This window comes from Folsomia candida, unplaced genomic scaffold (genome assembly GCF_002217175.1).
Source record: "Folsomia candida strain VU population unplaced genomic scaffold, ASM221717v1 Fcan01_Sc035, whole genome shotgun sequence".
NCBI lineage: Eukaryota > Metazoa > Arthropoda > Collembola > Entomobryomorpha > Isotomidae > Folsomia > Folsomia candida.
Window position 1 is genome coordinate 1,392,729 of NW_019091227.1, and position 67,605 is coordinate 1,460,333.

Consider the following 67,605-nt stretch of genomic DNA (forward strand, 5'->3'; position numbering starts at 1 on the left):
CGTAGTTGATTTCTATCAGCTTAGTCCGGTGTTTGGACAATTTGTTTTCGAGGATAGCAAAGAAATTTTAGGCCCGATCATTGGAAATCCACTCTGGAATAGATTTAGAGTATTTGAGCTTAAGGAAATCATGAGGCAAAAAGATGACGCCAAGTTTGCAACTGCACTAAGTAGACTGTCCATGGGAATGCTTGAAGAAGAAGATATCCAAATGTTCAAGAGTAGAGAAATTGGAAAAAACTTAATTGTTCCAGATGATGCAACATGGTTGTTTTACAGCAACGCAGATTGCGATAAATTTAATCGCGAAGCGATAAATCGAGCAAAGGGGCCATTGTACAATTCATATGCCATAGATAGAGTGCAGGGTGGAAAGATTCTAGCCTCCCAACAAGCAATGTTGGAGTCCGCCGAATATTTAAGTTTGCAGCAAACCGGAGGAATGCCATACCACGTAGCTTTGAGAGTCGGCCTTCGTTATATGATTACAACAAATATTGACGTATCTGATGGATTGTTTAATGGTGCTACAGGAAAATTAATGAGGGTAATTGAAAAGCCATTAACTAACGGGCAGAAAGCTGTTAAGATTGTATTTATGGAATTCTCGGAGAAATTGGTAGGACAACTGGCAAGGGCAAATAACTTAGGATTACTCAAACAATTAGAAATTCCGCTGCATTGGACCCCGATCTTCTCGGAAACCAAGGCATTAAATAGTTTTGGGGACTAGGAATGCAAATTGTTCGCCGTCAAATTCCCCTGGTTGCTGCTAATGCTATTTCCATCCATAAATCACAGAGTCTGTCTATCCCAAACACAGTTGCCAATATTCCAACTCGAGGATTGAGAAGGGATGCGATATATGTAGCTATGAGTCGGGCACCTTCGTTATCAGGATTATTTATTGGCGGTACTTTCAATGCTCCACGTGCAATCGATACTTTAAGGCATCCTGTAGCATTAGAGCTTTCCAGGTTGCGAAAATTATCATTCCCATATTCACTCAGATATTTACCAGACCTAGATGATCCCAATAAACTCGTATTCCACAACATTCAGTCTTTCCGAGCACACTATGACGATATTGTTGCTGATAGAAACTACATGGAAGCTGATATGCAATGCTTTTGTGAAACTCGGACATTGATTTCAGATATGGTAGAACTGCCTGGATTTAAACTTTTGCATCGAATAGATTCACCGTCTATGCAGTCATCTATTGGAACACTGGTGTTTAGAAGTGACTCATTCTCTGCGAGCATATCAGATTTTCAATACTCACATCGAAATTTAAGTGTCACTAAACATTTGCAAATAGTTCGATGGATTCAAAACGGTGTAAGAATTTGCATGTTATACCGTAGTCCTCAATATAGGACGATGAGTTTTCTACAAGACATCAGAAATCTTTTAACTAGCACAAAAGGCTCTCCAATGATTGTTTTCGGCGACTTCAACCTGAATTTTCTAACCCAAGATGGATGTCAAATGAGGCAGATTTTTTCTTCAATGGGTTTCAGATTAATAACTCCTTTAGAAAGTAGTACGGATGGGAATACATCGATAGATGCATGTCTTTCTAATGTGAATGGTGTTTCAGCTTGGTTCTACGAAAGCTATTTTAGCTATCATAAACCAATTTGTGTGACTTGGCCAAATGTTGTAGATATATTGCCTTCACATGTGGAATTAGAAGATTACCACACCGAATTAATGGAGGTAGATGTAAGCGAAAATGACATAGGCGACGAACCCGAGGAGTCGGAAATGGACATAGAGAACGAAGCTTTATCTGTAGACATTGTAATTTCCGAACCAACCCCTTCAATTCATCTCGGAATTCCAAATTTATCACAATTCTTCACGTAATCTATGAATCTCCTTCCATTCAAGCATTTCTGAAATGTAATGAAGATCGTCTATCTCGTTGTCTAATAGGATTCTTTCACGCATTAGTCACCCCAGTTTCACTTAGCCACCTTAGAAGCACCAGGCTGGAGTTAGTTGAATGCATGCCATCATACTCAATTAGAATTTAAGATGACCCCCATCTATTTCTCCTTGACCTCCTGCAGAACTTACGCAACTCTGGTTTACGGAGGCTCCGCCACTAACACGTGAACGTTTTTGACCTTCAATTACTGGTTGAACGGCTTGGAGTTTAGGTCCCGAACATTTTTTATGTGAAAGCCCTTTTCTCGAGCTACAAGTCGGCATCGGCGATTTCAACTTCTGTACACTGATTTGACCATGGCGAAGTCAACTTTAGACCACTCGTCTCACGAAACTTTCCAAACTCCGTCAAAAGTTTTTGGGTGGCGGAGAAAAGATTTTGTTTCAGATATCCAAAGCCGAATAAATCCATGGGACTTACATAAGGTGACTTAATAGGTATTTCACTATCCTGGATGATTGTTATCCCGAGTCTAGCTTTTAAGTCCTTGGCGTAATCCACGGTCAAAAGGGCGGTGGGTGATGACGCTGCGTCGTGATGAACTACAACTTTTTTTGTGTCCTTGCCATATGGTTTTGGGACATGAATCTCCAAAAGCGGTTTTAAATCAAAGTCAATGAAGTACTTCGTAGTTACCTTCACTTTTTGTGGAACTTTGATAAGTGGGAGGACACCACGACCAGATAATGCACCAACCACCATTAACTTGTTGCAAAAGTTTTCCGTGTGCGGGATGGTCAATCTTCTGGAATTATTTTCTTCTTTGGTTGTATAGTAAATTTTTCTATGACCGTTGGTATCTTTAAAGAAAATAATTCTTCATCCAACGACACTAGAAAGTCACTTTTATCTTTTGTCAGGTAATTTATATAAAATTTTTTGCAGGTCAGACGACGATTTTGTTTATGCTTCTCAGTCAGCTGATGGACTCGGATTTTTCTTCTTTTTTGCTTCTGAAAAATTTTAATTGCTCGTCGCACACTAATCTATGACACTTTGGTTAGACGTTCCACTGCTCTCTGGGGTGGAGGGTTGCCCTTAGAGGTCAATAGGTCAATTTTCTTAATCACGGGCCAAATTAGCACTTTTCGGACTCGGGTATGAGGCATGATGGTTGTCCTTTGGTACGAGCTTGTCGTTGTTGACCTTCATTTATCAGTACCTTATGTATCCCTGTTTTCGAAACTTGTTGTGCTTGAATTTTGAAGTGGTTAATTATGTCTGTGTACGAAAAATTAAGTTTGGAAAGTGTTTTTATGGTACCTCTTACTCTAAGGTCAATGGTAGGGTCATTTTTGAATCTAGAGAGCTAATTTTTTGCTCAGCCCTTGTCAATAATCACATGTCCCTATGCTCAAAATTTGGAACCGAAACTCCAACCCGTTTCGGAGCAATTCAAGAGTGACCGCGTTCACGTGTTAGTAGCGGATCCTGTATCTCTAGAGGAATATATTTCCACTATAGAAACTGAGGTTACGTGCACTTGTAAAAGTAAAGGAACGAAAAATGAATCGTGTACTTCCCTATCCATCGGAAGGTCAACGCAAAATTTACAAGAGTGCGTTAATAATCATTTCACCGGGCAGCACGAATATCTCTGTGAGAACTGTAAGTTCTCAGGATTGGTTAATTTCAAATCTAACCTGATATTGGCGCCAAGAATGTTAGTGGTTAATCTGAAAATTTTTACAAATCAAGGTACAAAAATTACGGAGAAGTCGTATGCATCAGATGTTCTTACGTTACCTGGCTCGGATAATGTATACGCTTTGACACTTATAGTTAGTCATTTGGGCAATTCCTTAAACTCAGGACATTATGTTGTTAATTATAGACATGAAAATGATTGGATAATCTATGATGATAGCAATGTTTATGTTTCGACGGACTGCGTTGGCGATAGCTATATTTTCTTATACAAATCTACATAATTCCACCTTCAAAACTATCTAACCTCTCGTAAAGTCACCATTGTCATAACACGTAGTTAATATGCATCTCTTATAAACCTTGATTCATACAGTGCATACAATCATCAAGCTGTCCTGATAATGTTGAAATACACATTACCAGGGCACATGGCTCATACAATGATACTAACCAAAACTAGCTTCACGAAAGGTCACAAAAATGGTAAACAAAACTTGATTCATACATGGCATTCTACCATCATCACGCTGCCCTGATAATGTTGGAATACACATTACCAGAACTAGCTCATAAAAATATGCATCATTATCATAATCACTGAAAACGACAATAAAATTATTTGCATTACCTCTCCCTGTATGCCACTACCAGCCCTTATATAATTTTAGGGTCATATATGTATTTAATCTAAGTTTATTCAATTTTCAGATCTTCATCTTTTTGGTTCAATCGGAATATCCAAGTTATTTGATTGGTTCACTAATTGATTTTTTCAGATTCAAACGATACATCAAGGTTCAAAGTTACCCAAGTTCGTTTAAAAAAGGTAGGTGTATTTTATTGCATTTTTGCAATGAAGTCATCGAGATTAGGGTGTCCCAAGTCATTACTAGTGTCTCATTTGAGTGCACTCCTGGTCGGAGTTAAGTACAAGGAAATTATTTCCCAAATGAGATACTGACTGGGACAGGTAGTGGCATCTAATGGCGAGTGGTAAGGGGGTTCATAAATAGAAATAAAATTATCATTTCATATGGTCGGGTAATGTTGACAGTACCAGGGCCCAGATGCGATGTATGATGTCATGGGTTCATAAATAGAAATCGCACTGGGTCGTTACCTGGCTGGTTACCTGATGAACGGGAGTAGCGACCTGTCTTGGGCTTATAGAGAGCCGAAACCCAGTTGGTGTTGTGTAAAACCATGCAAGTAATTTGAAGTGAAAAGTACGTTTGACGATCACCAATGGTACAGAAATATCGGATAAAATAGAACCATGCTATTCATATATAATTGCACTAATGGTATAGAAGAAATGGGGCAAACTGTAGTAACGTTAGAAGTAGCTCACCCTGTAATAATGATTTGGTTGTAACTTGCCCCAAAGGTGCACAAAAATGCAACAAAATAGACACATTAGTTTTTGGCAATTATGCACCAATGGTGCAGAAAAATCCAACAAAGTAGAGCAATAATGTTTATGCAACATTGCACCAATGGTGCAGAAATATTAAACAACATAGATCAATAATTATTATGCATCGAGGAAAGTCCAAAAATTGTGCATCACTGGTGCAGAATTACCTACCAACGGTCACCGATAATTTTGAAAAAGTTATGTCAGAATTGTCAAATAAAATCCGCCGAGTAGTATGCACTATTCGTGCGTTATGCATCAAAGCCCCCAATTCTTTCGCATCATTTGGTGTTTCCGATTGTTAGATACCAACGGTGCTATTAATTTATGAAAAAATGGACCTGATCCATTCTAGTGAGTATCAATTGATGTTCATCCAATTGTTTCGCATCAGCTTGGATATCCAACTGTTCAATACGAACGGTGCTACTTATTCCAAAATTGTAGTGCTTTCTCGATCCATTTGCACAATTAATTCGCACCATTTGCGCCACGGATTGTTCGATACCAATGGTGCGCCTAATTTATTCTATAATGGTCAAGGGGATTATTAATTAGCATCAATTGATGCAAAAAACTCGTGAACACACAGACAGACGGACGGACGGACAAGAGGAATTCAATAGCTCTCATGCTTCGCAGGGTGAGCTAATAATTCTAATTAAAAGTGGAAAATGTAACAATTTGTGCGTTGAACCTATAGGCAATATTTAGAACGTAAAAATGTACACAATTTTGCTGATCAAATTTATTTACTCGAAGAAAAGAAGCAAAATGGGTGAACAAATTTTGCTTTAGAATCGACTCTAAAAATTAATGGTGGTAAAAGAAACGCGAGATGTTGAAAAAAAAAATTGATAAAATTGATTGATTTTATGATGTAATATTTATAACAATTTAGATTTCAACGAATAAATATTAAGTACGTAAAAAGGTACACGATTACGTTAATCAAATTTATGTACTCGAAGAAAATGGAACAAAACGGGTGACAAATTGAGACGGAGTTTTGCTCTAGAATTTTTTCCAGAAATTCATAGTAAAAGCAACTTGAGATTTTGAAAAAAAATTGTAAAGTTAAATATAATTGAAATTTGCTAAATAATAACATGCCCAATGGATAATTTTTTTGTGAAATTTTTTTATTACATTGTTACCCATCAAAGTCGATAATTTAATTTGAGAAAATTTAAAACTCCAAAATTGTAGTCAGATAGAATGATAGGATTGATTGCGTATAGTTTTTTTGTATTCAAGAGGGTCTCCCAAGTTTGTAAATAAAAAACATCTAAAAAAGCTAAAAAATTCTGAAATCCACTTTTTTCGCTCAATACTTGACTGTCCCGATTTTGAATCTCCTGATACTCAGGAGGAGAGAATGGGTGATCAGGAAATTTTCGAGTTTCTTTTAAAATTCAAATTTGTTTCATGTTGGATATAATAAAACAACTATCTAAAATCATGTAATTTAAAAAAAATACAATTTTTGATTAAATTGATCGATTTTACAAATTATTTAATATTAAATACTATTTCAAACTCTACGCATACATTTTTAGATTTTCCAGTTTTAACCAAAATTATTTTGTTAATTTACGGATTTTACAAAGTTACTACTATGACTGCGTGAATCGTGTCACTACTCAGAGTACGAGCTTTCAGCTGAATGCAGTTCATTAAATCAGCAACTTCATCACCAATTTATCTAAAAATTGTGATCAATTTAGGAAATTTACGAAATTTATACATTAAATGTGCATCTGCCTCAAATTTATTTTGTTTGGGCTTCAACGTCGAAGATAGAATTTGTGAAATAATTAATCCACAATTTGGTTTTAGGTGTTGCTGCCGTTGTCGTATATAGTTCCAAAAAGAGAAATAAACTACAGACAGATTTTACACTTTCTTTGCCTTTTAGAAACAGAGGATCACAGATCGTATTTGTACAGGATTTAAAATTGACCTTAAACATTAAGTCGGTGTCGATGAATTAGTTTCGATTGTTCAATGTGTTCCCAGACCTTTGGCTAGCCAACCCATACCGCCGTTACCACGAAATCATTACTTTTCCTATATTTTCAAAGGTGTTCTTAAAAGCCATGGTTAATGCACACCTACACTCTTTGACTGATTACTGCCTTGACATTTGGGCCATACATAATGACACTAAACTGGACACCTTACAAGCAAAAATTGATAAATATCTATGTATTTATTTTATTCGAGAGTTGCTAAGAAAACAAAAAAGAGTACAAGTATTTCCTTCTCGAGCATTCGCAACTCGGCTGAAATGACACGGATTCGTGATGATTGTAACTTTTTGACATTAAGTGAGAGACTGAAGTTTGTAACTCTTAAAAATGCTTATAAGAGATGGTCTCTAGGCAAGCTTTCTTTTTCCGACAGTAGAGTTTCCTCGAATTTATCCATGCCGAAGCTTGACCCTATTGTGCACAGGACTGAGTTCCGTAAGCGGGCCCTCACATATCGCACCTACAAATTATGGAATGCCCTCCCAAAAACCTGGACATTCAAAGACATGACTTACTCAACGTTTTGTGACTGTTAAAGATTATATTTTAAGCCTTCGTGAAGCAGTGTAAAAGCAACTGTATGTATTATTTAGTTTATAGTTATAGGAACATTGTATTAGTATATTCAAATTTTATTTGAGATTGTCGCTGGGTGTCCAGGGCTGAAAACCAGCACTTGTGCTGACGCTCGTACGACACCATTAATAAAAACTTCAATCAATCAATCTTCCTCAACACTCCTGTATTTTCCAAGTTTTTCAAGTATTTTCCAAAACACCAAAAAAAGTTCCCGCTCGTCAGAAAAGAAGCTATTGTTTTAGTAGGCTAAACCCATTAAAAATCTAAAAAGGAATAAAAGGGCAAAAGGAATAAAAAGTCCATTTTCTACTACTCAAAATAAATAGCCGAAAAATGGGAGAAACCGAAATTTATTTTTTTTTGTGTTATCACATTAATAATTTTTCCGAATATAACACGTCGATAATTTCATTTTGTAAAATTTAATGCCTTAACAATTGTGGTCAGGGTAATTGGATACTTTTATCGTGTTTTGTTCACAATAATTTTTTTGTATTCAAGCCATTATTTTATCTCCGTAAAACTGGGCTAATCAAAATTGACCTTGGCACATATGTTATTACAATATAATATATTAATAGATTTCCGTTGACTACCAGAATTTTTAAAGCTTTGATATAATTACACATGTTTGTGTAACTGGTACGCAATGGAAAACGATCTCGTGTGTAATTGGTAGCCAAGCCAATGGAAATAATTTGCTACACAAATATGTGTAGTTCGTAGGCAACGTAATATTTTGAGAAATAGATTGGTAGTCAAGTGATAAAAAAATCGTTACACAAACGTGTGTAATTTGGTACGCATCGGAATATTCTCGAAAATTAACTCGCAGCTAGGAGGTTAACGCCAATTATAAAAATTCAGATTACTAAAAACAGTATATAGGTAAAACAGTTCGCAGATTAGGAATTATTTTTCTTAAATTAAACTCAATTAGTATTTTGTTCAAATACAAATTTATCAGTACGATTTCGCACTTAATAAAATGTGAAATTAATCGCTTCTTCCATTTTAACTAGAATATTTTTTTTGTAATTTTGTTGAGGCAATTCATTGGTAAACCGTCCACAAAAATAAGTGGGAAATGGGAAAAAATTGAAGAATCTGAAATTAATCGGTTTTAATTAAATTACCACGTTAATATTTTGGTTTAGGATACTTTTTTGTGCAATTTTTTAAAAATATTTATTTGTTGCCCATCAAAGTCGATAATTTAATTTGAGAAAATGTAATAGTTTAAAAATTATTGTCAGGTCAAATAGCTCCGGTTCAGAATTGTTTCTATTTTTGTATTTATTCAAGTTTAGCTCGGTGAAAGTAAGTAGACATGAAATCGAAATTAAACTCGATAGATTTCAAAATAATTTTGAAATGCATTTCACGCAGAAATGCTTAGAAAATTTAATTTTGTAAATTTCATAGATTGTCAATAAAGTTTAATATATTTTAATGAAAGCCCATAAAAAATAGAATCAAAACTAAGAAAGTTTGAGGCAGATGCACATTTTATGCAGAAATCATGTGTCGTAAATTTCGTAAACTTCTTAAATTGCTTAGATTAACAATAATGTTTTAATGTCTTGGTTTGTCTGATAAAATTTGATGTAACTAGGTACTGTAGTCTGACGAAAGCTAGAATAATGAATATTGACGCAGTTATTAGTAACTTTGTAAAATCTGTAAATTATGTAAAACAAGGTAAAATTGCAGTTCAGTGGACTAGCTCGGATTTGGCTGAAATTTTTTGTGTGAATGCCCTAAGGTCCCCTGAGCATTAAAATATATTTTTTTCGCGGCGGTCTCAAAAACTGAAATTTCTAGAAATTTTTGAAATTTTGTATAAAAATTATTTTTTTGTCTTAGATTTTCATGAAAATGACTTTCTAGACTAACTAAGGTATCCTGAACACGAATCTGAAGAAATTTTTGAAAAATATTCAATAGCAAAGAAGTTATAATTGTGCCCGTATTGGGGTATTGTTCGTATTTTAGCGAGCGAAGCGAGCAGGTTAGGTTAGTTTAACTAGGTAGGCGGAAAGCGTGGAATTTTTACCTACTAGTGCTACCTAGGAGAGCTAGGTAGTAGTGCTACCTAGGAGAGCTAGGTAGTAGTGCTACCTAGGAGAGCTAGGTAGTAGTGCTACCTAGGAGAGCTAGGTAGTAGTGCTACCTAGGAGAGCTAGGTAGTAGTGCTACCTAGGAGAGCTAGGTACTAGTGCTACCTAGGAGAGCTAGGTAGTAGTGCTACCTAGGAGAGCTAGGTAGTAGTGCTACCAAGGAGAGCCGGAAACTAGAAGTCTTATCTTACCCATAAAATTTGATTTTACCCCAAAAAATTCCTGACAGGGGGAAAGTGAGACAAAGTCTTGGAATTCTCTGAAAAGTCGAAGAACAATTTGTATACAAAATTTCAAAGATTTGTAACCTTTTTTGCTATTGAATGTTTTTTAAAAATTCCTTCAGATTCTTATTCAGGATACTTTAATTAGTCTAGAAACCCATTTTCAAGAAAATCTAGGGCAAAAAATTATTTTTATAAAAAATTTCAAAAATTGCTAGAAATTTCAGTTTTTGAGACCGCCGCGAAAAAAAGGTATTTTCTTGCTCAGGGGACCATAGGGTATTCACACAAAAAATTTCAGCCAAATCCGAGCTAGTCCACTGAACTGCAATTTTTCCTAAAGCAATTCTAATTAAAAGTGGAAAATGTACACAATTATGCAGTGGAAATAATCGGCACTAAAAAATGTACACAATTTTGCCGACCAAATTTATTTATTCGAAGAAAAGAAACAAAATGGGTGACAAAATTTTGCTTTAGAATCGATTCTAAAAATTAATTGTGATAAAAGAAACTTGAGATTTAAAAAAAGGAAACACAATTTTTAATAAAATTGATTGATTTCACCCAACAGTTATTTTTTCCTGGAAATAATTGTTGGGTGACGATTCCCCGTACCTTTTTGAGTTTGCCGCTCCTCAAATTTTTCAGATATTTGTAGAGCTGTGCACGGGCCCGATTTTTAAAAACCCAGCCCGCCCAGAACCCTACTGGAAAAAACCCGGACCGCCCGGCCCTACTGGGTTTTTCTGGAAAAAAAGCCCGGCCCGCCCAAAACCCTACTGGAAAAAGCCCAACCCGCCCGGCCCTATAGGGCTTTTCTGAAAAAAAGCCCGGCCCGCCCAAAACCCTATAGGGTAGGGCTTTTTTAGGGTAAACCCACCCATGTGCAGTTCTGCACGTATTTATCCTAAAAAACCAGCACTTGCTAAGGCTTTCGGAGACTCGATTAGACATGTACACTAGGTATTAATAAAAAATGCAATGGTTGACAAGTCCAATGCTTATTATTATCAATATTTGGTAAATTTGTGTTATTTTAGTTTAAACAAAAATCGAGTTAAGCCCTTGTATTTAATAGAACTGTATTTATAATTTGGTCTTAATCTCACTGATGTGATTTACAGTTGAGATTTATTTATTCATGAAATTGATTCGTGTAATGAAACAGCCAACCAGTGAAAACAAGTCCGTATCATTACAGATAAACAATTCCGCTGTAGCTGAGGCTATATAAAACTACGAAGTTTTGTTTCAAATTGCCATATTGTACTTTATCACTAGGGTAAATTTAAAAGCCCGAAGCCCTACAAAAAACGCGGCCCGCCCAAAACCCTATAGGGTAGGGTAGGGTAGGGTTTTTTTAGGGTAAACCCGGCCCTACGCACAGCTCTAGATATTTGTGATTTTAGGAACCTTTGCAACTATAAAAAATTCTAATATTTTTATCAAATGTTCTTTATTTGTGAGAGCATAATCTGAGATAACTCAAATTTTCTTAGGAAATTTATCCACTATAGGAAAAATCGGAGAAAAATCTTGGGTTCAGGTGAATGGTAACTTTTGTGTAATAGTGTACCGGAGATTCGACACCGGCTAAATCCTGCGACAAATGGGTTCCATTTCCCTATACCTTGCATAACTAAAAAGTCGAGGGAATCGGAACTTTTGGGTGACGTTTCCCCTGTACTAACAATAGAGCTCTCAGATTTGGACCAAACTAGCGTCAATCGACCACAGATATAATTAGTATGAAATCTGCAAATGGAACTATCTGCCAATGCTCAAGTTTGGCGGAGATATTTGCATAAAAAGATAAGAAAACGCACCCCCAAGGCTGGCAAATTTTTTATTTTCCAAATTTGTTGAACATTTTTCTCTTTTTTTATGAAAATATTTCGGCCAAACCTGAGCATTGGCAGACAGTGTCATTTGCAAATTTCATACCAATTATATTTGTGACCGATTATCGCTAGCTTAGTCCAAATATGTGAGCATACGTTGGGAGACCTCCATTGTAAGTTCCAATCCCCGTCACTTGAACCAGACTGAATGCCAATTTCATAATTGCATGCAACTCTAACTTGATTTGAGTACCTGTAAAGTTGATGACGCTAGTAAATTTACATATTTCATCAGAAGAATTAATTGCGGTTTTTACACTTTCTTTTATACTTTCTTTAGATGGTTAGTTACTAGTAGTAACGCCATCAGACTAATTTATAAAAATGTAGATTATCAAGAAATATTTAATGGTAAAATAGCTTGTATTATATAAATGATTTAAGTAAGAATTATTCATAGTAAAATTTGCGTTAAATTAAACTAATATTTTGTTCCAATAAAAATTTATCATTACGATTTTGTGCTTAGGATTAATAAAATGTGAAGTTAACCCAATTTTAATGGGGATATTTTTTCGTAATTTTATTAAGGCAATTCGCGCAGTTGTTGGTAACTCGTAAAATCAGAACATTTTGTAAAGTAATTTTGTAAAATTTTACAAAATACGAAGACCCCCTTGATCTGAGCAAGTTTTAAAAAAATATTAAGCTAATTTTCCTCAGGAATATTTGGAAAATTTTGCAAACGCTTGTGAATTTACAGAATCTGAGGATTTTACAGTGTTACCAATCACTGCGTAAATTACTTCATCATTAAATTGTTACTAATCAAAGTCGATAGTTTATTTTGAGGGATTTAGTGTTTAAAAAAAGTTATTACATAGATATAAGGTCGCAATAGTCATCTATCAAATTTTTTGTTTTCAAATAATTATTTTAGCTCGGTGAAATCGAAATTAAACTCGATAAGTTCCAAAAATATTGCAGCTTGAGAAATAAACGTTTAAGTATGTACGCAATTTTTGTGATAAAATTTATTAACTCAATAAAAATGCAAAAAATGGGCAACATTTTATTTTACTTTATTTTTAACAAGTTAAGACTTAATATTGGAAATTTAAAGGAGAAAATTCCAGGAACTTTCATTTATAAATAAAATCTAGTAATTAATATTTTACTTTTCAACATTAAAATCATCAAGCTAATTTTGTAAAATTCAGGCTAGGTTTTATGAAAAGGTTCGGATTTCGGAATGTTTATTAGGAAAAAACGTATCAGGCCAGTGGGAAAAAGTAAGCAAAAATGCACTTTTACCACTCAAAATGAGTGGGAACTGGGAAAAATTGGATAATCTGAAATTAATTGGTTCTAATTACCACATTAGTAATTTTTATGATAATAATTTTTTGTGCAATTTTTAGATTTAAATTGTTACCCACCAAAGTCGATAATTTAATTTGAGCAAATTGAATACTTTCAAAATTATAGTTAAGAATGGCTTCGGGTAATAATTGTTTTTTTTAATTCAAGTTTAGCTCAGTGGAACTTGACCTGAAATCGAACATAACCTCGGTAGATTTCTTAACAAATTTGAGACAGATACATATTTTATACAGAGGGGTTGAATGTACATGTAAAATTAATTAAGTTTCATAAAGTGTCGATGAAGTTGAATGTATTCGGGAGAAAGCTCTCACCATAAATAATAAAACAATTAACGTAACTTTGTGAAGTCCTTAAATTGCGTAAAATAATTTGAATCAAAACAAAGCAAGCTAGACGCAGATACATATTTTATGCAGAAATTTCGCTTCGTAAATTTCTTAAATTGACAACAATCTTTCTATGACTTGGTGTGCCTGATGAAATTTAACGTACTGGTTTCAGACAAAAGCTCGTACAATACATAGTAAAGCAATTCACGCAGTCATCATTAGGAACTTTGTAAAATTCGTAAATTGTGTAAAATAATCTTAATTAAAGCTGGAAAATGTACAAACCCCCCCACCGGAAATCCTCAGTACGTAAATGGTGCACGATTTTGTTGATTAAATTGATTTACTTGAAGAAAATTTAACCAAATGGGTGACAACTTGACACAAAATTTTGTTTTAGAATTGACTCTAGAAATTCATCGTAGTAAGAGAAACTTGAGATTTGTAAAAAATGCAATTTTGAATAAAATTGACAGATTTTACGAAATAATATTAATCACAATTTTCAAACTAAGGGCACAAATTTCTACATTTTCCAGTTTTAATTACAATTATTTTTTTAAATTTTCGGATTTTACAAACTTACCAATCAGTGCGTGATTGGTGTATTATTCATGGTACGACTATTTCGACATGTGCATCAAAATACATCAAGCACATCAAGTTGTCAACAAATTCTTTACAATCCACGAAATTTAAGAAATTTACGAAACGAAGTTTCTGCATAAAATGTGCATTTTTTCAACTTATTTTTTTAAACTTCATCACCGAAGATAAGTTTTCTGAAGAAATTAGTTATAGATTTGCATAAAGATTAACTCTCCACTAATCATAATTTCGACAGTTTTCAAAATCGTTAAAGTTACCAAATCGTTTAAGTTATACTACGCTGATGGTAATACCTAATCTTACCACACAGGCGGTAATACGCGGTATTAAAAATTTATTACCGGATTTTTTAAAGTGATCTAATATGCTCAATTTGCGAGATATGCGAGATATGCGAAATTGACGTGAGTACGCGCAATAAAAAATTTGCAGGTAAATTGGTTGCTGAGCACAAATGATTAAAGAATCATGTCTAGTAAAATTTTTGGTAATTTAAACTAATTTCAAATTTTGCTCCAATTAAAATTCATTATTCAGATTTTGTACCAAATAAAATGTGTAAGTTGGTAGAATTCCATAATGTTTCCAAGGAATTTGCGAAGTAATTCTGCGAAATAAGAACATGCCCAATTGCTGGGAAAATTCGCAAAAAAAAAATCCGGTGGATTTCCAGCAAAATTTTTGCGAAATCTCTCTCATTTTTGCAAAACTTCGCAAGTTATATTGCTAGGCTCAATTTGTGAGATATGTTTGACGTGAAGTGACGTGAAGTTTGACGTAAATGTGTTACCAAGGAAGGACTGCGTGAATTGTCTCTGTACGAGTTTACAAGTTCACGATAATTTTGGAAATTTACGGTACCAAACACTGCGTGAATTTCTTTATCATATATTTCTCCAAAAATTTGAAACCCTGCCAATTTAAGAAGTTTACAAATATCCTGGAGTAACTTGTACATGTCTTTTTTACGACATGCTCCCATTCCAAACTCGACTTCTGCTCATTTCTAAATGAGTTCTTTCGAACGTAATGATGGATTTTTTCTATTTCCTCGCTAAGTAGGTTCCCAACCGGGTACATTTATAGATTGGCAGCTCAGATATGAAATATCGGGAACAGTGGAGGACGAAAGAAAAAAAAGAAAGAGAACAAAAGTTTTCTGTCGGATGGATGATTGACATGACGTTAAAAGAGAACATAACGTCATTAAAGGGCTGGGCGGCAAGGATGTGATCAATTTGAGGGGGAGGTCAAAGGTCACGATTTTGTGTCATGTGCAGATGGTGGGTATTTATCAGGGGTGGGCAAGATACTTTGGTCGTAAGATACAAGATACAAGATAAGATACTTTCTAGGATAAGATATAAGATACAAGATAAAAGATACATCTTGTTCAAGTACACAAGATACAAGATACTTTCCTAAAGATTGAGTAGTCAAGATACAAGATACAAGATATGTATTTTAAGATACTTTTATACTAGATAAGATACTTTCTTTTTTTAGCTTGGTATTCATGCCCAATTGGTCATGTTTAATAATTTAAACGAAAAAATCTAGTGAATACAAAATTTAAAATCATTCTATAATCATCTTACAAATTTTGTAGCCAGTGCTTATATACATATACATATATATATGAATATATGTACAATGTACATTGTACATATGTATGTAGAAGTTTTTTACAAATTGGCAAAACATAAACTAAAAATTCACCAAATTCTGATTACGACAAATTCATTGTCAAATTGACTGGAAATTGACTTTGACTTAAGAATTTGACGGAATTTTGAGAAAAAGTATCTTGTATCTTGACAAAACTATCTTAAGATACTTTTCTGCCAGGCATATCTAGATAAGATACTTACACAAGATAATATTCGACTTTCTAAAAGATACAAGATACTTCTCTGATCACGCGACCAAGATACAAGATAAAGATACTATCTTGTATCTTTTATCTTTTATCTTGTATCTTGACCAAGTATCTTGCCCACCCCTGGTATTTATGTCCAACATTTTTAGAGGGACGACTGAAAAATAATAAATTTTTGAATACACAATGAAAAATAATGAAATAATAAAATTTTTAAATACCCACTGAAGAATAAAAAAATAATATAAAAATGCCTGTATTTACAAAAATAAAATTTTTATTTTAATAAAATTATATTTTTTCAGCTGTTTTGCTTACGGGAACCTTGTATGTAAAAGGAAGCTAAGAAAAATATTCGGGTTTTTATTGATTCCGAAATTTTGATGAGGTCGGCACCAAAATAAAAAATTTCGAAATACACGCATTAACTTTATAAAGTCAGGTTACATTGTTGTTGGAAAGCTCAAAAGTTTTTATTTCAAAATATTCACATGTAAATTTGGAAAATTTATGTTTTTTTCTTAGGTGAGGCATAGTAACCATGACCACATGAAAAAGTGCATGGTTACGGCGAAGCCTAAGAATGCAAACAGACCCCCCCCTCCCAAAGTTCCACTCCAGTTTGTGACAAAACGGCTAATCGTATCAAAATGGTGTAAAAGACAATCGTGCAGACCTTGCTGGGTAGATGATGCCCGTCAGGTCTAGAGACATGGCAATCTTATTTTAACGCATTTAAGATCGATTTTAAACTTTTAAACGACTGGCAAATTCATTTTTTCCATGCAATGATAGTGCGAGACCCTGATTTTCATGTGCAGAAATCTATAACGCGTCATTTAAAGCAAACCCGAGCGAAATCGGATAAGAAATGAAAAACTTTTCTTGGTGGAATCTGCAACCAGTTACGTTACTTCTAGCAGTCCTCCATTACTTATCATGCATACCTAAATACGAGGTTTCCATTAGTAACCAACATAAGTGAAACAATTGAGACCTGTACTGGCGTATGGAAATATGTACATCTACATATATTATGTGTATATCTAATATTTATGCACACTCTTAACTGAAGTTAAGAATGTACACTCTTAAAACCCGGTGCTAATCGTAACCAAACGGTGTACATATGCCACTTAACCAAGAGGTGATATGTTTTTCACAGCCTGATGATAAATCTTCCAGGCATGGGGACAAATTGTCACTAGCTAGTGTTAATTTTAGGTGAGACATCTTATTACCGCACGGTGAAGTCACATACTCACACCGTTTGGTGACGATTAACACCGGGTTTTAAGGGTGTAATAGAACATGTAATAATAGCTCCGTACTAAAGTTTTGCCATATCGGCAGCAAATTTTTACGGACCGGTATAATTTTAATACCACGCAGGAACTTTGATACTGAGAAAACAATACCTACCTGAATATACCAGATTTCTACAGTGTATTTACACTTACATATAGGGAATTTATCTGATATGTAACGCATCCGCACTCAAAGGTTATAATTAATTTGGTATGCAATGCAATGCATCTATACCATAGAGGATGGTGAAGTGAATTTGGGAGGGACTCTTATTTTTAGGCTTAAAAACAAAAAAATAAATGAATTCTTAAAAAAAAGCTTAGGTGGGGCTTGCTTAAAAGAGGAAAACAAGCTGTTATCATCGTGTACTAAAATAATATGCGAAGTCAATGTTCATCTCACGATTTATAATTTTTGGCAAATATAACAGCAAATTATATGCGTTTGGGACAATTTGCCTCGCCGTGGGCCAGTTTGTGATACGAAGAATTAAAATATATTTTAAAATTTATTAGTGTCCAATGTCGATAAATAATTCATACGGAATGATGCGGGATTTAGTTAATTTCGTTATTAATAATCGCTTGCTGATCAAATTTACGAAGTGTGGGTTATTTATAATATAAAATATCATAGTTCAGAACACTTAATTTTTCAAATATATGTAGGCTGATTTTTGAAACATATTCATGCAAGTCATCAAAGATAACAGAATCAAATAATAACGAAGTTTAATTATTGCAATACGTATCATAGCTAAATATAGTTCAAATTTAGCTATGATCATTAAAAGATATATTTATATCAAACATTTAATCACGGCCCGCGGCGAGGTATATTGTCCCAAACGCATATAATTTGCTGTTATATTTGCCAAAAATTATAAATCGTGAGATGAACATTGACTTCGCATATTATACGTTCTAATACGTTTGGAAATACGGGAACATGTTAATCAAACATATACTAATTTTTTTACACTATTCTTTACTTTTTGGCCAACTTCGAGCAAGACTTTCGCCTCAGTTCTCCAATCCTACTTCAGAAACTTCACTTGTTTTAATACACGATGATAACAGCTTGTTTTCCTCTTTTAAGCAAGCCTCACCTAAGCTTTTTTTAAGAATTCATTTATTCTTTAGAAAAATTAGAATGTACAATTTTCAAAAATTTCAGAAATAGTTTAGCTATAGTTTTAGCTATAAATTTTGACGGGGAAAATAGGAGCATATAAATAAATGGCAAAAACTGTATATTTGAAACAGATTATCGAAGAATTTCAGGAAAAAGTCAAAATTTAGATTTCGACAAGTTCTCAAATTTCGATAATGAATGAGCTGGACGCCGTTATAAAAAATTCGGAATTTTAAAAACTTAAAAGGAATCAAAGGTAAATGAAATTCACGATGTTTGATAGTTGTAAGTTTCCCAGTTTCTCGTCGTTCATTGGGATGCATGCTTTGTTAACAATTTTTAGCATGTAAATAATTTTAATCCTAAATTTTGACTGAGAAAACATAGAAAACATACAGGAAAAAAATATATACCAAAAATTTCGATACATTTAAAGACAAATATTGACTAATTTCATTTGGATTTTGATCAAGACCTAAATTTTGACGAGGAATTGATTTGAACGCCGTTAAAAAGAATTTTGAATTTCAAAATCCTAAAAAGAAAAGAAGGTTATTTACATAATATGAGATCTTTTGACCAAAAAATCACATACTCTTTGAAAAATTCATATATTTAATAAAGACTAGCTACTGATATGGTAAAATTTTAATATTTTGTCGCTCATTTTACCATTAATAAAACTTCAATAAAAACTGTTATATAAGGAATAATACATTGTTAAAAATCTGGTAGAGTCAGATATATACTCCTTACTGGTATTGATTTGGTAATAATTTCCTACCGGATTGGTAGTAAATTGTTCTTGAGTGGTAAATTTTTCATTACCACAATATTACTGAACGGTAATTCCCGTTAATACCAGTTCCGGTATAGTCACATATGTACTCTGGTCAGTAATGATTTAATACCAGCTTTCTAAGAGTGTATTACCGAGCTATTACTGTACAGTACTGCATATCAATACCACTTTGATAGAGTAATACATGAATACCGCTTGATATTATTTTAATACTGGATTTCTAAGCGTGTGACATTCATGGAGAGCATCTGGTCAAAATTGTGGGATTTTTGGTAGTTGTAATACGCGAAAGAGAACAAAAATATGTTTTGAAGAGTGGTGCGAGGAATCGAACCCTGCGTCTCCCGTTTACCGGACGGACACCTTTTACCACTAGGCTAACCGCCCTTCTTCACATCTATCACTCTCTTTTACAACCACCAAATTCCACGTATTCTCTCCTACAGTTGCCCGGAAATAGTTTAGAGTGGTCCCCACTCTATAAGGGGATATATGGGAGAGAATATACTTGCACCACCGACTGCTCAGCTGAGGCAACGCATGCTGGTCTAGCGGTGGTGGACAGAAAGTGGATGACGTCTCATGCCCTGCGCGAGGAGCTCACTGCATGGACGGAAATTGGGGTTTGGGGATTTTTGGGGGTTGGGCTTCCGTTTAACTTGAGAGGGATCGAGATCGAACAGCTGTTCCACCACATGTGGGATTTTTGGTGGATTGCATACGCGTTGAGAGCAAAAATAAGAAGGAAGAGTAGTACGAGGAATCGAACCTCGTGTCTTTCTCATGCCGGGAGAACACCTTACCACTAGGCTAACCGCCCTGCTTCCTATCCTTGCTCTCTTTTGCAACCACCAAATTCCACTATTCTCTCTTACAAAATTTGGAAAAATTGATGCCATCCTTAACGTACAGGGTGCCAAAAGTATGCTGCCAAGTTGCATCGGAAAAGAATGAAGGATATGAAAAAAAATCTGTAACTTTGTAACAAACAAAGCGAGAGGGATGTGAATTCTGAGCCAAGAAAGTTTTTTTTAAGAAATACATAAGCCAATATTTTTATGAAGCTTATGCATTTACTACACTGGAAATATTTAATTTAGTGGTGAAATTTCCACCACGTTTATGTAGAAACTAAAGTACCCCGTTAGTAATGATTTGTGATGGAACGGTAAAATAATTTTCATTCAAGGACTGTAAAAGCATTTTTAATTTATTTATATTTCATGGCTTATCCTTTCAAAATGTTATCTAAGTAAAGATAAATAAAGATATCTAAATAAATTTAATTCTAAATATTGATTTAGATTTAAATTTACGTAGTGAAATCTTAATTGTGTTTTTTTTAATTTTATATATTTACGAGTAAACTTTACGCGGTCCTTGGTAACTTTGTAAAATTAGTAAATTAAAAACAATAATTTTGCAAACTTTTACATAATGAAAAGACGACCTTGATCTGGGTATCTAAGTTTATAAAAATTAGTACGCTAATTTTCCTCAGAAATATCTGTAAAATTACTCCAATGCTTGCAATCTGCGTAAACTTTGTAAAATTACGTTACAATTTACAATCTTTGATAGTAGTCCATGGCAACTTTTAAAATCCGTAAAAGTTTTGTAAAATAATTTTACAAAAGGCAAGATCACAAAAATTTGTTAAGCTAATTTTTCTTCCAAATATTTTTGTACAAGTTTGTAAGTTTATTTGTAAGTTACAATGCTAAAGTTAAAAGTCATAATGTAAATATTGGTATTTATTATAAGATACTAAATGCAAATTAGATTATTGTCAAGATATTTGTTCATATTATGGTATTTAGAGCAGAATTTTTCAAAAAAATCTTGAAAAAAATCAATGATTTTCTAAAAATCTTGCGAAATTTGGGATTTTTCACAGTTACGCTCGCCTAATATGTCAACATGTAAATATGACTTAAATTACACTCAAAATAAGGTAGTAATGAATTATTACCATGCGGAATGACTATGTGGCTCTACCACGTCGGTTACGATTTGTCGTAGAAACAGTAACAATAAGTTCAGGAAAATTCAAATTTAATACATAATGATATTCACTTCCTTAGTACCTGGTAATGATTTTGAATTCCCTGAACTTATTATTACTGTTTCTACGACAAATCGTAACCGACGTGGTAGAGCCACATAGTCATTCCGCATGGTAATGATTCATTACTACCTTATTTTGAGTGTATTTATGACCATCTCGAAATCCATTTAGGCAACTTTGCCCAAACAATTTCACTCAATTAAATGTGATAAATTAGATACCTACTTGTCATCGGAGTTAATTTTCAGAGATATTTTTCGGAGATAATTATCAGAGTTAATTGTTCAGTCTAAATTATTAATACAAATTTATCCACCGGTTTGAACAAGATTAAAGTTCTCGTGCATAAATTAACCAAGTTTTTTATTTGCCACACGCAACTCATGATAACCAACCACAAAGATAAGTAATTAGCATGACGCATAATTTACAAGTTGTTCTTTTGATTCGCTGAAACGATGCAAGTTCATGATAAATAAATATGTACGTAATTGTCTCAATTTGATTGGGCTTATGACACGTTTTGAACGTTTCCAGCTTGTGATATCAGCAAATTATCCATGTAATCACAGGAAGCAAGATAAACAATTTCATGAACTAGGTGAGCAAGCGTACACTCTAAATAATTCGGTAGCGATAGCATTAAAAGGCGGTGACTCTACCACCATGATGCTAATTTGTTACCGAGTAGTCAACTTGTTATCACCCTGGTAATTAGTGCAACCGAGGAGTTAAAAAAATATTGCGAATGAGTTAACTATAAGATCAAAAATGGATTACTATTGCGGTAAAATCACACACGCTTCTAGAAATCTGGCATAGTCAGGCAGATCTTGATTTCTCGGTATTAAAGGCGCTACCGTTTGGTATTAACATTATACCCGCCCGTAAAAATTTGCTACCGATATGACAAAACTTTAATAACGGGTTATTACTATAGCTTTTATTTTACCAGTTTGGTAGAGTCATATTTATATGAATACCGCTCGGTATTATTTTAATACTGGATTTCTAAGAGTGCATGATTATCACACGGTAATGGCTGTTACCGTATTATTTAGAGTGTAGTCACACGATAATTTATTAGTGCTAAATAAATATCGGGATTTGTCCAATTCTTTATTGCACGCATTTAAGGCAGGCAGTGGTGGCCGAGTGGTCATCACACTGTGCTTCAAGCCGAATGGAGGTTCTGGGTTCAATTCCCAGTACTGGCAGAGAGTTTTTTCCCTTGTGGTTTTCCTCTCTGACTTGTTGCACAGGTCTGTGCGGTGTCCATTGCACTACGGGCACCATAGTTAGGAACCTGTGACCATCTATTTCTCACTTATGTGAGGTTTGGTTCACTTGTAATTCAAATGTAATGGCTAAAATTGGGAATCAATAAAGACGACCTTTTTTTTTATATAATTAAAAACGTTGCGTTGGTGACTATACATCCCCATTCCTCAACCAGCTTTCATTTCAATTCAACCCAGCCAATTTTTTGCGTAAGTCATGAATAACGAAATTTTAAAAAATTTTAAGGAAAAAACCGTCGCACGAGGGATCGAGAAAGTGAAAATGAAAAATGATTATCAACGATTTGATGGAGTCACGTATCGCGTCTGGTAAGTAAAATTGAAGAAAATCAATGTACATTTTGGGTGCACTTCATTTATGAAATATTTTACGAATTGGCAAGATTTTTTTGCGAAATCTAGTAAATTTTTTATTTTAGGTCATACTTGTTCAATTTTTGTTCCTTCATTCCAAATTCCTTCACTTCGAAATTCAATTTGAATCATTCATTCATATTCTTCGTTCATTCAATGAATAATTCATTCATTCGTTCGTCCCACGTATTTAACATAGGTATTTTTTGGAAGACTTAATCTAATATTTAACTGTTACGGTTTAAAATATTTATCATAATTGATTTTTGACGTCGAAGTCTACCAATTTTGAAAGGTTACAAAGGAAAATCAAGTTACTTACAGATCAGTGGCGCATTTCACGTCAACTTTCGTAAGTAATAATAATAAGTCTTTATTGTCAAAAGGTAACAACGTGATAACATGCTGATTTCCAACCATTGACATTTAACTAAATACGTAATTAGTAGTATATTTAATTTCAAGCTTAAGATTAACATCTCCTTTTTAAAATATACGCCGTCAACTTGAATTTGAAGACATCAAGATTTTTTTCATCTTTAATTTCATTTGGTAGTTCATTCCAAAATTTTATTACCTATATTTAACACTTTTTTCAAAGAGCACAGTTTTGTGTGGTGGAATAACGAAACAATTTGTGGACCTTGTTTCATGAACCGATCCATGAATAGTAACAAAATTTTGAAGTAATTTAGGAATATATATTTTATAATCATTTGTAAAACTTTTAGCAAAAAGGGAAAGATAGTAGTTTGGTTACTCATCTAACTTAACTAAATTAAACATTTCATATAATACATTTATGTTAATAATACGTGGAGAAACCCAAGATCTGAGACAGTTATTTACGACTTTTTGGACGCGTGTTAAAGTGGTACTGGAAGATCCAGCCCATATTTGAATACCATATTCAAGACAAGACATTACAATTGCGTTGAAGATTAGATGAAACTTATCGGTAGGAATTTTCCTTTTGAGTTTCAGCAGATAATGAATACGAGGTGTAATTTTGTTAATAATTTTATCTGCATGCACGTCGAACCTTAACTCCTCATCTAACCAGACCCCTAAATATTTAAATTCAGAGACCCTGGTTATTTCAAAATTTACCGTTTTTATTGAATCCAAATGGGGTATTTTTTTCGTGCGACTATTTCTAAAAATCATAAAATGGGACTTTGTCCAGTTTATTTTCATGCAGTTTAAGTTACACCATGCATGCAGGATTTCAATCCTTTCAATTGCTATTTTTTGAATTGTGTCAAAGTTTTTATGGGACACTAATGACGAAATATCATCAGCAAATACATCCTTGTGACCTTCAAGTTGGTCAACGCCGTCGTTTACATATAAATTAAATAGAATTCGTAAGTCTGTAACCATGTAAATTTACGAAGTTTTGACGAAACTTTCGAAAATATAGAAGGTATTTTTGCTTACGAAGTGCAAAACCAGAAAAGAAACCAGAAAATAAAATAAAATGGCATGTTTTTGGTTCGTAAGCTGATCATAAATTTTACGTGGTTACGAAGTTTGACGTGAATGGCCCCATTTTAAAATCCGTAAATTCTGCAAACTCTTGCTCACATTTCTGAGGAAAATTTGGTTACAAATTTGTGCAAATTTGCTCAGATTAAGTTTATTTTGTACAAGTTTTTAACAATTTAACAAAATTTGCTCATTTTACAAAGTTACCAAAGACTGCGTGAATGAATATTTTCCAGGACAACAGTTAATCGACGCATCGCTCTAACCGGACTTGGCTTCTTGGGTCCCTACCTGGCCGATGGGTCCTTCAGGGTCAGCATTATCATTGAAACGGTTCCCGACTGGAAAACCATCCTTGAAACCGGGAAATTTGAAGTGTATGCCAAAAAACGGGAAATATTTTACGTCGATTTCGACAAGCCCTTCACCATGGAGGCGAATAAGTGCTACAGCATGGGCTACAAGCTGGATGTAAGTGGAAAATTTACGATTTGCAGGCATTAAAATTTTTTTAACGTGGTATTTTATGAGGGTTTTGAGTATGAATTTTTGTCTCAACTTTCCCTTTTTCCATGTATTCAAATTTCTATTATGAAAACTGTTCAGCTCCGTGAATTTTTTAGAAAATTGAGACTTTATTATAGATTTTTAGGTTTACAAAGTTAGGATGTTACAATTTTGATTTTTTCCTTCTATGAGAATATAAATTTAAAATAGATGCAACGTAGTAATTAAAAATTAAATATTTTCTCATGGAAGAAAAAAATCAGAATTCTAATCTTCTAACTTTGCAAACTTAAAAATTATTTATTTTTGGATGCAATAAAATCAGCATTTTTTAAAAAATGCACAGCGATGAACAAGTTTCAAAATCGCCGTTTGAAGCCATAAAAGAAGGGAAAGTTGAGACACAAAAACTCAAATTCAAGACCTGGACACAAGTGCACCATTAAATTACTACCATTAAACATTATTTTGTTGGCCGAGCGACATATTGAATCTAAAATTTTGTTAAACAATTTAAAAACTCGGCGATACTTTTATTGGCGTTGGCGTTCAGAAATTGAAAAAATCGTGAGACTTTCTACCAGGATGTTTTTTTGCAAATGTAGAAAACCTTGTAAATTATTAATCGCAAAAATAATGAGGAAATGCAAGCAGGAAAGGGTAATTTCATAAAATAATTGCACGCTAATAATTCACTTCATTGTTTTGGCGATCCATAATTCACAAGGTTCTCCGCATTGCAAAAAAAAATCCTGGTAGAAACCCTCATGCAGGATTTTTTGCAATTGTAGAGCGCCGTTTAAAGTATCGCAGATTTTTAAACTGTTTAACAGTATATTAGATATAGTTCAACTACAGATATTGACGCAATTCAAATAGCCCTTACAAACTTTGGAAAATCCGTTAATTTTCGTAAAATGATTTTACAAACTGATACAAAATAAAGAGACGCCTTTGATTTGAGCAAATTTACAAAAATTTGGGAGCAATTTCTCCTCCGATATATTTGTAAAAGTTTGCAAGTTTCCAGAATTTATGAATTTTACAATGTTACTTGTTAATTGACTCATTAAATAATGGCGAAAATTAAAAATGGAGATAATTTTGCGGAATACAAATTTATAAAAAAAAATTAGGGTCCAAAAACCGGTGTATTGGACGAGTTGCAAGCTATCATCAAGGTGGACGACGTATCCTTCTGCTTCTCAACGGATTCGCGACAATTGGCAGAATTAAAATATATACTTCTCGATAAATACTAATAATTAAATTGGCAATGTTATAAGAAATTAATAAATTATGTGATAAACTAAATTACGTGCAATTGAATTGTCAATCGTAACTAATATTTTATTTGGATATGTTAAAACATTAGATGTTACGAAGTTTGTTTGTACAATGAGACAATTCAGGCAATCCTCCTTGGTAACTTCATAAAATCCGTACATTTTGCAACATACTTTTACAAACTTTTACAAAATAAAGAGACGCCCTTGATCTGAGCAAGTTTGCAAAATTTTGTAGGCTAATTTTCCTTTGAAATATTTGCAAAATTTTGTACAGTTGGAAGTTTACGGATTTTACGAAGTTACAAAAGATTGCATGAATTGCCTCATTATGTAAGAATTTCTCCATGAAATGTATTTATTGGTAAATTTACAAGTCAAAATGTAAGTATTCTATTTTTTAGAAAACCGTATTAAGTACGAATTAGGTAGAGCTTCTATTGCAAACTTTACAGATTTTGCATTTTTTGCCAGAATTACCTCACTTACTTGAAAACTTACAGTGTCTATTTCTATGAATACATTTTATAAAAATTGAAAATTTACAATTTCTCTATACACGACTTACTCAGGTATTGGTAATGCAGTAAATCTCAAAATTTATAACCTTTATAAGAAATATATAAAGCATCAAATTACAAACGTATCATAAACTTACTCAAAATTTATCAAATTTTCTAAAATTTGAAAAATGTCTTACAAAATTTACTCACATTTTACAATGGGTTACAAACATCAACATCTACGTGAATCGCTGTATTACTAACTTTGGCACGTATTTAAAAGAAAACTTGCAAAGCTATCAATGTTAATCTAAATTGCTAAATTCTTACCAATGTGTTTACCCCAAATTAATTGTGTTATCGTCACGAGTTTACACACTTTACAAAAAGAGTGAACTACATCGCAACACAAATCGCTACCATATGACTCTACCAAATTATTTATTAAGGGCGTAATCATCTTTAATCCGAACCCTTCTCAGAATTTTACGCAGTTCACAAAAACATTGGCGTGAACTACTCTGGTCGCAATGCAATTTCAATAAAGCGTGACTTCATAAACTAAGCATGATTAACGAAATTAGCCAACTGCGCGTCACGTCAAGAAACCCACACCTCGCGCAATCTTTCTCATCTTGCAGTTGCACATTGAATCAAGCACGACACATGCACATTCAGATTTTCAAGTCCGGGCACGCATCCCGTAACGGGTGGAGGACAGAAAGGATGTCGCCAAAACCTTGACGAAACCCGACATTCATTTTTATATGGGTTACAAATATCTACGCAAATCGTATGCAGTGAAATTGTAAAATGCTAATTTTTACAAAATATTTTCATAAAACTAGCCGTGCAAGTTTTCGATTATAATGACAAAATTCACGAAAAATGTCGCCACAACTTTGACCCACCGCCGAAATTAAAGTTGTAAACTTGGCATGATAGCAAATTCATGAAACTAAACAAATTCTGCGTAACGGTAAATTTGTAGATTTTTAAGGAAAATTAGCTTTAAAATGTTTCATGAACTTATTTTCAGAATCTATGTAAAGATTGTTAGGTAATTTTACAAAATTTACAGTTCGAAATACTGAGGCTATTTACGTATTCCGTATTCAATTGAAAAATCCATAATTTCTGTAAAATTATATATAATTTTACAGAAATTATATGATCATTTATCAAATTTCTATAGAAATTTGATAAATGATCATATTTTACGAAACTATTTCTGAGGAAAATTGGTTCACAAATTTTTGTAAACTTGCTCAGATCAAGGACGTCTTTTTATATTATTAGTACAATTATTTTAGAAAATTACATCAAATCTTACAAGATTCCAATGCATGCATTTCCCGAAAATTTGTCCCATTAGCGTTCGTTTTCTGGATATTTTTTAAGAATTAGAAGGGTTTCGACGCCAAGAAAAATATTTTCAATGAATTATTCGCATCAAAATATTCAAAATAGAATAACGTCAAAATATCTTGTAATTAATTTTTTCAGAAATTTATCCTAGATTTTGAAAATCTCGCAATTTCTTCAATTACACGAATTCCAACTTACTTATATAGTGCTCGATCTCTTTTGGGGTTTGGAGTCGACACAAAATAAATTGTGCAAAAAAAATTAGGAAAAAATCCATATGCCAACCTTTCTGCACGGCCATCTAATAACTCAACCTAATCTTTTTTTTGCACTAATAATAAAATAAACTTTAGCGTGAGTGAGAGAAATGTATTTTTCTGAGTTATGCATTCCTCGCCCAGATTGTGCACCCAAGTCATTTAAAGAAGTGGAACAAAAATAAGCAAAAACTTGGCTAATGTTCTCTGGAGTGAGTGAAAGAATTTTAAAATGTCATTAGGCACACTCTTAGAAAACCGGTATTAAATCATTACCGGCGGAGTACATGACTCTACCCGCCCAGGTATTAACGGAAATTACCGTTTAGTAATGTTGTGGTAATGAAAAATTTACCACTCAGGAACCATTTACTACCAATCCGGTTGGGAATTATTACCAAATCAATACCAGCACGGAGTATGTATGTGACTCTACTAGATTTTTAACAGTACAGCTGGATTAAAAAATATATATTATGAATGAGAATTGTTTTTTTTTGCGTTTTGAAATTTTGAAACTGCAGTTTTACATATTGGGACAATTCACGCAAGCCTTGGTAACTTTGTAAAATACGTGTACATTAAAAAAATGATTTTGCACACTTGTCACTTTTACAAAATAAAAGATGCCCTTGATCTGAGTAAGTTTACAAAAATTTAAGAGTTCATTTTGCTTGGAAATATTTGTAAAATATTACAGAATTTACGGATTTTACTAGGTTACCAAGGCCTGCGTGGACTTTCTCGATAAATTCCAAAGAAGAATTAAAATTTGTAAGAGTTAAATGCCAAAATTATTAATGTGTTATGTTTTAACAATGTAATTATTAAATCCAAATTACATGTGCGACGTCGCATTTTTGTAAAAGTATAAAGCTTCTGGCGATTCAGTTCCTAGTTCCTTTGGGTTGTATTTAATTTTTGCAAACTTTTACGAAATGAAAACACGCCCTTGATCTGAGCAAGTTTATAAATATTTGTGAGCTAATTTTGTTCAGAAATATTATTAAAATTTTGATGAATTTTATGTTTTCAAGTTACCAAGCATTGTTCCAATTGCGTCATTATTTTTGATGCGGTGCGGTAAACGCTTTAATTTAAGAACTTCAGGATCTGCAATCTATACAGCTATTTAAACACACGTAAAATTGTGTAACGGCTCCGAATATTTGCTATATGGAGCCGTTGCATTTACAAAATATGTTACTTTATCAAAAAAAGAAACGTTTAGTTCAAGTGCAAATTAATTTGAAATTATTCATAAATTCACATCGGGCGTACTCACGTCAAGGTTATTGTTCTCGTCTCGACCCTTTTAGAACTTTACGTCATGAATTATAAACAGATGTCCATAATTTTCCGAGTAAATAAAAAATTTCATGACTTTCTGCGAAAACGATATTTTAAAAATTCCAAAAAATTTGGGAAATTAATTTGATATGACAGATTTGCATAGTAAATATGTAAATCTGCGCAGTTTGTCGTGAGTTTGATCATAAAACCAAAATTTAATGTAATTTTGCTGTCCCATTTTACAATCTACTTTTCAGGGAATATATCAAAAGCGATTTTGCGTATAAGGAAATTCAGCAAAGCAAAATTGTGCAAAAATTTGCACACGCATTCTGCACATCTATTTAGGATTAGAACTAAAATTGGTTAATTAATAAAAAGGTATTATATGTATACCCAACGTGCATAGAAAAATATTAAATATTAATAGTTAATACCGACACAATTCACGAGTTTTTTTTTTGTAACTTGCTATTTTGATAGTTTATATTTATAATCAATCTATTAAATTTTTGATTTTTTTTCTAAATTAATGATTAATAACTAATAATGACATAAATGCGTGGGGTTAAAATTGTATTTTGTTTTTATATAAAACATTTTCAACAAATTTATAAATTATTGACTAAATGGCGAGGTTTCATATAAAATCTTGTTAACCGGGTCAAAAACGCCGTAATACATTAAACGGCTTCCTGTAAATAGAAATTTATTTGCAAGTGGTGCACTAGCAAATAAATTTCTATTTCCATGTATGAGACTTTCCAGCAGGACGTTATTTGCGAAAAACTTTGCAAATTACGAATCGCTAAAATAATGAGGCAATTCAAACAGTCTTTGGTAACGTGCAAAATCCGTAAATTTTGTTACAAATTTTTATTAACTTTTTCAAAATAAAAAGACGCCCTTGAGCTGAAAATGAGTAAGTTTACAAAAACTTGTAATGTAATTTTCCTCAGAAATATGTGTATAATAACTCCAATTGTTGCCAACTGCGTAAATTTTGTAAAATTACGCTTAAATTCAAGCTTAAATTCAAACAATGTCAGTTTACGCCGTCAGTAAGGACATTATAGCAACCCTCGCTCATTTTCTATTTATAGATTTTATAGCGAATGCATGCAACTTTTAGCATGCAAATTTTATGCATGCATTTTTTGCATGCAAACTTTTTTTGCATGGAGTTTTGCGATGCTGGGGGCTGACCCCCCCAGGGGTTGCAGATAACCCCAGCGCAGTGACCGCGGCGCCGTGACCTTTGACCCATAAAAAAAATACCAGAAATACATGTACATATATAAATTAATCAACTTTTATTGACACAACAGTGCACATTTATGATGTGAAAAACACCCGAAATATATATGAAAAAATAAACCACAGCAAACTATATAATTTATGTAAATTATATGGAGCAAGCACTACATGGATGTTGGTGGTGTGGAAAATTCTCCATGCATTTCGACATCATTTGAACGATGACGACGTTGGGGGAGGCTGAATCCCCACATATTTGGGCGTGGTTCCGCCTGCTGGGTGTGGTCGATCCACCATTGACGAATTTTTTGCCGGTTGTGAATTACACATCGCAAAAAGAGCACAATTCCAACCAACAAAGTAAGAAAGAAGCCTGCAAGAAAATCATCATAATGTAAAAAATATTGACTTTTTCTGGCTTTCTAATTACGTACCGTAATCTGAAGGACCCCAGGATCGATCGACAATGATTGTGGGTGGACTCTGGGACGTAGTGGGCGGTTCAATACAGAGCCGCTCCCCACCTTTCACGAGTTGAGAACTCCCACGAGATCATCCCTCATTTTAGTGCATAAATTGGCACCTGCATTAAAAAATATGATATGTACATATGTAAATACATAATATATTCTGCATACGACATAATAATATCTGCACTTTTAATTCTTTGCGAATACAATTCTATACTTAAATGAATAAATATTTATGTATGTAGTTACATATGTATTTGTTAATATGTAATTACATATGGTTATTAATAATATGAAATATAACAATGCAAAAAATCTTACCAGTATCAAAAACTACAAAAATGCAGTCTTTTGCTAAGCAAGCAGAGCAATTGTTCGAAAATTCGAAACACATGTTGTTTATTAAATTTTTATGAACAGAGTAAGAGTTAATGTGCACAGTACTTATGAAATGATGGTAAGGTGAAACTGGTGCAGGTAAAAATGAGATGCATAACGCATGATAATTAGCAAAATACATGAGCTTTTATTTATATATGACAAAATTGACCATGAATGAGACAATATAAAAATCGGAAATGCACATATTAGTTGATATTGGTGAATCATTTTACATTGGGGTGTGGTTTTACACGCCGAACTGATACACGAGGTGGGCAAGATGACGATCTTTCATTAAATTTTAGTTTTAAGCTAAAAACTGATGACTTGTCGTCAAAAAAAGTTGATGCAGTGGAATTTGTTGGTGACGATGACGGTTGAATGGTGGAGGATGCAGAAGGGGTGGGCGAAGGGGGAGGTGTAGTTTCTGTGGGGGTGACTGCATGAGCGGCTCCAGGACTATTTGTGGGTGTGACCTGGCCTATAAATGCGTGACGTGTTAAGTTTCACAGTTTAATAGCTTAATTAAATGTACATGGCTTGCAAAAGCTGGCCTACTTCATTTGACATTCCAAGCGAGTTACGCCCAGTTTTATTCTAAAGAAATTTACTTTAAGATATTTATTATTCCACATACAATGAATTGATTATTGCTTAGTTTTATTGATACACACAAAGTGACAATGAATTTGCTTATATTAATTTGTGTCGTGCTGCAGACCGTAAATTCGTATGCGGAATGTTATCGTCATGATAGTTGTGTGCAATGCATTCAAATTGTGGGTTGCGTTTACGGAGTAACAAGTTCAAGTCCTCGGAAATGTTTTCATCGTGACGAGATTCCGGTTGGAATTTTGGCAACCTTTCGAAATCCGGCTGCATGTAAAAGAATTTACAGGTTTGGTAGGTTCATTTTCATGTTTTCACTTTATACTGAGAACAAAGTGTTTCTTTACTGAATAAATAAGTTGTTTTTTAATTTTTAGCAACCACCCAGACGAGTGCATTTGATAACCATTCTAAAAGTGGAAACAATATCATTGTTAAAGAAGAGATAATGCACAATGTTTTAACAGGTATGCACTGCCATTTTTCGCAATTTATTCCATTATTTTAACATTTTGACATTCTTAGAGCGGGCTTCAACCTCCACCACAACTGAAAATCAATTGTATACTTCAACATTACCTACTTTCACGACTTTGCCACAGACCAAAATAATGACGACCAATTTTTATTTGCCGGAAACCTTACATCCCACACAACCAAGTGTTGATCACGAGCAAGACAATACAGAGACCACAACGGAGACAATAATAAACACTGCTGTCGCCGGTATTGTACACATTGTTTTTGTTACGTAATCTCGGTTTTTCATTCATAAATAAAACCATCACAGAAAAACTGGCAATCGAGACTACAATCCTACCAATGGTGGAATCAACTACGCATTTCTCTGAGCTAATTCATCGGCCCACTGATCCATTCCTGTTGCTGAATACGAGCATCACAATTGGGGGTATGCACACCATAGTTAAAAAAATAACACGTAAAGTTTATTAAAATTTTATTTATAGAAACCAATAATACTGCGAATTGGAATAATGGTTCCAACCATAGTGGAAGTTTCAACTCTTCCGTCCCGACAACTACCAATTTAACGATTTCGGTATTTATTAGTGTTTATATGCAACCAATCCCAATTCCGTCTAAAGCCACGAGAACAAATTCGTATGCAATTCTTATTGTGTCACTTCTTAGACTTTTCCAGTTGTAGCAGCAAGAAAACGGAAAATGTGGAGCACCTATGACAAAATTGGATTATATGCATGCAGAATTACTAAATTACTTAAGAAGAATAATTTCTTTCATGATCGAGATCTTTCTACTATTAATAATATCATATCGAGGAAATTTGATTATGTATTATGTGATTCGTTACTCAGCGGAAAGCCAATATTTTATGCCAAAAACATTTAAATATATGCAACAAGTTAATTAAGCAAATGCATTTGCAGAGTGTTGGATTTAGAGGTTAAGTTCTAGCAATAAATAATTATGATAATTTTATTACAATAAATGCATGAAATTTTTTCGATTTATTTTTTTATTTGCTCATTTCCATCAAATCATTTGTTTTTATTTTCAATCATCAACTTAAAATGATTAGAAATCACTACTAAAATCACTACTAAATTCTACATGTATATATGAACTCTACAAATGACTCATTTCGATAAAATCACTACTAAATTACTACTTTTTTTTATTTTTCGTTCGTTTACTGGCGGGGGCGTTTGTGGGGGGGATGCTTGGACTGCTGCTTGGACTGCGGCTTCCTGTACCTCCTTTATTGCTTCAGACACAACTGACGAGGTCAGAGGCTGAACCGTCAGCATCTCATTCGGAGCTGAAGACAGTTGTTTTACACACGTTGTAAGGAAGAGAGTATCCTAAAAAAAACAAGCATGCTTTGCAACAAAATCGTAATTATAAGTACGAAAAAAAATTGGAAACACTTACCTTTGATGCGTCATGTAGCCTATTAACCAGGCCCATAGCATTGAGATGTTGTAATTTTTTAAATATATTCAAATTTGTCCTAAATTTGAGTTTTAACAAGTCTAATTCCTTTGCCAATTTTGTTCTTTCTTCTTGAGTATTTTCCATTTGCTTTAATTTTGTCTCCAGACTTGAGATTTCTTCTTGGTCCTTTTTTCTCTCTTCGTCCAAGTATTGTAATTCTTCAGTGTGCTCTTCATCAATTGTTTCCATCTCGTCCTCAAGGTGGGCTGCTCTTCTGCATTCTGCTGCAAGAGCTTTCTCAAGAAATTCCACCTTTTTGTGGACCTCTATCCATCGGGAGTAATCCGCATTGGAGCGTCCAGACGGGTCGACGATAGAGTCGAGTTTGGATATTAATTCTTCAATGACGGACGTGAAATTCTTGATGTCTGCTTCGGCAGGCATCTGTAAAATTATTAAATAAATTATTGTTTCATATTATTTCATACTACTGATATATGTATTAGTAAAATTTCTCATGGGTAACATGTCTATTTCGCGAGTGCACGTGATAGCAAGAATTAAAATATTCGTGATTTCCTATAAACGGCGGAATATATATTCCAACATGTTTTGAGTTTTTTGGAGTAAAACTCGAAAAATTCACTGTTTTAACATAGGTCGGTATAGGGAAAATTCTCAAAATTTGTGAAGATAAATATCCATAAAAATCAACTTTTCACCATCTAGTTTTCTAAAAAAAATACCGAAGAAATACTCTTATTTCTGAGAAATTCTTATGCCAGGATAATTTATGAGGTACATACATATGTGTATTTTATCCTTCATTGAAAATAATATGATACCCATATGGGTTTACAACGCCACCAGGTAGATAAAACTATTACACAAATATGTGCATTTCGTCCTCAACAAAAATAAAATACTACACACATGTATGTACTTCGTCCTTAAGAAGTTAATGTAATTAAAAATACATGTAAATTAATATACACACGTAACCTTTCAGATGTCGTAAGGTTAGGATCCCGGACATCAGAATTAACCGCTTGTCCTTCCGTTGCCTCCAACGGAGACTGCATGATAATCTCAATCTGATGCGGCGGGGGTGGTGCATCCTCAATCTTCTCTAGTCGCACCTGATGTAACTCCCTATTGTAAACTATGAGGGAATGTTGACCGGTTGTATTAGTCAACATTATCGCCAGATCATTTACTGGGATGATGATACGTTCGGCTTCCATCTGTTTTCCAGGATGGAAATTATGATTAAACATTAATGACTAAAAACCAACATTGCAGATATGGCCCGAGCCAGATGTAGAATTTTTACAATTTTACATGGGATTCTTTCATGAGAAACCATTTGTAGCGTCAATGAGCTTTGTATTGAAATTTAAACAGACCAACAGACAGACACGACGGTTCCATAAGCTCCGACTCGGGGAAATAATAATATATATCACAGAAATTTGCTTACCACTTCAACTGATTCTGTTCCCATATCCAAAGGACACATGATTTGATGGGTTATTTGAACACAATGAACTTATTCTGATCAAATTGAAAGTGATCTGAATTGCGACTGGGCGATGACATTATATTTGTGGAGCCTTCTATCAACTTAGCAATGCAATTAAAGTAAGGAACAGATACATACATGCCCAAAAAGCATTTACAATTTTTTTATTTAAATTTCGGTTTCCTACTAACTGCTAACAAATAGATAACTATATTTATAACATTAGCAAGTATTACCTAAAATCCAGACTAATAAATTACTTTTTAATAAAAATACGTAACCGAATTGCTAAATATTTGTAAGTTTACAAGGATAGTCAATGAAAAACATGTAATGTGTATATGCGTACACAAGTTTATTTTCTTAGAATTTTACATTTAAATTAAAGTTACTTAATTTAGATCTCATCAAGTATAAACAAATCCATACACAAATGTGAGTGTATAACCACCTTATATGTCAGACTAATAAATATCTATTTAATAAAAATATCAACTACGTTTCTTAAAATCCTTAATCGCTTTCTTCACCATTTGGCTTCGTGTCAAAATAGACTTGATATTCTTTCAGTGTTGCTAAAAATTCCTTGCACAATCCGCATCTCAGAGTTAAACTCCGTCCACATCCAGCAGACGATTGATTTTGTTTTGGCATAATCAACCGTAAACTTCTTACTCCTTCTAATGTAATAAATTGTCTTATACCAATATAGCCGGAGGGGATATAGTCCGTATGAGATTTATCCCAAAACTCGGGTTGGCGATAGTCTGTAATTTTGCCAAAAGGAGATTTTTTTAACTTTAGAGGGATTTCTGTCTGTTTCAGCGATTTAAATTCGTCATACTGCCTTTGAATAATTTTAATTAAATGAGGCAATTCCATTCCACTGACTTTCATAAATGTCGGGGTTATTTCGGGATTCATATTATTATCATTGTCTTTGCAGAAATGCACGTACCATATATAATTAAATTTATTAAAATATGGTCTCACTTTTATATCTCCAATAATCTTTGCATTGACATAGAACGATAATGTTCTGTAATCTTCATCGTATTCAGATGTAATATAGGATTTTTTCTTCTGCTCACTCGTGCGCTGTTTCTTTACAGATTTTGCAATATCGTTAAAAGTGATACGCTTTGTAACTACCTCCTCTTCATCCGTACTCTCATCGGATGAAATAATTACTCTTCGTTTGAGCTGTTTTCTTGCCAACTTTTTATCAATTACTCCTGGAGAATGTGTAACTTCACTTTCCTCTTCCTCAGGATTCTGCTCAGGAATTTCTTCACTATTCTCCACTTCACTAAAAGCTTGAGAATCTTGCATTTTGCTTTTAAAATTTACAATTTTATTTTTCAAATATTGTGTAAGGTCGATCTCCTGCTTCAAAATTGGTTGCCCTTTATTCTTTTTTATCATTGCACTGAATGCCAATTCTCGCCTTATATATCCAGTTTTCCTGGATTTTATACACTGGACACACCCCTTTAAATTATTTCTGTTAAACCAAGTTTGCGAATGTTATTTTTAGATTCAAATCTTTCTCTGCTCACATTCTCAGACAAATTTATTTGGGTGTGGTTTATGTAAGCATGGGTGATAGAGTTTTTATACATGAAAAACGTCACATTCCAGACAAATTAATTTGGGTGTGGTTCACGTAAGCAGACGTGATAGTATTTTTATACATGAACAACGTCACATTCCCAGACAAATTTATTTGGGTGTGGTTTACGTAAAAAAAGATTCTCTTTTTATGCCGTTCAGTTCCACAGTTCCCGTTTCCAGTGGGCGTGGTTTAAGTAAGAAAAGATGCTATTTTTATGCTATTCTGTTCCACAGTTCCCATTGTGGTTTATATAATCAGACTTGCTACTTTTATATAAGAATTAGAAACTAAACATGCACATACAAATCTAGTTGAGTGTGATACACTACACGGCATTATTTTCGTACGCATTGGCCCAATATAAAGTGACTCGATAAAAAGTGAAAGTGCAATCATGGCCAGTCTGTTGCGTCATACAATTTGTCCCTCTGAAATCCTACAGCAATATTCAATTTTTCAGCTCCAGCAATTTTTTAAGAATAAGCAATCCGAGCAATTTGTATTTGAAAAAGTTCATCCCGATTTTACTCCGAATGAGGAGCAACAACAAGTTTTAAAATATATTGATGTATCACTGTCAAATAATGTTTTAATTAGGACATATCTTACAGGATTAAGTGGCAGTGGAAAAACTGAGACAATCAAAAGCATAGGCAAAATATTCAGAAATCATAATATCACCCCCTTATTCTGCTCAGCGTTTGGCAAAATATCTTCCGAGATTGGCGGACAAACAATACATTCACTCCTTCCAATCGGTTATTATAAAAATTCCAATTATGCAAAACTTGCAAAGAAAATTAAGAGAACTCCACAGCTTGTAAATAATTTTAAAAAGTATTCAGCTATTATTATTGATGAAATAAGTTGTTGTAATGCCTCCTTATTTCACTACCTAAATCTTGTTTTACAGGTTGCAAAACTTTGCAAAACAAGCTTTGGTGGTTTGCATGTGGTGGTGAGCGGCGACATTCTTCAATTGAATTGTGTTTGTGCCACGTCACTAACGTCTCATTCAAAAAACGTGCCCCCTTTTGCTAAAGAAGGAATAAAATTATTTCGCACATTTCATCCCGTATTTGTCCTTCAAGTCAACCAGAGGCAGAATGGAGATGAAGCCTTTCAAGAATTGTTGATGCGATTGAGGCGAAAAGAAGTTACACAAGCCGACGTTGATTTATTAAATTCTCGCAGAGAATCGGTTTTGTCTAATGAGGAATTGACAAGATTTGATAAAGGATTATTCATCTTCCCCAGGAATATTTTCACAAGGTTAAAAAACCAGGCATCGTTGAAGCAGTTGGGAAATCCTATTATTAGCTTGAGACAATTTCCTGAAGAGCCAAAACTTGAAGATTATGATTGTGACGAAATTTCTATCGGATGTAGAGTAAAAGTGAAACGAAATTTTGACGTTGCAAACCGACTAGTGTCTGGAAGTGTAGGTACTGTTGAAGGCATAATATATGACCCTGACCTCCCTGACCTCCCATTACCAAGCGTTATTCTACTATCTGTCCCCAGGTATCGTGGAAATACAATTAATGGCCTTATTCCTATACCTCTGTTGAAACAATATGTAAAGGATTACGCAACCAATGAGTGTGTAAAAATTAATTATTTTCCCTTGACCCTAAATTATGCGTCATCCGTCCACTCATCGCAGGGAGTTACATTACCATGCTGTTGTGTACTTTTGGATGATGATGAAATGTGCTCAGGGATTAGTTATGTCGCCTTATCACGAGTTCGTGCCTTATCCGACTTGATGATATTAGATAAAGAGGTCAGCTTAAAGCGATTTCAAAGTCGAAAGTTTTTTCAGGGGTTTGGAAATATTTTGAAAGAATACAAGAGGCTGAACATTACACATTTAATTTTTGGACCCAAGCCATTACAACACCATTACTACTCGAGGGATTTTGACGATGAGTCAGAAAAAATTGCCTGATCCATTCAGGCCAATTATAAGAATTTATCGGAACCCATACATAAAAAGCTCTTGCAATTTGCTACGGAAATTCGAATGTCCAATTCCATCCTGTCACAAATTCTTTTACAGACATGCGAGTTTTCAAAATCATGCAGAGTTAAACCACTGTTGCATGATATGTTATAAAACGTATGTATATCCACGTTTTCACAAATGTCCTGGTAGTAAAATTGGACATGGAGCTCCTATAATTAAAGACTTGGAAACTGGTAAATTTGAACTCGTTGAATCAGCCTATGGAGGTGTAGCCATGTTATTCAAGCAGATTTTAGATAAACCATTGGCAAGTATTTCGGACACGTTGGATTATATATATGATGATCTTGAAAATATACTTTCATATTGCATTTACATGCATAAAGCAGTCTTAGCTGCGATTTACGTTAACGTGACGCTGCAAGATAGTAAAGGCAACGATAAGACTTTAAATATTTTGAGTCCGTTTCAGATGTTCGGTCATACAGATTTAATCCTATCCAGAATTCTGGCTGCTGGTGATTACTTGACAACTTCGTTAAGCCTTTATGGGGCAGACGGAAGTGGGTGGAAATTACATAGTATAAATCACGTAAACCTAAAAATTGGAAAATATACAATATTCAGTGCGAGAGGATGGATTCAGCATCCAAAAGAGCTGGGAAAGAAAATTATAAATATTCACACAAAAGGAAAAGAAAACTGTTTTCAACTTTCTTTACTTTGTGCTCTGAAACGTCATTTAATAATTCCTCCTAAATTACAAATGATTATGCGACAACCTGGACGAGTACTGAATAAAAATCAAAAGCTTCAACTCAGACGCTATTGGGAAAAGCCGAAATCATATGAAGCTATTTTATCCAAAAATGAGAAAACAGGCGAGATCAACTTTTCAGCAATGGAGGGGGCTACCGCAGTTAGTCAAATGGATGCATTTGAAGCTGAGAACCCTCTATATTCTGTGACTGTATTTGGTTATGAAGAAAAATTATTTGTTATACGACCGGCGCCGAAAATCCGCCCAAATCATGTGGACCTTTTGCTTTTGAGATTAGCCAAACCAGGATGCGTATATTTAAAGAAAGATGACGTGGAGTATGATTATCACTATTGCACAATACCTTCGTTATCAAAATTTGTAGGAAAGAGGGGTTATCGAAGAACTGAAGTTTGTGAATATTGTTTTGGAATTTATAAGACATCAATGGAAAAGCATAGCCAAAAATGTGCCATTGCGCATCGCAACCAAAATCAATCTAAACAAATCAAATTTCCAGAAGACGACGAGTACGTGTTTAAGAAATTAAGAATGATAGAAGATATTCCAATAAAAATTTTTTTCAAATTCTTGTGGTACAACGAAAATAATCTTCCAAATGTGTCTACTTCTAACCAAAATTTGAAATTTACCACACCTGTTTCAAACATTAAAATCAAAGCATATTTTCTTTGCGTTATCAATCAGTTTAATCTGTTAGACGACACGCTACTGTATGATGGGATAAACCCTGTTGAGCATTTTATACAAAAAGTAATTGATTTAAAATCTTACTACAAGGATTATCTAAAAAGGGCATACGTGCCAATTCGCTTACAGCCCAACGATAATTTACGTCTAATGCTTGCGACGAAATGCGAAATTTGTGGAACCAGATTTAATGAAGAAAACAAGAAATGTGCCGATCATTCCCACTGGACTGGGCAATTGCGTTATGTGGCGTGTAATAATTGCAACATTTTAATCCAAATCAATTCAACTCCAATCCTACTAGGACACAATATTAATAACTACGAATCTCATTTTTTATTAGAAAGTTTCAACAAACGCTACGCCAAGAATGTTAAAGTCATCATGAAGGATTCTGAAACGATAATAAGCTTGAAATTTAACGGAATGAGATGTCTGGATACCCGGACATTGTTGGATCACGATTTGTACGACCTGGTAGACCGACACAGAAAAGGAATTGTGGATAATCTGCATTATCGATTCCCTTGTCTTTATGAAGTATTACGAAATACAGGGGTGGACGAAATGTATTTTTCACAATTTTTATTTCGAATAGCAATGCCATCAAGAGCTATTAATAAACAAGTTCATGATGGGTTTCCAAAATATGACCTATTTAAAAACCCGGTGACTAATGAATGCCCACCCGAAAGCGAGTATCAAATGGCTGGGGCAGTTTTTTGGAATTTTAAAATGAAAGATGCGACGGAGCTACTTAACTACGGACTCAAAACACAGGTACTTTTAACGGCTGATATATTTCTTGACTTCAACAAAATGGCAATGAAACATTTCAAGCTGTCGGTATTTCATAGTTACTCCTTAAGTGGCTACTCATTCGATGCTTGCTTTTTTGACACAAAGGCATCATATCAATATATCAAGGACCCAGAAATAATAACTTATTTAAAAAACAATGCAATACGGGGTGGACCAACCGAATCGGTCATAGCCAATAGTGAACGCTTAGACAATTTTAATCCCTTCAAGCCAAGGAGTAATATTTTAATTATTGACGAAAATTCTCAGTATCCCTCAAAAATGAAAAGCAAAGTAGCTGTTGGCTCTTATTCTTTTCTTTCACCAGATGATTTATCAAAATTTGATTTAATGACTGATTGTAATGGCGAGTGGAACTATATAGTGGCGGTGCAAATTTCCCATCCAGAAAATCTCCACGTACTCCAGAGTCCAATGCCTCCTTGCCCTTACCAAAGAGAACTCAAATATGCCGATTTATCCACAACTCAGCACCTGTATTCTACTGGTTTAAACGGCGAAGATCAGGCATCATTATTTGGGAAAAAATTAGTTGCCGACCTGTATGATAAAACTTACACTTGCTGCTTGGAAGCAGTCCAATACTTTCTCGAATCTGGATTAAGGGTTACAAATCTCAGCAAGTGTTTAAAATTCCGACAAGCTGCTATTCTGGAGCCATTTGTGGACAAGTTATCTGAACTCCGAAAAAAAGCTGTTCTCGAGGGGGATGAAATTGGGAGCCTATTATTTAAAGGAATAATCAATAGAGTTTTTGGCGTTTGCCTGTCCTCAGCTGAAGATTATGTGGATTTTGAGGTGTGTGTTACATCAGGAGACATGATTAAACTATTGTCTAAACACACATTTGAAGACTTTACAATTTTGAACGGACTGGAGGGGGTATGTCTTTTCAGAATGAAACGTAATACGGCAATGTACAAATACCCAATGATTATGTCAATTCAGACTCTGGACCGTGCGAAACTAAGTCTTTATAAAATGTGGGATTTGATCAGATCTGAATTTGGAATTGAAAATACTAAATTATCATTCTACGACACGGATTGCCTTTGCGTTCACATTATGGACCCAAAAAATCAATTTTACAAAATATTAAGTAGAATGGAAGAACACTTGGACTTATCATCACTGCCAAACTGGCATCCTCTGTACAGTGATCGTAATGCATCCGTAGGAGGAAAATGGAAAATTGTGACACTGGATGCTATTAGTGTGATTTCGCTTCGAGTTAAATGTTATTCAATTCCGTTGGGAAGGTGTGCCTTTTGCTCAGCAGTGTTTGATCCGCGATGTAAATGCAATTTGGTGAAGAAAGCTAGTGGGATACCACGTTCAACAATTATAAATAAACTTGATCATCAAATGTACGAAGATGCACTAGTCAGGGAGGGCGCCTTAACTCTTCAATCATATGCAGTCGAATCAAAAAAAATATAACCTTAGCGTTGTCAGTCGCGAGTACAAGTTTCATTCATTAACCACTTCGCCCCTATAACGACTATGTGGCGTATTTGACCTTTACGCCGAGTACGACCATGTGGCGTAAGTTCCCTTGGCACCGGAATACGACGATGTGTCGTATTGACCCTTGACAACGGATACGACTATGTGGCGTATTTTCCGTTCACACCGGTCTACGACTATGTGTCGTATCCGGAAAAAATTAGGTCATAGCCTCTCCAAGCAAAGCAAAGCAAGAGTTATGAGTCAACAACCCGCCCTTTAGGCGGGAAGATAAATTTTCTGTTAGGAAATAACATTAGAAAGGGATGCAAAATAAATTAATAGCCAAGTGGCTATATCTAGCCAACACGCCGAGTTGTGAAAACTGTTTTTTGCACGGAAATTTCGACACCGATTTATTTCAACAACGCTTTACGATAAGATTAGAGAAATTGTTTTGCTCGCATGTAGCACAAACGGGCGTTTTGGGCGAGAAAACTAAAAGTTGGTTGAATTCCATCATTGCATGGATTTAATTATAGGCCACAAATAATCTTGCCAGTAGGGTAAACTACGTCAAAATTAATGATTACGTATCGGGTGCCGCTGAAATATCTTTTGGGCGGGAAAATTAAAAATTAAGAGATTGCAGGAATTAGTAGAATTTAATTTTCCCGCTTAAAATTGATTTCTATTCACCAGATGCGCCATAGTCTATTTTCGAGCAATTTCCTCTCACGGGATAATTATTCATTGCCATTGCTGTGTATTTAAAGTCATTGTAAGGATTTTTGGTTTTCCCGCCCAAAATCGGCTCCTAATGCGCTTTAGGCGCTATAATCAATATTTGCGAGTTTACGTACTATTATGCAAGTATTACTCCATGCTTGTCTAACTTTTCATGCAATTACAATCATTTTTAAAATTCGGCGTGTTGGCTATTTTCGGCTATAAACATTGGTGGTTCGCCACAACTCAAAAATGCAAATTATAACTCAAAATCCCTTCTTGAAAGGTTATTCACATCAATTTTCATAAAAAAGTGTCCAGAATAATTCCGGTGGGAACACCATTTTTTAATTCATGGCCCAGGAATTAACGTCATGCAGTAGATAAAAATTTCGGGGTCAAGGGAGGTAAAAATTCGCGGTTACTAGGGGTGAAAGGTATGAAAAAACTCGTCTCCTAGGGTTGAAGTGGTTAAACCCGCGTCGATACCTTTTGCCAAATATGATAGACACCTACGCATTTGGGGATGCAAGAATATCTACTACTGAGAACCCCCTTCAATCGATGACTCCGATTATGTAATAATTTGTGAACAAGCAAAGCTTTATTAGTAAGGAAATTAACTTTTACGATCCATTACGCGGCTAGAGTCTGTCGAGGATACAGTAATAAGTGGTTACCCTTTCAAAGCTCAACTTCTGAAAAACAATGCAAGATTTTACAAAAGTTAGCTTGGAGTTACCCTGGCCATTTATTATATTAATCTGTGGGAAAACCGGAAGTGGTAAGACCGAACGAGTCATAAGTTGGATCCGTAACCGTGATAAATTATTTGATCAACGGTTTGATAAAATTTTATACGTATACAGTCAACCTCAACAAAAGTTGACTGACATTTCTCGTGAGGTTCCAATGCTGGAATTATGTAATGATATTTACAAAGTAGAAAGCAAACTGGATCCAAAGAAATAAAATTGGATTATATATGATGATTTTTTAACTTCTATGGAAGAAGATAGGAAAACTAATTTGTTTATCAGGCATTTTGTCACGGTCAAAGCTCACCACTTAAATTGTTGCACGACCATTTTGATCCAAAACTACACTCCAAACAATTTCAAATCTGTAATTCTAAATCTTACGCATTTAATAATATATCGAAACCTGAGAGATATTCGTCCAATAAATAACATTAGTTCTCAAGTTTTTGGAAATTCAACATTTATTTCAGAGTGTATGAAAGACCAAGCAAACGATAAATTTGCTTTTGTATGCATCGACTTTTCGGGTAGTGAAGAATTAAGGTGCCGCAATTTTTTCATTGAGAGTGACCAGTGTTAAAGTGCTATATTCCAGAATGACTCTCGAAGATATAAGCGAACACCAAGAATTTCTGGTTCAGTTAACAAACGCCAGTTCAAATAAAAGAAAGCAGCTCCTCCAAACTTGCACAGTTGAGCAACTTGAGTGTGTTATAGAAATAATTGTAAATTTCAAAAAATTTGATAAAAAGGAAACTTCAAAGCTTAAGGCATTATTTAAATATTTTTTAAAAAACCGTAATTTGAGTTTAAAAAATGCTAAAGCCTTTTTGACTTTTAACCATTCTGCAGTGAAATATATTCTGTCAATTGCATTACAAAAAATCATCGAAGAGGCTGTGATTTGCTCCTGTATTTAATATGGCCAAAGTATTTTATTTGATATCCAGTGACACATATAAAAAGTTACAAGAAAGTGAATTATTGTCATTAGTAAAATATGACCACATAGAGACCGTTGGATCAGGAATTAAATTCTCAATCGTGCAAGAATTGGGTATCTTTTAGTGACAAATTCAAATGGAAGAAACCAGGAAACAAATTATAAAAACATATTTCTCTCCAAAATCACCAGCCGGCTATAATTCTCTAACGGCATTTCTCCGGAATTCAAAGTATAAAAACAAATGGGTGGTCAATGATGTTTTAAATTCTTTAAAAACCTATTCAATACACAAAGGGATACGAAAAAACTTCCCGACTCGAAAAGTAATGGTCAATTCTATTGCCCAGTATTGGACGTGGGATTTAGCCGTTTTACCAAACTTTAGAAGTAATTCTTTCTTCAAGTATATATTAATTGTTCAAGACTTGTTTAGTAAATTTATCTAGGCAATTCCCCTAAAAAAAGATTCAAACGCCATCATTGAAGGTATCAAGCAGCTTTTGAAGAAGGCAAAGGGCAGAAAACCTGGAAAAATCTGGGGTGACCAAGAATCTGGCTGGATGAGCAAAAAAACTCAAGACTTTTTAAAATCATTGGGAATTCAAACATATCATACATTTAACAAAACTAAGAAAGCGATTTACTCAGAGTTATCAGTTAAGAATGTGAAAAAAGGCTATATGCTATCATGACTCACACCAATTCCAAAAATTGGTTAAAGCACTTAAACTCAGTAATATACTCTTTGAATCATAGCTACAATTCAAGTGTAGGAATGGCGCCAGCAAATGTAACTATTAAAGATGAGAGCGAAATTTGGGACAGAATGTATAATAAAATTATTGATATGAACCCTCCCAGTAGTAAATTAAAAATTGGAGACGTTGTTCGAATAGGGAAGACGAAGATTGATCTAGGGAGAAAATCTTATTTAGCAAACTGGACCGACGAATTATTTAAAATTTCGAATATAAATCACGACTCAAGGCCTGTTTTGCTCTATTCCCTCACTGACTTGACAAACGAAACAGACAAACGAACAGAAGGGACATTTACAGAACATCAGCTAAACAAAGTCAGCGGACTTAATAATAACGATAAATAATGGACAACTCACCAGAAGATTTTTTTGTGACTCTACAAAGTGACTTGTGCAAGGAATATTATAGTGACAATAATCCAGCTAACTTTTGCAACTACCTAGCACGCCCAATTGACTCCCTCAAAAATCAATACTTGGTGGGGGTTTCGGAAATATTCTTTAGCGAAGCGGACGCCGTCTTGTTAGCTCCTTCAAGTCAGCTAAAATTCTTCAACTCATCAACTGACGGTGAAATTTTAGCTGTACAACAGTCAAACAGTATAATTTCATTCCCGAAAACTCAAGACACACTTGTAAACTTTTATGACGCGTGGGGAGTTGACCTAGACGCCAGACAGACTCAAGATCCTAAAATAACTTTGACAAAGGAATATTCCTATACAACCTTAAGTGGGCCTTATACTGTGTTAACGTTGACAGATCCTTTAAACGAATTTTATGTCACAATTGAACCATAAATAGCTGAGCTCTTGGGGTTTTCCCAGACCACATTTATGCCTGGGACTTATACGTCACCAAACGTTCAATCTGATGAAGTTTTTGAGAAAATACCAATGAGCACACTCATAAAAATTACGTTTAGTAAAATAATTACCCACAAACTTTTTGTGAAAGAGCCTGATGAGTACAGCAGAGAGATTTTGATTGAGAATATTGCTTTGGAATTTGCTGCTCAAAATATTAAAGTATATCTTCCCATGATCGACGACAATTTTCTTACGGTAAATATCATGGAAAAGAACATGACAATTTCTATGGGGTCGACAATTAACGAACTTTTAGGGCTGGATTCAAATTTTGTATTTCGAGACCAAAAGACTGATCTGAACTTGTAAATTTGGACGTCATCAACAGAATCTAATCAAAGCATTTCATCGAAATCGAGGGTACTAATCTTGAGCGATGTTATGGAGTCACAAATCTATGGTGACTCATTCAAGACAATTTTACGAATTTTACCAAACGCGGACGCTACTATAAATACAGATCGTCATTTAATATTCCATCCAGTCTTCTATTTTCCTGTACGCAGCGGGCAAGTGAAATCAATCAGAATTACATTAGCAACTGATAGAAATGAAATTTTAAAAACTCTAGAATTCCCCACAGTTGTTGTTTTGCATTTTAAGAAACAATGAGAAAGCTCATTTGCAACAAAAACGGTTGCAGACTAGAGGGAAAAAAATCCGAAATGTCTCAAACGCTCGGTGCCGGAGGTGGTGGGTTCCATGCAAGCAATTCTACATATTTAAAGCCTTTCAAGCAAGCCAATAAACGGAAATCATATACCCCTAAAAAAATGGGAACGGGAAAAAAACGAAAGGTTCAAGCAAAAAATACAAAAGTGAGCAAATCTTCAAAAAAGATTCGAAAACCAGGCTTAAAGAATCGGAAGCAAAAGAAACAAAAAAAATGAAAATTCTTCGTTAATGTTTTGGGAATTTCCAACTCCCTACTTAAGCTACGAGATATTTGTAATAAACATTTAGTGTTTCGCCAGACGCCAAACTCTTCACATCTTATAAAATCATTGATCAATTTTGCAAAGGTAGTGATCTTGTCTACAATTCATGTCTTGATCTTACACAAATTCCCCCTACGGACATCGGTATCCTTTCTTCAGAGCATTATCCTATTTATCCAAGTTATAGCGTCAAGTCTAATGATAATCCGATCGAGTTTGTCCTTTCTTCTAGCTCGTTTCACTACATTGACTTGAAAAATTCATTTTTATATATCCGTGCAAAGATCGTGAATGACAGTGCTGATCCCAAAAATGAAATCACAGTGTGTGAAGCATTCTTTGCTTCTTTGTTCTCTTCATGTGAGCTAGAAATTAACAATGTTCCAATTACAACCAATTCAAATCTGTATAGCTACAAGTATTTTTTAGAAACTCTATTAAACTACAGCGAAGGAGCAAAATCATCATATCTTCTTTCGGAATTTTGGGATCTCGACGAAGTAAAAGATCAAAAAAAAACTACAAATGCTCTGTTCGATAAAAGACTCTTGGCAACCACAGATAAAAGTTTTGAAATTATCGGAAGAATTAGTCATTCTGTCACAAACCAATCAAAGTTTCTTCCGCCAAATACGAGTGTAAAAATTACTTTAAGACGATCACTTCCCCAGTTTTCACTCTGCGGTGACGTTGAAAATCTAAATTTTAAGGCGAGGATTGAATTTGAAGAAGTCATTTACTACGTCAAGAAACATGCCATCCATCCGAAAATTATACAAAATCATCAACAATTGTTAAAAACTAAAAGATTCAGCTATCCTTACTTTCACAATGAAGTAAACACTTTTCAAATTGCGACAGGAAGCTTAACCATTGTGTCAGAAGCTTTATTTGCAGGAACATTACCAAACTTTCTAGTATTTGGCTTGGTTCCAGCTAAACAATTCGCTGGAGATCCAAAATCTAGCCCATTTTGGTTCTCAAGTCACAAATTAAAGAATGCAACGCTCACTTGCGATGGAGATAATATATCATTCAAACAAATTGAACTAGACGAGAATAACAATAACTACTTAAGGGCTTACACATCTTTGATTTCTGTACTGCCCTATAACAATGATCTGAGTTATGGTTTAAATAAAAGGAATTATACAAAGGGACGTTTTCTAATTGCACTTGACTTGTCCGCGACTCACGAAACTGACCGTTTCCGACCTGTTAAACATGGAATGTTAAAGCTTGAACTGAAATTTAAGGAAAACACCACAGAAAGTCTAATTTGTATTTGCCTTGGGCAATTTGAACGAATTTTTCAGATTGGAAAGGACAACACGGTTTATACGGACCCATCTCAAATGTGAACATGGATTCAGAAGCGTTGTTAAAAAAACTTAAAAAAAATTAGTAAAAATACGCTAGCCAAGTCTTGCTTTTTTATTTCAGCAAACGAATGGCATAAGGTCAAGTTAGATTTACTACCAATTGCTGTAATTATGCATTCTGAAATTAGTTCTATTAAAATTGGTCACTATGTCGCATTTTTTATTCAAGATAATGGTGGAGAAATGTGGGATTCATATGGTAATAATATTCACAAATTTAATTCAAATCCACCTTTTAAAATTTTTTTAAGCAGTTTAAATTATGCAAATGTTCAAATGGGGTAAAGAAATGTTGTTCTAGAATATCATTAAATCGTTATTAATTTCATGTATACCTTTAGTTAACAAAATTGAATAAAAGATTATTAACCCGTTAGGGACCAACTACACATATTTGTGTAGTTTTTTGCTTTCCCTTGGGGACCAAGTACACAAATATGTGTACTTTTTTGCTTTCCGTTAAGGACCAAGTACACACATTTGTGTACTATTTTGTAGTTACGTTGGGGACCAACTACACATATTTGTGTAGTTTTTTTCTTTCCGTAGAGGACCAAGTACACACATTTGTGTACTATTTCCCCGTTACGTTGGGGACCAACTACACACATTTGTGTACTGCGGAAAAATTTTCAAGACCAAATACACACATGCATACAAGTCAAAATTTTATTTTACAAAATTTTAACACGAACCATTTATTTATGCACATTACCAAAAACTATATATCTGCAAAAACTACAACTGTAGTTCGCTGCAATGCATTGTAAGACTAATTTTAAATTGTTCACGCTCAGAAATAAGCGTATTTTGGAGTTTTCCAGAATAGACATGTTTTCGCCCGTGGCGGAATTTAAAATAAACTTAATTTTTAAAGAAGCAAAAAACGATAATTTTTTGAAAATTAAAAGTTTTTTTTAAATTGATTTTTTATCCCGAGTCAGGGCTTATGTACCCGTCATGTCCGTCTGTCTGTCCGTCTGTCTGTCTGTCTGGTTTGCGATAACTGCCGTAAAACTAATCCTATCGACTTGAAATTTTGCACACATATAGTATGGGTCAAATGAGGAGTTGAGTTCGAAGATGGGTGAAATAGGTCAAGTGGTTGACCGGTGGGGGTCATCGGAGTGGGTGGGGTATTACGCACCAAAATTTCAAAATTGTGTTAGAAAGCTGAAATTTGGCATAGAGGTTGCTAATGGTTTATAATGAAGGAATACAAAGTAAAATTTCAAAAATTTTCGTCTGGAGGGACCCGAGGGGGTGACCCATACCGATTTTTAAAATTCATCAAATCGAGCTGAAGTTTGGTAGAAAAGTTGGTAATAGAAGAATATTAATTAAAATAGGAACAATTTTCCCATAGAGAGACCCTATTGGGTAACCCATACTTTTTTTTGTAATCTTCGGATCCTGAAATTTGTTACACAGGATGGTAATTGTTACTAATAGAAGAATATGAATTTAATTTGGAAAAATCAAATTTAATTTTTTAATTTATTGATATGCATTTGCGATAAAATTTCATGCAAAAAGTCGGATTGAGTGATAAGCACAACTTGGCCTGACTCGGGCTATATCAAGTCTGCACTGTAGGTTTTATATTTTCAGGGTAGTAATTCTGAGCAAAAATTGTGTTTAATTTTTGAAATCGGATTAAAATTCGAAAGGTTACAGCGTTTTAAAAATCCTGACTTTGGCGGATTTTTTAAACTCCACCACGGGCGAAAACATGTCCATTTTAGAAAACGAAAAAATACGGGTCCGCTTATTTCTGAGCATGAACTAACTAACTCCGGTCAAGATCAGTGAAAAGCACTTGGACCTTGCTAAACTATAAAAATGTATTAATCAATAACTTAATATTATTGTAATGAACTGCAGATAATTTTTACTAATATGCATAAATAAATGCTTAATGTTAAATAAAATCATCAAAAGTTGCCGAAATAAATTCGGTCCTTTATGGTTTGCACACCCACTGTGAAATCGGTGACGTAACTACGCATACTTTAAAATCATTTTGGTGACGTAGCTACACTATTGGTAAAATTAAATTGGTTATGTAGCAACAACTAACTGATAAAATTCTGGTCCCCAAAGGAAAGCAAATTTCAATTATTTCGGTCACAAAGGGGTTAAACCACCCCAAACAAAGAAAAGTTGTTTGTTACTTTCATTTTCATTCTGGCACCAAAACTATCGGCATTGATCATCTGTCTTTCGAGTTCACATCATCTCTCTCTCCCGTTTTCAGTCATGGATTGTTCCATATTTTTTAATAATTGTGTTGGGTGCGTAGTTGCATTATGTTTTTATATCGTAGATTATGATACAAAATCAACATCGTGTAGTGATTCTCCTCCCAACGACGACAAATATACGGTTATTGGCTTTGGCAACTGGAGAATGTGTCCAAAACCAGAGATTTCTCCAACCAATTCCCCAGTTGATATCTTTTGGAATGTTTATGGTATATTTTTTAAATACACTAATCATCATCATTTTAAAAATTATACCCCGTATTACTAGGCTTTATTGCAATATGTGTACTCCAGTCATATCCAACATACATGGTTTGCCGACGAGTATGGGCTTTTTACTTTAAAAAAATTGTGTCAATGGAGACGAGATGGGCATGGGAAGCAATGTAGGTTTTTTGAATTGCATAATATTACATACATATATATATATATACATATAATACATTATTATTCATAGGTGTACAGATGCGCAACGTCAACCTTACCCTATAAATGTATTTGAGCACTGTCGGTTAGTATGGTGGGAGGTGCGTATGCTACGTCACGCATTTATAGGCCAGGTCACACCCACAAATAGTCCTGGAGCCGCTCATGCAGTCACCCCCACAGAAACTACACCTCCCCCTTCGCCCACCCCTTCTGCATCCTCCACCATTCAACCGTCATCGTCACCAACAAATTCCACTGCATCAACTTTTTTTGACGACAAGTCATCAGTTTTTAGCTTAAAACTAAAATTTAATGAAAGATCGTCATCTTGCCCACCTCGTGTATCAGTTCGGCGTGTAAAACCACACCCCAATGTAAAATGATTCACCAATATCAACTAATATGTGCATTTCCGATTTTTATATTGTCTCATTCATGGTCAATTTTGTCATATATAAATAAAAGCTCTTTTACCTGCACCAGTTTCACCTTACCATCATTTCATAAGTACTGTGCACATTAACTCTTACTCTGTTCATAAAAATTTAATAAACAACATGTGTTTCGAATTTTCGAACAATTGCTCTGCTTGCTTAGCAAAAGACTGCATTTTTGTAGTTTTTGATACTGGTAAGATTTTTTGCATTGTTATATTTCATATTATTAATAACCATATGTAATTACATATTAACAAATACATATGTAACTACATACATAAATATTTATTCATTTAAGTATAGAATTGTATTCGCAAAGAATTAAAAGTGCAGATATTATTATGTCGTATGCAGAATATATTATGTATTTACATATGTACATATCATATTTTTTAATGCAGGTGCCAATTTATGCACTAAAATGAGGGATGATCTCGTGGGAGTTCTCAACTCGTGAAAGGTGGGGAGCGGCTCTGTATTGAACCGCCCACTACGTCCCAGAGTCCACCCACAATCATTGTCGATCGATCCTGGGGTCCTTCAGATTACGGTACGTAATTAGAAAGCCAGAAAAAGTCAATATTTTTTACATTATGATGATTTTCTTGCAGGCTTCTTTCTTACTTTGTTGGTTGGAATTGTGCTCTTTTTGCGATGTGTAATTCACAACCGGCAAAAAATTCGTCAATGGTGGATCGACCACACCCAGCAGGCGGAACCACGCCCAAATATGTGGGGATTCAGCCTCCCCCAACGTCGTCATCGTTCAAATGATGTCGAAATGCATGGAGAATTTTCCACACCACCAACATCCATGTAGTGCTTGCTCCATATAATTTACATAAATTATATAGTTTGCTGTGGTTTATTTTTTCATATATATTTCGGGTGTTTTTCACATCATAAATGTGCACTGTTGTGTCAATAAAAGTTGATTAATTTATATATGTACATGTATTTCTGGTATTTTTTTTATGGGTCAAAGGTCACGGCGCCGCGGTCACTGCGCTGGGGTTATCTGCAACCCCTGGGGGGGTCAGCCCCCAGCATCGCAAAACTCCATGCAAAAAAAGTTTGCATGCAAAAAATGCATGCATAAAATTTGCATGCTAAAAGTTGCATGCATTCGCTATAAAATCTATAAATAGAAAATGAGCGAGGGTTGCTATAATGTCCTTACTGCCGTGCTTGGTAACTTTGCATATAACAACCGGAAGTTTTTGCAAAATAAAAAAGACGCTCTTGACCTGAGAATGTTTACAAAAAATTGTAGACTAATTTTCTTCACAAATGTTTTGGAGAAGTTTACAGAATTTACAGGAAGGACTGTGTGAATACTCGCATTTTCAATGTGCTGTCGCAGAATCAAGTGATCTGAACTTTAATATGCTAGTTAACAAACATAAAATTTCGTGACGGCACCGAAATTTGCAAAATATGTTTTTTTAAAACGCTTAGTAAATGAATATGTTATACTAATTCACATCGGGCGTACTCAATTCAAGGCTATATTTCGCGTCTCAACTTAACTTAATGAAGTAGAAACATGATCGGAGTAAATTTCCAAAAAATCTCATGATTTGCGATTTTTTATAGAAACACTAATTTCAACACAATCTAAAAAAAATTACTTTGATACGACAGATTTGCAAAATACACTTGCGATGGTTGTCGTGAGTTTCATTATAGAACCAAAATTTAATTTAATTATGTTCTCCCATTTTAAAATATAGTTTTCCAGGGAAAGCGAATTTTTAGACTTCAATGAAATTCAGGGAAAAAAAATTCGCAAACGCATTTTGCACATCTATCTATTTAAGATTGAAACTAAAAATTGTTTTATTAACAACAAAATTTTACCTGACGCGCATTGCAAATATCGCATATCTATATGATAATTTCCAAAAGTCCGTCCCGTGGAATTTTCCGTGACATCCCTGCATTCTGATTGGCTGTTGAAATTCTGGATCCACCAATCAGAGAAGGGTTATAATTTCGGTTATGATTTCGGTTATGATTTCGGTTATGATTTCGGTTATGATTTCGGTTATGATTTAGGTTATGATTTCGGTTATGATTTAGGTTATGATTTCGTTTATGATTTCGGTTATGATTTCGGTTATGATTTCGGTTATGATTTAGGTTATGATTTCGGTTATGATTTCGGTTATGATTTCGGTTATGATTTCGGTTATGATTTAGGTTATGATTTCGGTTATGATTTAGGTTATGATTTCGGTTATGATTTCGGTTATGATTTCGGTTATGATTTCGGTTATGATTTAGGTTATGATTTCGGTTATGATTTAGGTTATGATTTCGTTTATGATTTCGGTTATGATTTCGGTTATGATTTCGGTTATGATTTAGGTTATGATTTCGGTTATGATTTCGGTTATGATTTCGGTTATGATTTCGGTTATGATTTAGGTTATGATTTCGGTTATGATTTAGGTTATGATTTCGGTTATTATTTCGGTTATGATTTCGGTTATGATTTAGGTTATGATTTCGGTTATGATTTCGGTTATGATTTTGGTTATGATTTCGGTTATGATTTCGGTTATGATTTAGGTTATGATTTCGGTTATGATTTCGGTTATGATTTCGGTTATGATTTCGGTTATGATTTAGGTTTAAAGAATCCTAAAAGTATTCGTTAGCTACCTGCAAATTTCTCCCTACCTAAGTAAAATAGAATAAAAATAAAATCCTAAAATTCCTATTTAGCAACGTTAAAAAATCCCCTGGCAACGTTAAAAAATTCCTTAGCAACGTTAAAAAAATTCCTTGGCAACGTTAAAAAATTCTTCAGCAACGTTAAAAAATTCCTTAGCAACGTTAGAAAATTCCTTAGCAACGTTAAAAAACTTCCTTGGCAATGTTAAAAAATTTTTCAGCAACGTTAAAAAAATTCCTTATCAACGTTAAAAAAATTCGTTAGCAACGTTAAAAAAATTCCTTATCAACGTTAAAAAAATTCCTTAGAAACGTTAAAAAAAATTCCTTAGCAACGGTGAAAAAACTCCTTAACAACGTTAAAAAAATTCCTTGACAATGTTTAAAAAATTCCTTAGCAACGTTAAAAAAATGCCTTAGCAACGGTGAAAAAACTCCTTAGCAACGTTAAAAAACTTCCTTGGCAATGGTAAAAAATTCCTCAGCAACGTTAAAAAAATTCCTTAGAAACGTTAAAAAGATTCCTTAGCAACGGTGATAAAACTCCTTAACAACGTTAAAAAAATTCCTTGACAATGTTTAAAAAACTCCTTAGCAACGTTAAAAAAATTCGTTAGCAACGTTAAAAAAATTCCTTAGCAATGTTTAAAAAATTCCATAACAAAATTCGCGCCAGTTACATATTTACATCGTTGATCCTATGATTGGTTGGTTCGTTTAGGACCCTAAATTTGTACCGTCTTTAAGACGGGCTTATAAGCTAGTTTTAAATAAATAATGACGAAATTCACGAGTTTTTTTTATATGTCAATGAATTTGTAACATTTACATTTTGATATTTTGTAAAATAATGTAATAATAATGTAAAATAATGTCAGGCATAACGAGCTTTGTACAGAAGCGAGCTTGATTAATAAATAAAATGGCCTAATATACTTGTATGTTTGCAAAAATAAACTGTACAAATCTTATAGATTTACAATTCGATTTTGTAAACTTGGATACTTTTGTAGTCTTACATTTTACTTTCATAATCCTTACACTTGTGGGAGCCGTTCCAAGTTTATGAATTCTACTACATTACAAATAACCACCTGAATTGTGGACACAATTCTCGAAAAAAATATATAGTTAGGTATTTCATTGTTGACAATTTTTTGTAGTAAACACAAAAGTAGTCAGGAATAATCTGCATTTTAATATCACACATTTGCATATTTATAATCTGCGAAACCTTGTGGAAAATTACAAATTTTTTCAAATCCTTACAAACAACCACTGGAATTATGTAAGTACTAAAATCTGTTAATTACCCCGTAATTTACCCAATTAATAAACTAATTAATAATTATTTCTAACATATTTGCGGGTGCCAATTTAACCGTCCAACGAAAATATAGCTTTATCCAACCAAAATTAATAATTTCGCCAATTATGAAATGGGCAACGAATTGATTTTTTTGCAACAACTTTCATTAAAATGCACACCAAAATAATTAAATTTCCAAATAAGAAATAAACGAAATTCTTGAAGGTATAAATATTTTTGTCAAGAATCAAAGCATTTCCAACTAACTTTTTTCGACCGGATGGTATAAAATTGACCCCATATTTGCCTGCAGGAACTACAAATACAAATTTGTATCTACCTAAAATTGTGTAATATTCATAATACGTTGAGTTCAAATTTTATTTTATTTTAAATAAAATTTTGATAAATTTTGTCGTTTTATGAAAATGCTTTTACTTTATTTTGCAAAATCATTTAGATAATATGTTGTTACTCCAAATTTTGTAATCACTAAATATTTATTATCACTGTACGAAAACAAGACCAAATCTTAAATTTTGTAAAAGCAACTTCAACAACGCTGTACAACTATAAGCGGCGTACTGCACTAACAAATAAATTTCTGAGGGACGTCACGTCAAGTTTGTAACTGCGTTATGTTTGTCAGTTTACGCACTTTTTACGTGAGTTGACTTTGTAAATATTTTTGTAAATATTTTCTAATGTATAAAAAAATATCTCGTAAGCGTAAATTTCAACTCTAAATTCAAATTTCAAACAGTCAAATTATTTTCGAACCATTATTTACGAGCTTTAGTAAAGAATACCTTAGAACATCCCTCTCTCCAAGGCCCCAAAAATGCATAACTTTAATAATTTATTTCATGAAAAGTTGATCGAGCTACAATCCAATTTTTTTCTCAATAAACAATCAACTCTTTATCTTCATGTTAAAAAAAATCTGGCCTGTAGCTCGATCAACTTTTGGAGCTAGAGCCAAAATCCCGAGGGGTTTTTTGTCAAATTTATTACCCGAAAAAGCGAAAAAGTGGTCACCTGGTTGCCAACCAAAAATCACATTAAAAAATATCACAAAAAGTACAGCTTCGCGTAGCCCGAACCAGGATAAAAAAACTAAATTTGACTCCTATTTCGATCAGACCAATTTTAATGGACAGAAACAATCACTTTTATGAATACATATGGACTAAGAAAGCTTAACTTAAAAGTTTTGCGCGATTTAAAAATATGAAACCTTATATGCTTGGTATTACAGTACGTAACATATATTCAGCTACGATGTATTGATAGCGAGTTACGTCCAGCCAAAAATAATTTTCTATAGATAATGATGCTCAATTACCATGCATTCAAAAATTAATTTGATGCATTTTTTATGTGGGTATTTTGGTCAAAGGGCTCATTTATAATGAAGAATCCAGGGTCATTTCTTTTATTGGAAATCCCAGAATTTTTTGGGAAACTTGCTTGTCACTTTTAATTTGAATTCACATAGCACTTCCTGGCCTTTGACTGAATAAACAAATGAACGTTTCAAAGTTTGGCTAAATTCGATTCTCGTCATCCATGTTAGTTTTATTTCGAGAATATTTCTTGAAAAATATGATGCGAAGCGTCCACTTCTAATTCTACTTAAGAAACGTCCAGACATAATTTAAAAACTTCGCAAGTCAAATTTCCTTAAAAATGTGTGTAAAAGTTGGTAAGCTGCTTACAAACCTTGCGCAATTAGCGCAATTACAAAGGTTACAGGCTATGACGAAATACCAAATCTGCAGTATATTAAACTACGTAAACATATACAAATTTCTGTAACGGTGCCCAATATTTGTAAACTTGCAAAATATGTCACTTTTTACAAAAAAGTTATGTAAAAAAATATGCAATAATATAAAATGCGAAAATATGCACATAGATAAATTCACATTTTACGTACTCTCTTCAAGGTTATATTTCGCATCTCAACTTATTTCGAACTTAACTCCATGAATTAGAAACATGTGCATAATTTTCTGAGTTAACTTGCGATAGAAAACTATATGACTTTCTACAAAAGCGATTTTTTAGAAGTGCAAATGTCTAAAAAAATTTGGGAAATAATTTTAACTTGGCAGATTTGCGAAGTATATGTATGCCATGTCATGAATTCGGTTCTCCCATTTTAAAATCTAGTTTTCAGGGAATTTATTCAAAGCTATTTATTAAAATTTAATGAAATTCCGTATAAAAAATGTGCAGAAATTTGCACACCACTTTGCACATAAATCTATTTAATCTAACGTACATTGCAAATATTGCATATTCTATTCAAAACTGGTATTTACGCAATTCACGCTTTTTTTTATCCCAGTAAACTTGTAATATTTGCATTTTGATATTTTTTAATCTCTCTATTGAATTTTTGGCAATTTTTTTTAAATAATGGCCAAATATCTATATGTTTGTCAATAAAGCTTTAATACAGTTTTGTAAACCTCGATACTTTTCGTAGTCTGATTTTTTTCTCTGTAAACCTTATATTTGTCGGAGCCGTTATAAGTTAATGAATTCCACTACGTTATACTTAAATATCCGGGTAAATTGTGGACATAATTCTCGAAAAAATATATAGTTCATTATTTCATTATTTACCGTTTTCTCTATTAAATTGTAGCAAATTCTAAATTATTCAGAATTTGATCTCCATATTCATATCGCATGTGTATCTACATTATATCACATATCTGCATATTTGTAATCTGTAACCTGCGAAACCTTGTGAAAAATTACGAATTTGTTTAAAACCCTTACAAACAACCACGGGAATTATTTAAGTACTGAAAACTGTTAATTTCCCCGTAATTTGTCCAAATAATAAATTAATTGTTAATTATGTCTAGCCTAACTCATTGCAGGAAATACATATGTGCGAAAGTATTTCGAATTTCGTAATTTTCATCAATGTGTGGTTTTAAAATTACTGGTAATAATATTCGGTATAAATTTAAGTATGAATTTGGCGAAAAACGATCTAAAATCTTTTAAAATCAACAACGCCGATACGCCCATCAACTGTAAGCGGCGTGCTGCACTTTTCTTTTTGCTGTACGGAAAACCTTTAAAATTATTAATCGCTGAAATAATGAGGTACTTTAAGGTAACTGTGAACTCCAGAAGTTCTGTGCAATCATTTTACAAACTTTTTTTTAAAAGGAAACGCTTACGCTTGATCGGAGTAAGTTAGCAAACATTTCGAAGCTAATTTTCCTCAGAAATATGAGTAAACTAACTCCAATGTTTGTAAACTGTGTAAACTGTATAAAATTATGTTGCAATCTTTAATACAAACAATAGTAATTTACGTAATCCTTGGTAACTTTGTAAAATCTGTAAAATCTGTAAAATAATTTGACTATAACTTTTCCAGAATAAAAAATGCCATGTGAGTAAGTTTGCAAAAATGCGTACGTTAATTTTCCTCAGAAATATTTGTCAAATTTTATAATAGTTTGTAAGTTTAGGAATTTTGCAAAGTTACCAAGGACTGTGTAAATTGTCTCAATATATCGATTTGTCATCCTTGAACGCCAGATTTAAAATTTAAAATAATTTAAGTGTAAATTTTCCACATCAGATCAAAAACCCAATGAAACGATTTTCAATTGCGGGAAAAATCGGTGAAAAAATTGCAAATGATTTCTTTGTAGGGGCAAAATTCGTAGAAAATTGCTACTTATTTATTTTATAAAAGTCTGAAATTATTTTTTCAAAATGCATACGGATTTTACAAAGTTACCAAAACTGCCTGTTAGTTTATGCAAATTTACCGATTTTTTACATGGTTACAAAGACCAGAGTAAAACGAGTAAGTGAAATGAGTCCATATTTCTCTCGAGTATGAAGTATCAACGTGACTGACATTTTTTTCAGCTTTCCGGCCAAGTAAAGAATACCTCTCTTTATTTCATCCCGTCGTTACGCAAGCGAAAACGACGTTGTTCTCTCCGGACGACATTCATCATCCCGAAAATGATAATACGATAATGATATGCTGATGGGCTGTGCGGGAAGGATGTGATTCTAAATATTGCTCGATTTTGAAACATATCAAGTGGCGGGATAACTTAAAATGTTAAAGTAAGTAAGGTGAACAGGAAATGATTGAGATTATCAGATTTGTGTCTCTGTAATCGTGGTAATAATTTGTTACTGGTTTTTACCGGACTTATAGATTTATAAAAAGCTACATAAGTTGAAAAAACACAAAATCTTAGTTACATTACAACAATACATCCAAGAACAAATTTGTTCCAATATAGATAGTAATTAGTTTGGTAAAACTTTGGTAATAATTTGGAAACCTTTTACCAAGTGTCAAGTACAAAAATATTTAGCTTGTGGTAATAAGTTATCAGAATAATGAATAATTCGGTAAAACATTGGTAATTCGGTAAAAACTTAGTAATAATTCGGTAACCTCTACCAAATATCAGCTTTGAATATATTTCGTGGTAATAATTTACCACAATACTAATATAATATGTTACCAGACCATGGACTGGTAACAAAAAACGAACATTATCTTGTTTTCTTCTATTATAAAATTATAAATATGCTAAACTAATGATCACCATCCAGTAACAGATTTTTACCCACTTTTTTGGAGTCGAACTAACAATATGACGACATCCTTGGTTAACACCCTCTCTCCAAAAATAAGATGAGATGTTTGTCTCCCCGAGGAATTTTTGGAAAGCTTTTTCAGCAGCCAAGAAAAAACTGGGGGCTAATTTATCCATGACTGCGTTTTAGCTGGTTCAGTTGCGTCTGAAAATTTCGTGGGAGCAGATCAACTCGTCGTATATTCCATTATTGTAGCGTCCTTTCCACTCTTCACCTTTTCCACCCCAATTCCAAATTTACCCCTAATTTGTTAAAATGGTAATTAAAAAAAATATTTGAACCGTAAATCGGAAAAAAAGCAGTGAGAGAATTCACGCAGTGATTTGTAACTTTGTAAAATCCGTGCGTTTTGTAAAATTATTTTACAAACTTTTAGAAACTAAAGAGACGCTCATGATCTGAAGAGGTTTACAAAATTCGTTACCTAATTTTTTTGAAAAATATTTGTAAAATTTCGTAAAAGTTTGCAAGTTTATAGAATTTACGGATTTTAGAAGGTTACAAAGCCCTCCTGAATTGTCGCATCGTTATAATTTACAAATTCGAAAAATAATTGGATATGTGCTTTCACAGGCATTGGACTTGAGTGCTCGGGATATTGAGAGTAAGAAAATTCTGGTTTTGTTGAATCAGTAATTCCGTACAAAACTTATTATCTGTCACAATTATCAAAAATTTAAGCGAAACCCGAATTACAAAATTTTAAAGAAATACAATTTAAAAAATATTTATTTTAAAAGTCGATTTCGAAAATAACGTCGCAAATTTCGTACAAAGAGTTTTTAATTATGAAACATTCGATGATATCCATATTGTAAAATTTTGAAATTTTTTTTAAATATATAAGAAAAACAAGTGTTGAAAAACGTCTCAACCCGAGTACGAGGTTTGATTTAATCAAGTTCACAAATTTAAGAAAATTGTCATCATACAATTTGCATAGATTTTGACGCCAGAATTAATATTTTGAATAATTTAAGTATAAATTCTGCATATTAGATGAGAAACTGAAAAATATTCAATTACGATAAAGATTAGTGAAAAAAATATGCATATTTTTTTGTACAGGAGCAAAATTCGCCTTTTCCATCTACGACTTTGAGGGTAACGATACCGTGGATGCGTTCGACATGGGGAGCGTCCTTCGTTCCCTCGGCCTCATCCCGACGCAGAAATCCGTCGAGAAATTCGGTGGACAGAAGAAGAAGGGTGAGCAATTTGTAAATTAAAAATTTTGTTAGAAGAGAAACAAGCATACATCTTTGAAAATTTATGCTTTGCAAATTTTGTAAGTAAATTTTCTAGGGCGTCAAATTGTAACATAGTTTGGATACAAAATTTCGGTGGATATATTTTTGAAAGGTACTAATTTTCTCGAGGACGAATGTGCCAATTAGGATTTTACCAGATGTGAATTTGCCGAAAAATATTGACAGAATTCACGCAGTGTTTTTGTAAATTTGTAAAATCCGTGGGTTTTGCAAAATAAATAATTTTACAAACGTTTACAAAATAAACAGACGCCCTCGGTCTGAGCAGATTACAAAAATTTGGAAGCTAATTTTCCTCAAAAATATTTGTAAAAGCTTGTAAAACCTTGAAAGTTTACGGGTTTTACAAAGTTTCCAAAACCTGAGCGAATTGGCTTATTGTCATATGAAAACTGTTTTCAAACTTGCGAACGTTTGCTGTAAAAATTTAAAAATTTACACATTTGTAATAAACTTGGATAAATTTGCAAAATTTTTGAAAGATATTTCCTAAATTTTCTAATTTTTGGGAACTCAAAACTTTGAAATACGTATGTATGTAGGAGTGAAGAAATTGAAGGTTGAAGAATTCTTGACCGTCTTCTCGCAAGCCAAGAAGGACAAGGACATCGGAAACGTGGAGGATTTCCGAGAATGTCTCAAACTCTACGACAAATCAGAAGACGGAACCATGATCTTTGACGAGTTGAAGCACATCTTGGCCTCCATGGGTGAGTTATTAACCCCTTTGTGACCGAAATAATTGAAATTTGCTTTCCTTTGGGGACCAGAATTTTATCAGTTAGTTGTTGCTACATAACCAATTTAATTTTACCAATAGTGTAGCTACGTCACCAAAATGATTTTAAAGTATGCGTAGTTACGTCACCGATTTCACAGTGGGTGTGCAAACCATAAAGGACCGAATTTATTTCGGCAACTTTTGATGATTTTATTTAACATTAAGCATTTATTTATGCATATTAGTAAAAATTATCTGCAGTTCATTACAATAATATTAAGTTATTGATTAATACATTTTTATAGTTTAGCAAGGTCCAAGTGCTTTTCACTGATCTTGACCGGAGTTAGTTAGTTCATGCTCAGAAATAAGCGGACCCGTATTTTTTCGTTTTCTAAAATGGACATGTTTTCGCCCGTGGTGGAGTTTAAAAAATCCGCCAAAGTCAGGATTTTTAAAACGCTGTAACCTTTCGAATTTTAATCCGATTTCAAAAATTAAACACAATTTTTGCTCAGAATTACTACCCTGAAAATATAAAACCTACAGTGCAGACTTGATATAGCCCGAGTCAGGCCAAGTTGTGCTTATCACTCAATCCGACTTTTTGCATGAAATTTTATCGCAAATGCATATCAATAAATTAAAAAATTAAATTTGATTTTTCCAAATTAAATTCATATTCTTCTATTAGTAACAATTACCATCCTGTGTAACAAATTTCAGGATCCGAAGATTACAAAAAAAAGTATGGGTTACCCAATAGGGTCTCTCTATGGGAAAATTGTTCCTATTTTAATTAATATTCTTCTATTACCAACTTTTCTACCAAACTTCAGCTCGATTTGATGAATTTTAAAAATCGGTATGGGTCACCCCCTCGGGTCCCTCCAGACGAAAATTTTTGAAATTTTACTTTGTATTCCTTCATTATAAACCATTAGCAACCTCTATGCCAAATTTCAGCTTTCTAACACAATTTTGAAATTTTGGTGCGTAATACCCCACCCACTCCGATGACCCCCACCGGTCAACCACTTGACCTATTTCACCCATCTTCGAACTCAACTCCTCATTTGACCCATACTATATGTGTGCAAAATTTCAAGTCGATAGGATTAGTTTTACGGCAGTTATCGCAAACCAGACAGACAGACAGACGGACAGACAGACGGACATGACGGGTACATAAGCCCTGACTCGGGATAAAAAATCAATTTAAAAAAAACTTTTAATTTTCAAAAAATTATCGTTTTTTGCTTCTTTAAAAATTAAGTTTATTTTAAATTCCGCCACGGGCGAAAACATGTCTATTCTGGAAAACTCCAAAATACGCTTATTTCTGAGCGTGAACAATTTAAAATTAGTCTTACAATGCATTGCAGCGAACTACAGTTGTAGTTTTTGCAGATATATAGTTTTTGGTAATGTGCATAAATAAATGGTTCGTGTTAAAATTTTGTAAAATAAAATTTTGACTTGTATGCATGTGTGTATTTGGTCTTGAAAATTTTTCCGCAGTACACAAATGTGTGTAGTTGGTCCCCAACGTAACGGGGAAATAGTACACAAATGTGTGTACTTGGTCCTCTACGGAAAGAAAAAAACTACACAAATATGTGTAGTTGGTCCCCAACGTAACTACAAAATAGTACACAAATGTGTGTACTTGGTCCTTAACGGAAAGCAAAAAAGTACACATATTTGTGTACTTGGTCCCCAAGGGAAAGCAAAAAACTACACAAATATGTGTAGTTGGTCCCTAGCGGGTTAAATCAGTATCCAAATTTAGGGTTTGACCTGTGATTATAATTCTTTGTAAATTAGGTGTGATTTCTGTGAATTTCACACCCTTTGATTTCTACGATTTGTGATATTACTGGGGGAAAGTGAAACAAAATGCATTCTAGTACAAAATCAGCGTCATATTTGGATTCAGCATGAAATTTTGACTTGATTCGGTTGAGACAAAGTTGCATTTTGCGTTTGATTTGTATCTTAAAGTTGAAAGTTAGTTAAAAAAACACATCAATAATTTTATGTTGAATTCGAATATCAATCTGTTATTCATATTAAAGAAAGCTGATTAAGCTGATTAAGCTGATTAAGATTTCTGTGATTATGGGGCAAAATGGAAATTATGCCCCATAATCACAGAAATCTTACAAATCACATATTTCACAGAAATCGCAATGTTATGTGATTTCCCAAACCCTGATTTACGCGGTCGTTTGCAGTCTACTAAAATCTACAAGTTTGCCAACGCATTTACAAATATTACGAAATGAAATCAGGTTACAATCTACCAATCTTGGTATTTTGAATTGTATCCTAAACGGCGCTTTATTACTTTATTTTAAAAATTTGTTAACTTATTTGCGGAGTTACAAATAGCAGAGTGAATATGTGAAATTTTAGCTTGCTTTATAACACATCAAATCATCGTTGACTTCCTAACTAGTAAAGTCATCTAAAAAGTTAACCTCGACGCCACAAAACAGTTTCAAAATTAATTCTCGACGTCAAAACGTACAAAAGATTAATCAAAGTATTTTGACTTTTCGTCAAAAGTGAATTTTACTACTGAATGTTATATATATTTTATAAAATTTCCTTACCGTGCTCCTCATTTTCGGCCATTTTACAAAATAATTTTTGCACAAAAGTTTTAAGGCCGAGGACTTTTTTTAAAATCACAATTTATAAATGGCTTAAAAATATGTACTTGACGAATTTTCGTCAACATTTTTTTCTAGTGTGTTGAAACTTATTAAATTTTTTGTTCAAATTTTGTTTAAATTTTGGGCCAAAATTTCCTAAATTTGTGCAATTGAAAAATGCATGAGACCAAGATATTTCAAAAACCGAAACGATTTTTAAAATCCCCTGAAATTCAGGTGCCTTGCAAAATTACAAATATTCGCGTGATTTACCACGTCATTTATGGCTTAATTGTTGCTTAATTTACCTATTTTTTTCTGCCCAGGTGAGAAGTTGGAATTGGAAGAGGTCGACGAAATCATCAAGGATTGTGCCGTTCCACCAGATGAGGATGGATTTACTCCATATGGAAGTCAGTCATACTTAAACAAATTGTTTTTAATACTTGGCCAAGTTCACCTAGTTTTTGAAGAATTAAAAAAATCCGAAAATTTAAATTTCTTAAAGTTTTATTTCTCAAAGTTCCGTGCTTTTGTAAAATTTTGTCGCTCTAAGCTTATAAATAAAGCGTTCAAAGATGAGATTTGAATTTAGTTCCTCACAAGAAACTTTTGACTAATAGATTGTCATTTTATAGGAAAAAAATAATTCAAAAGTTTTTGAGAAAATTTATAGAAATTCAGTTCACGCAGTCCTTGGCAACTCTGTAAAATCCGTGAATTCTATATATTTACAAGGAAAATGTCCTTACAAATTTTTGTAAACTTACATACTCAGATCAAGGGCGTCTCCTTATTTTGTAAAATTATTTTACACAACTTACGGATTTTAGCAGTTACCAAAACAGTGGCTGTGATAATTGGTTCATTATAAAATCTTAGTATTTCCGAAATTTTGCTTGTCAAAATTCCTCGATTTTGGAAATTTTGGAACTTTTCATTATACGAATTTTACAATGGGTTTATGATAGCGATACCACTACGGGAATTTTCTGATTAGAAACTTTTAACTAATATTGTACTGGCATTTTAGAAGAAAAAAATTAATTTATAACTTTTGAAAATGAAAATTTGTGGTTTTGTTAATAATTTAATAAACTGCCAATTCTTTATATTTTGTAACCAAACCTGGTTTAAAAAATTCGCCAAGATAAATGGAGTATGGATTGATTTACTTTTACCAGTGAATAATAATTAATGTTGATTAATATTTTAGTTTTCTTGGACAAACTGATGGCCGGACCGTATAAAGAAGAGGATTAAACCCTGACTGGACGGAAATCTGCTAAAAACCAAAACCACCTTTCAATACCAGTTTGATATTCCCTTGAATTTTGGCTTAATTTGGACGCAAAATTTATTCATGTAACTTTCACGCACAAAAAATCTGTAAAACCTTGTTTATTGGTGAACAACAAAACAGAAATAAATTGGACTTTTCAAAACCCTAAAACAGAATGGAATGAAATTTTAAAAATGGTTATTTTTTCTATTTATTTAGCGTGAGAAATTTCTTTGAAGTATATTTCCATGCATATATCCATATAAAATTATGAAATTTGCAAGAGATACAAGTTTCGTGGAATTTACGGCGTAACGAAAATTTATAA

General features: G+C 33.6%; 5 protein-coding genes across 5 annotated transcripts; 4 read left to right on the forward strand and 1 right to left on the reverse strand.

The window, feature by feature from the left end:
- The first annotated feature begins 22,902 nt into the window (after window positions 1-22,902).
- LOC110860868 lies at window positions 22,903-26,278 on the forward strand. Its single transcript, XM_035860679.1, has 3 exons — window positions 22,903-22,949; window positions 24,719-24,953; window positions 26,126-26,278. Exons 1-3 carry the CDS (start codon window positions 22,903-22,905, stop codon window positions 26,249-26,251), a joined length of 408 nt encoding a protein of 135 aa, XP_035716572.1. The 3' UTR covers window positions 26,252-26,278.
- Window positions 26,279-32,952: 6,674 nt separating this feature from the next.
- On the forward strand, window positions 32,953-33,833 carry LOC110860913. The gene is made up of 4 exons (XM_035860711.1): window positions 32,953-33,139; window positions 33,204-33,323; window positions 33,382-33,473; window positions 33,566-33,833. Exons 1-4 carry the CDS (start codon window positions 33,025-33,027, stop codon window positions 33,782-33,784), a joined length of 546 nt encoding a protein of 181 aa, XP_035716604.1. The 5' UTR covers window positions 32,953-33,024; the 3' UTR covers window positions 33,785-33,833.
- A 199-nt stretch (window positions 33,834-34,032) lies between these two features.
- Window positions 34,033-35,910, reverse strand: LOC118439402. The gene is made up of 4 exons (XM_035860680.1): window positions 35,811-35,910; window positions 35,332-35,574; window positions 34,328-34,774; window positions 34,033-34,257 (listed from the first exon to the last, which is right to left on the reverse strand). The coding sequence occupies exons 1-4, from the start codon at window positions 35,847-35,849 to the stop codon at window positions 34,033-34,035; spliced, it is 954 nt and encodes a 317-aa protein (XP_035716573.1). The 5' UTR covers window positions 35,850-35,910.
- A 3,662-nt stretch (window positions 35,911-39,572) lies between these two features.
- LOC110860869 lies at window positions 39,573-43,169 on the forward strand. The gene has a single exon (XM_022109983.1). It carries the CDS (start codon window positions 39,573-39,575, stop codon window positions 43,167-43,169), a length of 3,597 nt encoding a protein of 1,198 aa, XP_021965675.1.
- An 18,276-nt stretch (window positions 43,170-61,445) lies between these two features.
- On the forward strand, window positions 61,446-67,458 carry LOC110860884 (myosin light chain alkali). The gene is made up of 6 exons (XM_022109998.2): window positions 61,446-61,601; window positions 61,917-61,947; window positions 62,412-62,552; window positions 63,157-63,324; window positions 66,322-66,408; window positions 67,212-67,458. The coding sequence occupies exons 1-6, from the start codon at window positions 61,599-61,601 to the stop codon at window positions 67,256-67,258; spliced, it is 477 nt and encodes a 158-aa protein (XP_021965690.1). The 5' UTR covers window positions 61,446-61,598; the 3' UTR covers window positions 67,259-67,458.
- The last annotated feature ends 147 nt before the right edge of the window (window positions 67,459-67,605 follow it).

Excerpts from the sequence above, each read along its gene's own strand:
- LOC118439402 (XM_035860680.1), bottom strand. The coding sequence starts at position 35,849 with ATGTGTCCTTTGGATATGGGAACAGAATCAGTTGAAGTG. Across the intron at positions 35,575-35,810 it reads GAACAGAATCAGTTGAAGTG|ATGGAAGCCGAACGTATCAT; the intron begins GTAAGCAAATTT and ends CCTGGAAAACAG. Across the intron at positions 34,258-34,327 it reads GGCTACATGACGCATCAAAG|GATACTCTCTTCCTTACAAC; the intron begins GTAAGTGTTTCC and ends TGTTTTTTTTAG.
- LOC110860913 (XM_035860711.1), top strand. The coding sequence starts at position 33,025 with ATGACGACCAATTTTTATTTGCCGGAAACCTTACATCCCACACAACCA. Across the intron at positions 33,324-33,381 it reads TACGAGCATCACAATTGGGG|AAACCAATAATACTGCGAAT; the intron begins GTATGCACACCA and ends TTTTATTTATAG. Across the intron at positions 33,474-33,565 it reads CTACCAATTTAACGATTTCG|ACTTTTCCAGTTGTAGCAGC; the intron begins GTATTTATTAGT and ends GTCACTTCTTAG.
- LOC110860869 (XM_022109983.1), top strand. The coding sequence starts at position 39,573 with ATGATATGTTATAAAACGTATGTATATCCACGTTTTCACAAATGTCCT.
- LOC110860868 (XM_035860679.1), top strand. The coding sequence starts at position 22,903 with ATGAAAAATGATTATCAACGATTTGATGGAGTCACGTATCGCGTCTG. Across the intron at positions 22,950-24,718 it reads GGAGTCACGTATCGCGTCTG|GACAACAGTTAATCGACGCA; the intron begins GTAAGTAAAATT and ends AATATTTTCCAG. Across the intron at positions 24,954-26,125 it reads GCATGGGCTACAAGCTGGAT|GGTCCAAAAACCGGTGTATT; the intron begins GTAAGTGGAAAA and ends AAAAAAAATTAG.
- LOC110860884 (XM_022109998.2), top strand. Across the intron at positions 62,553-63,156 it reads CGGTGGACAGAAGAAGAAGG|GAGTGAAGAAATTGAAGGTT; the intron begins GTGAGCAATTTG and ends GTATGTATGTAG. Across the intron at positions 66,409-67,211 it reads TGGATTTACTCCATATGGAA|TTTTCTTGGACAAACTGATG; the intron begins GTCAGTCATACT and ends TTAATATTTTAG.